The 52,051-nt window shown below is 38.6% G+C and overlaps 1 protein-coding gene across 1 annotated transcript; it reads right to left on the bottom strand.

Moving 5' to 3' along the window:
- Positions 1-3,894: 3,894 nt before the first annotated feature.
- Positions 3,895-43,747, bottom strand: LOC139744899 (inositol-tetrakisphosphate 1-kinase-like). The gene is made up of 10 exons (XM_071655314.1): positions 43,631-43,747; positions 39,648-39,672; positions 26,627-26,752; positions 20,922-21,039; positions 13,348-13,452; positions 12,097-12,140; positions 8,885-9,044; positions 7,794-7,867; positions 7,053-7,221; positions 3,895-5,520 (listed from the first exon to the last, which is right to left on the bottom strand). Exons 1-10 carry the CDS (start codon positions 43,705-43,707, stop codon positions 5,189-5,191), a joined length of 1,230 nt encoding a protein of 409 aa, XP_071511415.1. The 5' UTR covers positions 43,708-43,747; the 3' UTR covers positions 3,895-5,188.
- Positions 43,748-52,051: the final 8,304 nt, after the last annotated feature.

Genomic DNA, 52,051 nt, shown 5'->3' with positions numbered 1-52,051 from the left:
CCTTGGGTCTTTTTTGGTACAAACTTCAATGAGTATTGGCACTACCCTCACAATGTCTTTTTATCATATACACCATGACCACTTCTTGAAGAACCCATTTAATCACCGCACTAAATCATGAAAATTCAAAATGCCCAAACTTTCGAATAATTTACTGGTCTGCTAAATTTCCAGTGAGCCCTGTTTCCTACAGTGTAGTTGACTGCTCTCCTTAACCCTTTCTATGCTAGGAAGTTTTGAGCCAATCAGCATTCAAAACACACCAATGGTGAAGAAAGTCTTCCTCTTTCTGATGAACTTCCTCTAAAGCTGTGCAGGAACAACCACTGAGACATTTCCATAGGATGGTTATACATATTTACTCTGCAAAAGGAACAACGCGTTACTGGCACAGAACAATACTTGCCCACATTTCAGTAATACACATTAACAACAGAGAAATGGGGCAACAGATTAACACTCGAGATTCAAGCAAAGCAATACTCCCTGAAAGCCAATGGTAGAGTACCAGAATATGTACAAAATAACAGCATCAACATATTTCATGCCCAGACGAAGCCTCTTGAAAATAGATGGAAATGAAACACATAACAGATATGATCGTTGCCATAAACCATACAGGCCTACAAGGCAACACTGAAAAAAACAAGTCACTCTAAATACAATGTACGTTTAACAATTCAAACACTAACAGATATAATGTAAGATGATGGAATTTATCACTGGCCAACAAATGACATGTAACCACTTTGTCAAGTTTTACAACATCAATCATTCTGCTTGACACGTTGATTCAGAGACTAAACCATTCCTTCCTCTCCACTTAATTCCATCATGACCACACATCTCTGCAAACCCATTTTCCTTGGGTAGCGTTTCAAATAATGTAGCTTTGGCTAACTCGACGAGGACAAACCTCACTCTTTGCCACTGACAGTGCATATATAGATATAATGACACTGACTGAGTTAATGTCTATTCTTAAGCACAGGGCTTAATAAAGCATTTTCAATTTCATCATCACTTTCCAAAGTGCTGGCTTTCATAGCAGCAAGAGACTTCACCATCCACTGACCATGCCATATCAAATTATATCACATCAAATCAGATCATATGTATCAAACCAAAGCATAGATCTCTAATGACAATCAATACAGAGTTGTGCAATTCATCCCGGTGCCTACGATTTTAAGCAAGATCACAATGCTACATTGTAAAAGGATAAGATCGTATCATTTCAAGTTAAGTCATTTTCTCCCAAACCTATATTAATATTTGAGTACTTAATATGAATCACTGGCATTATCTCTCACAGCTGGTAACAGAAAGACCTGAAATTTATGGTATACATACACAATTTCTTCTTCTCGTAATACTGGTATCTCCCTTTAAAAATGATGCCATCTTATCAAGGATGTCAAGGTAAATGATGTCTTGCAGTCATATCAATTTCTATCTGAAATGTCAGGAATCACAAAATTAACACACAAAAATAAAGTCATAGATTAATGTTGGTAGCTTTTCAGCATAAGGGAACAAAATCTGATGTGTCTTTCTGTCTTTCTATCATTTCATTCAAATATTTTCTCGTAATGTCTAACAGCGATTTACGGAATATCAACAGCTTCAATAAACTAGACACTGAATTGACACTTTTCATTAAGTCCCGGTACTTGTAATACCATTATTTATCAATACACTGCATCTACATTCAAAAACTCCCATTACTCCTGTCAAGGCCTCGGCTACAATTGTACTTAAAGTAGGCATTCCCATGGGGAGATTGACTGAATTAATTTTGACATCAAGATGTGTGCATGGCTCAAGGAACAAACATCATAAGAGGAAATAACAATTTCCAACCATTTTCAAGATTTATACAGGACTTAATGTGAAGTGAAGCAAAACTGCATGGCTGATGCACAATGTGTTATATTCTTCTAATCTAATGGTACGATAACTATCTGCAGACCCTCAACGATTCTGGGCAAAATAAGAGCAATCTTTGTTTTGTTTTGTTTTTTCTTTGTGGAAATCTAATTTACATCCAACATTTCATGCACGTCTACAGATCCCATTTTAATTATTGCTCCGAGTAGAGGCCTGTACAGGTGAAAGATGTCAACTTTTATGGATATACACAAGGTGACATGTGAAACTAGGGAAATACGGGAACAGACATGTATGGTTTCACTTCAAGGCAGAGAGGTTTATTTCCACTCCTCCCACGACCTATCAAACAAGCAACCTGAATTGTGTATGCAAATCTACAGATGTCTAATGCCCAAAGTCCTTGTGATGAGTTGTTCGCTCCAATCATTCTGAAAACATCAGCAAAAATCCCTCTGTGATATTAAAGTGTAAGTTGTGCATAACTTGTGCTAAGAAAATGCATAATGGGCGTCCAAATTTACTTTACTTCCACAAACAATTCTCTAGCCCCACTCCTTCATAATCCTATTCAAACTAAAAGGAGACCCATGTCTACGGAGATTTTATACTGCTTTGCATCAAGACTCTTAAACTCATTCTGAGCTCACTTTGCAAACAGCAAATGTTAAACTACATTTCTACAACATTCCACAATTATTTTGCACCTTGGGTGCATTCTTTGAATACTTCAGTTCACATATTAATGATTAAGGCACTCCTTAGAAAGCAGTCACATTTTACAGAGAAGAAATCAAGTGGGGTAGTTGCTTCCGGGAGTTACCGTGATCAGTAATTGTAGAGTGGCATCTTAACATTCTTGCGTATCACTGACTCAAACTATAATCTAATCACATAGGAAATGCTCACTGATGACATGTGAGAAAAGAGGAGATTTACGTGAAATTTTCCTCACCCAATGAACATACAATTCCAACACTTAATCAGGCATTTAACTCAGGCACTCGTATGTTTAAAAGATTATGTACCTCATGTAAGTGCTCTATATATGTCTTTATATAAAATATTTTTCCCGATCTCACTTATGTGGAGGGCTAATCTTTAGTTGCAACTGTCAACAATTCTATTATATCAGCTCTAAGCAATCTGCCACGACACACTTTGTCAAGTTTTCACATTCTATAACACAATTGCAAACTATCTCCAAATGCACTGAGAAAGACAAAGACCCAGAAGAACATATTACCACCCCCCCCATAATAATTAGTTGTACTTTATCATATAAGCTTTCTATCCTATCTGTGATTGTAACCATCCCTCAGACACCACAAAACTCATAAAAAAGAAGGAGAGAAATACATTGTAGAGTTGATTGAATCATGCTGCTATAACCACTCCAAGCCCTACAGTGAGCACTGTGCACTAAAATACAAAATCAAACTGTATGAAGCTACAAACTCGGGCAAAATAGCTATATTCCTCAAACTTCAGCTGATATAGGGATTTTCTGTTTAACCTGTCAAGGACGAGCTGATTTTGAACTAACACAAAGATGCCCAAGTATACTGGAGACTACTGTAAACATCGGTATTTTCGTACAATTAATTTTTCATGCTGAGCGGTTCAAAAACATATGTGCAGGTTCTTGATTTGGTGCTATGCAATAGCTCTATACTTGTATGCTGTCATCCAATTCATAGAAAGAAAAAAAAAAAGAATTTGATTAAACATTTTCCTGAATGAAAATTAAAGGGATCGTATAGTTTTGGTTGAGACCTAATTTCAGGTTTCTAACATTTTTGGTGAGATAATGAGAAACCTCTTATAAAATGTGAAAGAGCAGGTAATTCTGTGAGGAATTCAATGTTTATTTGATGAAAATTGGTTTTGAAATGGCCGAGATATCCAAAAAAGAGCAATTCTAATAAAGTGTGGGACCCACACTTTATTACGATTGCTTTGTTTTACTTTGTTTTTGGATGTTTCGGTCATTTCAAACCCGATTTTCATCAAATAAACTTTGAATTCCTCTTAAAATGGTATGCTCTGTACTATATCATAAGTGTTTTCTTGGTATCTCGCAAAAAGTTAAAAGCCCAATTCTCATCTCCACCAATACTGTACCATCCCTTTAATGTGCTGTCTGATACGTTCAGATGTATGGCCTGCACAGAAACTGCTGCATACACACATGCGTTGAAATGAATACTACTAGGGCACAAGCACACACTCGCACTTGTACCAGGGAGGCACCACTGACAAAGCCCACGATGCAACCCGTTCAAAATGTGCAGCACAGAAAATTGTAAGGATATTTTTGGGGTTATGGAATTTGTGCTAGCCAAAAAAATAGTGCGAAATATGCAAAAATCAAGGCATCATGAAAATTTTAAGATTTACAGTAGTCTTCAACAGCTTAAGGTAGCAGCATAGGGCAGAACATGTGTTGTATCATGACGGTTCAGCCTTGTTCCATATTAACCATCTACCAGACATTGTCTATGATGATACACACATTTTTATAGCCCTAAATTCAACAGATACATATTACTGCACTGCAAGCACTCCTGATGTATTTATGATACAAACTATATGTACTTGGCAACTGCAAAGATGTGGTTTTAAGTTTTATTTCAAAGTGTTTTGTTATGTTTCATTTATGAGTTTAAGAGAGAACTCAACGCAGTTTGGGTGCTGCAAATGCAAACATGCAATCTCGGATTGTTAGTTTTGTTGTATGTGATGGGATTTTGCAGAAGTGGTGAACCGTGGGAGCTACAAAGGCTACCAATTCTTCCTAGCTCACTATCTGTCCAAACTTGGAATGTGGTGTATATTCCTGGTTTTGTCATCCAAGAGGACTGAGTTTCAGCTGTAAACACATTTCTGTTTCAGTTATGCACAATCACATCACATTTCCCTTGCAAAATAGAATTTTTCCCACCTCAAGTGGGGAAAAAAAAACAAACCTCACATATATCCAATAGATATCATTATCAAACACAACAATTTCTAGTCGGACAAAGTACACACAAAAGCTTCAGGCAACTAAACAATACAAGCACAGTTCTCCCCCTGAGTCAATACATTTCATCTGGGAGTGAAAAATGAGCCCCCTTCAGCAAAAAGAATGAAATGGTTTCCGACGATCTCAGAGATGGTTGTGTGTGAGTCAGCCCTCGTGATGCAGAGTGCAGAGATGAAGCAATGGCACAGTGGTAAGAAAGAGATGATGGTGATACAAGTTTAGCTGCCCTTCTAGAAAAGAAAACTCCTCCAGGCACACAATTATCTTCTCCTAGGTCGCTGTTCCTTGGTTGTCCCCGTTCACAGCGACCGGAGATCTCTTGCTCGCTAGCTCCATAGAGTCCACTCCGTTTTCTATCACCTGGTGGTGCGGCCTCTTGGCCGGTTTCACGCTTTCACTTCTCACACACTTTTCCTGGTCGCCGCTGTCCAGGGCGACGACGGTGACTGTCGACGTGCTTCCATTGCACAATAACCTGCTGTCCCTGTCGGGTAAAGAGTCTTTGGGTATCAGCGGATGGTTTTCACTGTCCTCTGGAAGAGCTGACAGCTTCGCCACGTACTTGTAGAGAACCTTCATGAAGTCGGGTACTCCATCGTATCCTGTTAGGCACATTAGATCAGGAGGGAGAGAGAGAGAGCGAGGTGTCTGTAAGTCCGTAACAGCTCATCATTGCGTAATATTATGTAATCTGCAAACCAAAATGTGCTCAACATTGCTGAAGAAAACATTCAAGTGATGGTAATGGTGAAATATTTCCCTACGGATTCACCCTTTGGTTTTGAAAAGACTTAATCAGCTACAAGCATTACAAGAAAAGAAGGAGAAACTGCATGCAAAACTCCACAGTGCACTTCTTCACCCTACATCTCTTTTCACTCTAAAACATAATAAGCTATGAGTTATTTTACTCTAAAATACAAAATATGTGCTACTTTTATACCAAATGCTATCATAAAATGAAGCTTGGTCACCGGAGTCAGATTGTATACAATGGCCATAACCTGTAAAATGACCTTTCTTAATGTCTTAGTTCTAGTGGCAAAATCACTGCATGATTGAGTGACAGAGTGGTATGAGACAATACGAAAATACATCACCCCAAGTACATTCATCATGGAGGCATAGAGAGAAATAAACAACAAACTTGCTTCCATTAACAATGCAATTCTTTGGATTCATTTGAAAAGGTCTCTTGCCTTAAACTAATAATCATAGCATTGCGCAGACAGTTGAACAATGAATTCTTGCGGTCGGCTACACATCACTTCCGGTTGACTGGAGTGAAAACAAACAGCTTGCAAGCGCTAAGCCTGCTGCATAATGCGCATACTGCATGCTGTGCATGTGCGACGCGTATGATTTATGTGCAACTCTACGCAGACATGGGGACTGTTTTTCATTATTCAATTTGTCATTTGTGCCATCATTCATGAGATACATGCATCATGTCTTGCAAGCAAATATTATAAAAATCTGGATCCTGTCAATCGATCGGTCCCGGTAATTGCCAAGTTGAAGGCAGCCGGACTGGACCTGTGCCAGTATGAAATCGCGGCAGGACTCTGGATCAACGACTCGACAAAATGGCCAGATGTGCCGTAGAACCTCTTTGAGTAGGCCCTACCCCGATATCTACGCTCACTTATGTACCTCATAGAAACTTCAGGTAGGTCTATAGGCCTAACGTTAGTACTGTACGTAGGCTTAGGGTAGGGCCTAATTTAGGGTAGGCCTAACGTGCCCTAACTGTTACGTGTTAGGGCCTAATCCTGCCGCCCGCACAGCTACAGTAGAAGTAGCTACGGCAGAAAACACGTACAGCGTTACCACTCCAGGCTCACGCGACTGTTTGTTTTCACTCCACCGCTATCCATGACCCCGTGACACGCAAAATACCCGGATGTCCGACCATGAGAATAGATTCGCCTCAGTGAGCAACAAAGGGAAATATCTGACAAAAAAAAAAATTGCTAGCCACATATGTGACACTTGCAAGCCACATATGTGACACTTGCAAGTGTCTTTGCATTAAAATGCTTACAGTTGCATTTTAGTCTTGATCTATCCACATAAACTCATTAGCATGTTCTCTGGACGATTTCAATTCAATCATTCAAATTAGTCAGTTTACCAGGGAATGCATTGACATCGATGACATAGTGGATTCCTGTGTGATTCTCAACAATGACGTCTGCCCCAAACAGCGCCATCTCTAGGCCGTCGTGCAGACAGTCCGCTAGTGACTTGAGGAGGTCGGAGCATGGCTCCACTGTGATGCGTTCTGCATCCGTCTCATCCAGCTACCAACGAACAGGGATTAAAAAAATCACAGAAATGAAACAGCAATATTTCTTTTTTTCTCTGGCAACAAGAACACATTCTCAATATCAGTTGGATAGATTAGTCTTTTTCTATAAAGTGATGAATAGGAGTAACAGATATGAATCGAGACATTTATATTTTGCAATATGATATTATCATTATCCGTTTCTTAAAATTACTATGTAGTCCTTCAAAAATGGGTGTAGATAAAAATCACTTGTACCATGCATACATATGTATTGACCTTTCACAGCTCCGCATGAATATATCTCAAACAATTAAAAACAAACAAAGAAGAAGTTACCCTCAAAAATTAAAATTTACTGCACACTCATTCCTGTTAAAGTCTGGAGCCATTAGTTGTTATCTTATTTCTGTTGTTAACAAAAATTTATTCCTTGTGATTTCTCGTAACTTTTTTATGGGGAAATAAAAAACAGATAAAAGATAACCAATATTTCTCTACTATGAAACAATGCAATATCACCCCCACATTTCCAGCTACATTCCCAAGATAAGGTGGTGGTTGGAAGAGGAGTTTGCGACAAACCTCGTTGAGGAATGATGTTGAGTTGGGCTTGGAGACGTCATGGCTGTCAAAGAATATTGTCTCTTGACCTGACCCTATATGAAGAGAGAGAGAGAGGAGGGGGGTAAAGATTTAGCTCCATTGTCTCAAGGGAGGGGTTCATGGATGGCATCCAAGCCATGCCTATTATTCACCAATGCTCCCAGAGAAAACACTTTGCTATGATGAACAATGTAGGGAGCAGACAGTGTGTTTCACTCGCAGTGCATCAGCATAAGAGTGCAAGCTCATTCTATTCTGTGTGTGCCATTAAAAAAACAAAGCAAAACAACAAAACAGATACCTTTTCTCTTACTCAGAAGCAATGTCTTCATATTCGCTTTGCAGACTGCAAAATACATTTATGACATCATAGACAGTGAGTCATTTCCAAGCAATTTTGATGATACTCTTGCAGAGCAAAAAGCTCTGGTGCCCAACTATGTTGATGCATGGGTCAACATGCACAGGTGGTCACATTCTATACAGAGTATCATTGGGGATTCTGGAAATGAAAAAATTAAGCTGAGCAGATTCTTGTTAGAAATATAAACCTCACTTGAAACTCGGCTATCATAATGTGACTGTAATGTGACAAAAAGACACATACAGCTGTATCATTCACACATACAACCCAATTGCTGCAATGAAACCCTTGGAGCAAGCCAAGATAATAACTACAGTCATCATGTTCAGTTAAACTTGCTATACTGGTCAATAGTGTACTATTGACGTCAATTCCTTTGTATAATTTACAGGCATTACGACCTTGTATAAAGACCACCTTCACACGAAATCAAACTGTGATGTTTTTGTGGTCTTTATGGATATGTTCTTAACCTGTTGAGGACGAGTCCCAGGTATAACGTCTATGGGAAATGTGTGTTGTAGCAAAATCAAACCGTACTCAGCTGTTTGTTGCCATATTTTTTCCTTTAAGTGAAAACGATTGATAGGTTTCATTCTAGTGCTGTCATGTCCTGGTTAACACTGTGGAAGAAATCTGATCTTGTAGCTACTCTTCATAAGAAAAGGGGAGAAAAAAACAACAACAAAGAAACAAGGCTTCTTACCTCCAGTTGTGAAGTTTTTGACGGAAGGTCTCTTGACGACAAAGTACTGGTCTCCCACGACAAAGAGTTTGTGCAGCAGAGCATTGTGGTTGATGAAGGTCTGCGCTACACATGGAGGCTTGATGTCTTTTAGTCCAGCCTCATTGAATATTAGTGCCATCTGTGTATGCCAAGATAATAAAAGGTGTAATTGAATATAACTGTCATCTTGTGTTTGCCAAGATAATGTAATACATTTTAAAGAGCAGAAAAGATAGAAGAGAGGAATAGAAAAGAAAACATGTGCCCTTGAAAATTTGCAAACAATGTGTACATTTGCTACATTTAATGTGAAAACAATAGTCACATACCAATAACAAATATGCAAAGGAAGGCTTCACAATATTCTGTTGTCAGTAATGTTATTCAAGTACTCACAAGTCTTATTCAAACCTTCATACATTATATTTTGTATACATTGCCTTTTCATGGGACATTTCTAAGCATCAAAACATTGATTTTGTTATCAAAAATTGTACTTGTCCATTCAAAACTTCTGTCAGCAATTATATGTACCTTTTGTGTTGGTCAAAGTGCTGATTGGCACAAAAAACCCCATTGCACTGTATACGGTTCCAGGGCAATTACCACCAGGACAATTACCCCAGACCCTTCCCCTGACCCTAACACTAATCCTAAACCTAATGCAAACCCTAACCCAGACTCTAACCCTAGACCTAACCCTAACCCCAATCTTTACTCAAACCTTATCACTAACCAGTATTTAGCTGGGTGTAATTGCCCTGATGCATTGTATGAAGTATACAAAGTCCCCGACACAGAAAGGGCAATTTGCTAATATACTGTTTGATGAGCAGCTAGGAGTAAGGGATTATATTCTGTCACTCTGAAAATTAACTAGTAATACTATGACATTGTCAAAAGCCCCAGTGATTACTCAGGCCCATTAGTGTATGTGCTACGCATGCAAAATGTTCAGTTCTTTACATGTTGGTAAGTACAATTAAAGGGCATTTCCAGTACTGTGACATTTGAGGGATATCCACACAGCTGAAAATTTCACTCAGTCCCAATATGTGACCCTCCATCACAAAACTAACATAAAGTTGCTCTTCTAGATTTGTTCTTGTTGTTTTATCATGTAGGTCCAATTCTGAATGATTCTGAGATTCTTGGCTATAATTTTGATAAATGACTCATCAAGATTGCATATTCTTAATCAACTGAAATATGGGCTTAAAAATCAGACATCCAGTAACATTCCTCTCCGGGGAAAAGGGGAGAGCAGGGGCTTAATTTAAGTGTTTACTGGAGTGCACTGACACTATTCTGTACTGTGCTTTCCAACACACGTACATACACACAAGATTTGAACTCCATAGCAACAACTACAGAAGGATTATAAGACTGTCCTGAAACTTGGCAAACTAACTGAGCATTTTATGTTTATTTCAAATTATTTTATTTTTGTATGACTTGCATGTTTACATTATCACATGCCTCATGGACAAAAATCAGAGAAAAATAATCAAATATCAGAACAAAATGGCATAAATACAAAAAAAAAAAACTGTTCCAAAATATATATTTTATGCTTCAAACATTTGAAAACACATTACAGATGTTTTACTCCTTCAAAAAAAAAAAAAATGCTCTTCAATTAGATGTGCTACTTCTTCGCGAGGTAATGCTTAAATCTGCAGCCTTTTGATCTCATGTCACATGCAAGGGCACATCACCTTGTAAAGAAAGTAATTTTCTCCAGCTCCCTGAGTCCCCCCCCCCCCCCACCCTCTCCTTTGCCTTTTCTTACAAGTGTATGTTATACTGATATGTGGTAATAAGAAAAGAGGGATACAATATTACATGCCAGTGCCCTCTTAAATGAGGCCACGACCTCATGTTGTTGCTTTTAAGCGTGCAGGTACGTGACTTTACACTGACTTCTGAAGAGGTCATCACGTGATGCATCAACCTGTTGACGACTAGTCCTGAGCATACTCTGGCAGATTTCCACAGGAAATGTGTGTTTTAGCAAAATTCGCTCGTCTTCAATGGGTTAAGAAACACTTTTATCATCATCGGAAGGCTGAGGCCTCACAAATAAAAGCTGATGTACCATGGTTGCAATTCATAAATACATGATGTATAGTCATCCCTCTATGCACCCTGATATATCAAAATAAATTCTAATTAAATTCATCGGCCATGAAAATTACTGCTTCACCAGAGAGTGACCTCTAACAGTACTACTGCTTCTCATCCGGCATCAAATTACATAGAGGCATATGACAAGTTGTGCTTGATTATATGACTCAAACAACATAACAACAAACATAGTCCCAACAAGTAACTGGCATGCTCAAACCATACTGTAAGTCTGTCATCATACACAGCTGGATTTTGACAAAGCCTTTCTAAAGACCACAGCTCTCATATTCAGGCAGTACTTTATCCCCCCCCCCCCCCCCCTTCACATCAGCAGTTCAAGAAACAAGAGAATGTCAACACTATCGTATTTGTGTAGTACAGGCATTTCGTTGGCTCCCACCCGACAATGTTTACGTGTGACAGTGCACACTAAACAAACCTCATGCAGTCACCATGGCTGTTATCCTAAATACCACACCCTCCTTCCTCCCTCTCCCCTTCCCCTCAACAATAACACAGCTCTCTGTCAACTGACCCTTACTGACCATGGCTGCATTCAAGCAGTAGAAAGTCATATCCATGTTAGCATGTACATCCAGGAAGAATATATGTGCTGCGAAATTATTTGATTGAAATTACTGTATATGATCTTGTCACTGATCATTAAATTGGCAATACAGAATTTTACTACACATCTTTAATACTTCACATGGAAGTGCTTATATCAATCAAATTGGAGAGAAATTTCTGAATTGCTAATTTGAGAAAAAAAGAAACTTTGATCAGCTACGAATGTGTTGCCAATTTGAGAATCATTTCATGGAGATAATAATTACACAGCTTTAAAAGATTTTACAACAAAAACAAACAACTATACATCAAATACAATGAGCTCACATGAAAGAGAATTTTCACTGTACTTTATAGAATGCTAGCAATGGAATATAATAATAAAATATAAGAATAAAATACAAATGAAAATCATAATTGATAGATACATCACCACACAGACTTAAGTGTGTCTGGGACTCACTGGGTAAAAAATAGCATTAGCTTCTTACCTTGTGAGACATCACTGAGCCGTGAGCTTGGGAAGGTTTACAGACTGTGGACGAAAGCATGTGACGAGATATGGTTGTCAAAGCATGAAGTTAGCAGCAGATCACATTAAAGGCAGTGTTATAAAGTCCATGTACAAATCATAGGTGAGGGACTTCAGTTAACAGAATTGCATTCATTCTAACTGAAATGATGGCGGATAAACGAAGCAAAGATAACAAATCATCATTTCATATATTGCACATCACAGAATTATACTCACATGAGATAAGAACATTACAGTAGCATAGGGTAATGAATGATAACATTAGTAACCACTGAAAAGGAAGACACAAGTTCCATTCCATAGTACTATCAAAAACATCTCTTAATATGTTAAATGGTGAGTAATGTCAATCCAGTCACAATAATTATCCTGATGTTTCTGTAGTATGATGGCCTGAAATTTTTACAGTCATATACACTGTACAATGTAAGCTTTCCTTGAAACACAACTGAAAGTAATCAAGTGTGATATCACCAATTTTTCTGTCATTTGTAAACAAAGATTGTTGAAGTGAAAGTAATAGACAAATTGACCACCATAAGTGTTACAACACTGAGAATTGTCATACATCGCCAATGAGGCGACAATTAAACCTCGTATCTAAAAAAAGTCAAGTGCTCAGGAGAGCTAAAAGCATGGCAGCCAAAGCACTATAACGAATTGCCTTTCCTTTGACGTGCCACCCTCATGACGGTGGCTTCATTTGGGGGGGGGGGGGGGGGGGTAGGACAGCTAGGATTTGCACAGGACATCACTTAAATGATTATCTGACAACTGACCCAATGCAAAGATTTTCACCAAAATCTGAGATACAAAATTTTGTCATCCCAGCAACAATATGCATATATGATATCATGATATTCAGTCATATTGCTTACATTTCTCCATACTCAAAACAACGCCAACGTATAATACTAGCACCAGTCTGATGGTCCAAGACCGTCAAAAATCACTGTTGGGCCAGTATAACTTCCACGAATTGACAAATTTACTGGTCCGACACGACCAGAAAAAAAAATAAAAAAGATAGCATTGTAGGGGCCTGTGTCAAGATAAAGAATCAGGACTAGTAGCTTTTAGGTTCGGACCAGTAAAAAATAGAAAAACTGGGCATCTTCTGGTGTGGCAGGGACAGGTCAGACCAGTAGAAAAAATGAGTTCGTGTGCAGCCCTGCTAAAAGACAATGAAGATATGCTCAAAACTTACCTAACGGGAAGCCCACATTGGCTTCCTGGAGTTTTTTCTTGATCTCCGCCTCTTTGGTAGTGTGAATTTCAACAAAGTTTGGTACTCTGACAACGTGGTGTGTTTCTGAAATTGCAAACAAGCACAAATAATGATACAAAAATTGTTGTAGAAACAAGAAGTCACAAGAGCAATTTTCAACATACAATGAATTAACATTATCACTACTACTATACTACTATTACTACTACTACTACTAATGATAATAATAATAATAAGATACTACTCCTACTACTGCTGCTGCTGCTGCTGCTGCTGCTGCTACTACTACTACTACTTCTAATACTATTATCACAAATACAACTATTTCAGCTATTACTACTGTTACGACCAAAATCACTCCGAGAATGATCGCACAAAAGAAACAATCAACTGATGTTCAGGCGGTTTATTAACAGTGATATTGTAGGTACAGACTGGTAATCGGTTTCACATCAGTACAATAATGATCAATAGAAACAAATATAAGTCAGTAATGGAATCACTTACGTACGCATTACACGCAATATCCCTGGAAATGTCCAAATACGATGCTCGATGCACAAACGAATGATCCGCGATGCACCAATGAATGATTCCTCTGACTTAACTCCAGAGGCACAGGTTACGATAGTCCACGGTATAGATCCGGGGTAAAATCCACGATATACGTCTACGGCGAAACGTGCAGAGTCCAAACGTTGTGACGACCACGTCCAGTTGATGCGTTGAATGATGATTCACTTTATATTGTCCAGCTATGAATCCAGCCCGTAACAGCTTTGCCGTAGCAATGTCCATTGACATTAAAATATGGAGTCCAATGAAGGCACATTAATTCTCTGCAGGCAAAAATGTCTCCCAAGCCAAGTATCTCCACAAACATAACAGGTCAGCAGGTAACACAGGACTGACTATAACAAGTCGCTTCAGAGCCAGAAGTGACGTAACTCTCAGAGCAGAGGTGTTGGGTACTCTGCCTACTGCAGAATTTCTCTAGCTTATATACTATCTATTCACCCCTTCTAGCACATTCTATAACTCTCTCCAACCTACTAGCCAGTCTAAGTTCCAGGAAACCTGGATGACTCACTGCCTAACTATGTACAAAACATCACTGCCAAGAATAACTACCAATCACATTGGGCTACAGGGACAGTGCCTCACTCAGCCAAATATGTTAGCACTTCCCAGAACTTTCTGGAATGGGTGAAATCATTCTAGATTGAGTGAGCTATAATGTATTTCCTGTTACATGCATGTACTGTATAGCTACATTGTATACCACCTAGAAAATTCTCCACTTATCTGGTCAGCCTGTATGTACTATATCTATACCACATAGAATGTTCTCCATTAATCTGGTCAACCTGTGTACATACACATTAAAACAGCCATGCATACAGTACATCATACATATGTACATAACTACTAGTGTGTACATTTGTGACACCATCCCCCATGGGAAAAAGAAAGCCTTGCCGTAGCAAGGGTTTCTTTTACCTTCACAATTTCTCATTATTATTTATAATGAATGTGAGGTAAAATCCAGGTTAAGCTACAATAATCACATACTATCACATGCCTTTTGGATAGCTGTATTAATTCCATGTTCTCTTTTCATGGATACCATTTATAATGATATTGCTTGGATTCACGGAGCTTATACAATCACGTCAAACTCAAATTGCATACATCAGTAATGGATAAACTGAACATTATGTGTGATTTGAGGTGAAAACTTTTCACCCTTAACTTCTACTGTGCTATCCACTACCTATGTCACACCAACTGACTTTCTGTCATAGCACTCTTTCAGCATGTTGACATGACACATTTTCTGTTCTTCGCCTCTGTCTGGTGTACTGATCACATAGTTCACATCATTGAGTTTCTTTTTGACATAGTACGGGCCACTGAACTTGGCTTTCAGTGGTTCACCTTGTATGGGCAGCAGTACAAGAACTTTGTCACCTGGGTTGAAAGTTCGGGCTTTGGCATTTTTGTCTGCCTTTCTCTTCATAGAGTCTTGTGACACTTTCAAGTGTTCCCTAGCTACCTCACAAGCCTTTGAAAGCCTTTCACGAAACTTTGACACATAGTCAAGTAGGTGGACCTCATCATCCTCAGTCATGAATTTCTCTTTGATGAGCTTCAGTGGGCCCCTAACTTCATGACCGTACACCAACTCAAATGGGCTGAAACCCGTCGACTCATTTGGGGAGTCCCTCGTTGCAAATAGCAGGAAAGGGATGCCCTTATCCCAATCCTCGGGATACTCCTCACAGAATGCCCTAATCATTGTCTTTAGGGTCTGGTGGTAGCGCTCCAACGCACCTTGGGATTGGGGATGATAAGCTGACGACTTCAGCTGCTTCACACCCAAACAATACATCACCTCTTGAAATATGCCTGACATGAAATTTGACCCTTGGTCAGACTGCACTTCCTTGGGCAACCCATACCTAGTGAAAAACTGCACTAGAGCATCTACCACAGTCTTAGCAGTGATATTTCTCAATGGGATAGCCTCTGGAAACCGTGTAGACATATCCATGATTGTCAAGAGGTACTTGTGACCCGACCTAGTCCTAGGCAAAGGTCCAACACAGTCGACTAGAACCCGACTGAATGGTTCTTCAAACGCAGGTATCGGAATCAATGGCGCCGGCTTCACTGAATGCTGTGGTTTACCAGCCACCTGACATGTGTGACAAGTCTTGCAAAACTCAGCCACATCCACATTCAACCCTGGCCAATAGAAATGCCTCATGATCCGATCCTTTGTCTTTCTGACGCCTAAATGGCCGCCAACAGGTAACTCGTGAGCAATCCTCAAGATCTCACCGCGGTAACTAGGAGGGACAACAACTTGACGGACCACCGTCCAATCCTCATCAGCTGGCCTATGGGGAGGTCTCCACTTCCTCATCAAAATGCCATCTTTGACATAATAGCACTCAGGGACCTTTTCAGCCTCAGCCTCAGAACACGCCGTCTGAGACAAGCCTTTCAACTCAGAGTCTGCCTGCTGTGCTTCAACCAAGGAAGACTTGCTAAACAGCCCATCACTGTTAGCCTCGGAGCCTAATACAGCAACCCCATCATTCAAATCCTTGAAAAAGGTTTCTGCCAACCAAACACCGGAATTCTCCTCCACATCAACAAAATCCGCATCATCTTGAACAGCTCTACGAGCCTGAGACCTAGTCACAACACAATCTGGGAAAATCCCAGGAAATTCCTCCTGCAACTGCTCAGTTTCAGCAACCACCACTGGTTTCTCCGAAACAACTGGAGACGCAACCACCTTGTCCCCAGCCAAGTCATTCCCCAACAAAAAATCAATGCCTGCCATGGGCAACTCAGGAACAACTCCAACAGTGACAGGACCAGAAACTAGGTCACACTTCAAATCCACTCTATACAGTGGCACTGACATATAACTGCCATCAACAGTCTGAATCAAGACTTTTGCATTCACTGCACTATCTGGTGGAAAAGTCATACCACCATCCACCATCAACGACTGAGAGGCCCCCGTATCCCGCAGGATGACCACTGGCTTACCTGCCTCACCAGAGGTACATGGGGTCACCTCACCATCAAACAAAAAGCTACGATAGCTCTCATCCACCTGCTTCATCCTATCTTTGAATTTGGGAGATTGACTTTCAATGGCCTGTGTTTCACTGAACGGGACACTATTTTCTGGTAGGACACTTTTTGACATAACAAATCCCATGTCCTTCTTTGTTTTGTTTTGCAACTTCCAACACTGTGACTTTACATGCCCTGTCTTGTTACAGTGAAAACATTTGATGACATTTGCACTTGTACTGGACCCTTTGTCAGATTGAGGCTTTGGTGCCGATGAAGTTTCAGAACTCGTGCCTTTTTCAGAACCAGCATTCTTTGGATTGCTCGACTGATTTTTGTCTCTCTTGATTCCAGAGAAATTCCTGAAAGGTGGTCTGTTGTCATTTCTGTGGGTCAGCTCATACTCATCAGCCATCAAGGCTGCTTTATGCAAACTTGTCACTTTATGATCATCCAAATGCGACCTCACACTGAAAGCAACACTCTTTTTGAATTCTTCCAAGAGAACAACCTCACGTAGGTTATCAAAGTCCTGATCCACTTTCAGGGATCTGTACCACCTATCAAACATCATTTCTTTTTCACGAGCAAACTCAACATGTGTCTGGCCTGGTTTGCGGTACGAATTTCTGAACTTGTGTCTGTACGCCTCTGGCACCAACTCATAAGCATTCAACACTGCTTTCTTGACTGTAGCATAGTCACGTGATTGCTCTTCAGAGAGAGATGAGTACACATCGGCTGCTTTGCCGACAAACACACTTTGAAGGAGCAAGGGCCAAAATTCCTGTGGCCAGTTCAAACTGTTAGCTACCTTCTCAAATGACACAAAATATGCATCAACTCTATTTTCTTCAAACTTTGGCACCAATCGAATGTTCTTGGCCAAATCAAATTCAGAGGGAGCCCTTTCACGATTTCCAACAGTCTGTGCATGAGTCAATTCTATCTCACGCAACTTCATTTGCTGCTCCATTTCGAATTTCCTCATTTCCATTTGTTCTTTCTCCCTCTCTCTTTCTAATCTCATCTTCTCTTTTTCCAGTTCTACTTCCCTTGCTCTTTCTCTCTCCTTCATTTCCAATTTAGCAAGCTCAAGCCGTGTTTGATCTGAAATTTGAGCTCGATCTGGAGTATCAATTTCTTCTTTGAGCTCCATGTGACCAGCTACTAAGTCAAGAATCTCTGCCTTTCTTGCACCTTGTGGAACATCTACATTTAAATGCTGTGCAACAGCGGTCAAATCACATTTGCGTAACCTTTGCAAATCTTTGAGGGACAAATCTGTCCTCTGAACAAATGCCTGAACATCCATTGTACTGATTGACATTGTCACACTGTATTACACACAATATACAATTGAACAATCAACTCAACTGATATTTTGTCTGTACCAATATTCTGGATTCCGGAACGTTCCAAATTCTATATTTTGGCTTTAAATTCAATTCCCGGACACAAGCCCCCAATTTTGTTACGACCAAAATCACTCCGAGAATGATCGCACAAAAGAAACAATCAACTGATGTTCAGGCGGTTTATTAACAGTGATATTGTAGGTACAGACTGGTAATCGGTTTCACATCAGTACAATAATGATCAATAGAAACAAATATAAGTCAGTAATGGAATCACTTACGTACGCATTACACGCAATATCCCTGGAAATGTCCAAATACGATGCTCGATGCACAAACGAATGATCCGCGATGCACCAATGAATGATTCCTCTGACTTAACTCCAGAGGCACAGGTTACGATAGTCCACGGTATAGATCCGGGGTAAAATCCACGATATACGTCTACGGCGAAACGTGCAGAGTCCAAACGTTGTGACGACCACGTCCAGTTGATGCGTTGAATGATGATTCACTTTATATTGTCCAGCTATGAATCCAGCCCGTAACAGCTTTGCCGTAGCAATGTCCATTGACATTAAAATATGGAGTCCAATGAAGGCACATTAATTCTCTGCAGGCAAAAATGTCTCCCAAGCCAAGTATCTCCACAAACATAACAGGTCAGCAGGTAACACAGGACTGACTATAACAAGTCGCTTCAGAGCCAGAAGTGACGTAACTCTCAGAGCAGAGGTGTTGGGTACTCTGCCTACTGCAGAATTTCTCTAGCTTATATACTATCTATTCACCCCTTCTAGCACATTCTATAACTCTCTCCAACCTACTAGCCAGTCTAAGTTCCAGGAAACCTGGATGACTCACTGCCTAACTATGTACAAAACATCACTGCCAAGAATAACTACCAATCACATTGGGCTACAGGGACAGTGCCTCACTCAGCCAAATATGTTAGCACTTCCCAGAACTTTCTGGAATGGGTGAAATCATTCTAGATTGAGTGAGCTATAATGTATTTCCTGTTACATGCATGTACTGTATAGCTACATTGTATACCACCTAGAAAATTCTCCACTTATCTGGTCAGCCTGTATGTACTATATCTATACCACATAGAATGTTCTCCATTAATCTGGTCAACCTGTGTACATACACATTAAAACAGCCATGCATACAGTACATCATACATATGTACATAACTACTAGTGTGTACATTTGTGACACTACAACCTTTACTATAACTACAGTACTACATTTACTCCTCCTCCTCCTAATATTACTATTGCTACTACTGGCATCATTGTTATTCTGGTAATCATCAATATCATCTCTCATTCAGCAGCTGCAAGAAAAAAAAAATGAATAAATAAAATGAGAGTAACACACATGTTGTACTGATGACCACTGACATATCACATTTAATTCACATAGAAAAACACACAAGCAAATAGTATGTGTGCATCATGGATCAGCGCAGTCACGTGACCAATGTAGCCGTTCTGAGTTGCTCACAAGACACCATATTAGCCCACTTTAAATGTACTGTTTACCATTGGGAGCAGTGATTTAAAAATGATTGAGATATCACATTTAATACAGTATATGTGTAGGTCAGTTGTTTCACAAAACATCCTACACATACAATATTGTACCATATAAAAATTTTGCAATAAAGCCTGAAATATAAGAGATATCACTATATTTCTTAATAAACCATAACTATAAAAGGTTTAGTCAAGAAACATTTTTATTATAACTATTGTTCACATTTTGTATAATAATACTTAACATTGATTATACTGATTCAAATTTTATGTTGGTTGTTTCTATACCTGACTCATATTTTAGAACTATTTTGAAGTGCCAAAGCTGGGTTTTTGCTTGATCTACAAATGGTAAATAATGCCTTTAATACCAACATCTGATCCACACAGCCATCACTTTCTCATCAATTGTCTTATTGTGCCCTTGTATTAGGCTCTCCTTGCCTCATCTAATCCACAAGGTCATGACACACTTGAACTCCTCACAGTATATTCGAGACACAAATAATCTACCATTAGTATCCCAAAGTAGTGGTGTCATAGAATTGCTTACAAAAATTTTGTGATAGACAATCTATAATTTTTGGCAGTAATGTCATATCTACAATGTACTGCATTCATAATTGTTGTTATCATTATCATCATTGCTCCTTTTATCAATATAATCACAATAATCATCATCATCACAATCACTGGTCTTATAATAGATATCTTCATAAACATATGGACATAACAAAAAATGTCATGTAAGGCATGAGTACAATGCATCTCACATTCGTGGGAATGCATCTACAGAAAATTCTGCCTTATGCAGTGTGCATTATCTCCAATCAATTTACACCTACAAGGTTGCCATTTATGATATCCACAACATTGAAAGGGCACACAGCAAAAAGCTGCTGACGAAAAGGTACATTAATTTGTTGAAGTATAGCTATTCTTTGATATAAAAAATTTTCATCCTTCAGAAAGGCTTGTCAAACATGTATTTGCAATATCATAGAATATTTTTACTGCATGTAGCAAGATTTAAAAAGGAAAACTGAACACCTACTGTGGTTGCTTTGGAGCGAGTCTTGGAGGACTTGATAGCTGATATTCCTATCCATGAGGTTCTTGACGGAGTCTAGAGGGTCTAAGACTATCACATCTGGGAAGAGTTGGATGTGAGTCTGTAATATGGGGCAAGGAAATATAAACACAATCAGAGCTTGAAATTAGTCGCTAAGCCCAACAGAAGCTAGCCTTTTGTCAAGGCTCTCACACTGTATGGTGAAGAGAGCCCACCCAAGGGTTCCATGAGGGCCATTTGAGATCTGCTTCGCATCCTTTTGTGAAAGCCCTTTGAATTACTGACTTTTGCTCCCCGATTTCAGGAGCAAAAGTCGACAATCAGCGTGTCTGTCTGCCCAAATCTGATATGGCGAATGCATGCCACAGACCTCTACTGGTGATCAGTGATGCATGCAAACAGGCCGGACAACGCCAAGACGAAGGATGTAATATAGCGAGAGGGCCTTGACAAAAGGTTAAAGAGAAGGAAAGAAAAGAGCCAAAGGAATAATGATGGATCTTGAAATGCTGCCAAACTACTTTGACTGGTGTTAGCACTATCATTCACATCATTATCCTAAAGTGCCTGAGAGAGGTATAGACTCACAATGGTTGATCATCTGTGTCATATTGCTGCCATCATGGTCCAGACAGGATACTGAGCTGCTAAAGTCAATCTCTTTTATACACCGTACCGTAATTAAGGTAATTGGAAGAAAAGAAACCAAAAACCCAAAGAGAAATGTGGATTGAGTAAAAGCAGCCACATTAGTAGAACATATCAGGGAAAGTTTGAGGAAAATCAGACAATCGATGCAAAAGTTATGAATTTTTAAAGTTTTGGTGTTGGAACCGCTGGATGAGGAGACTACTAGTGGTTATGGCGTCATGTGTGGACAACAATAAAGAAAATATAAAGTGCATTCCACCTTCCATCAACTTGATACTGACATATGTTGAGGGCAGCAATTATTCCCCCTGCTTTCTGAAAGGTAGTCACGTGCTCTTTTACAATGCCAGAAAAGAGAATTTTTGTGGAATTTTCTTCATACTTTCTTTATGTATATTGTTGTCCACACATCATGTTATAACCTCTAGTAGTCTCCTCATCCAGCGGTTCCAACACCTAAAACTTTAAAAATTCATAAGTTTTGCATCGATTGTCCGATTTTCCTCAAAATTTCACTGATATGTTCTACTAATTATGTGACTGCTTCCACTCAATCCACATTGCTCTTTGGGTGTGGGTTCTCTTTCAATAAAGACATTCTAGAAAGAAACATAGCACAAACAATTTGTGCGCTTTCTGACAACCAAATAACAATGGACACTTACTGTATCACTTCTCATCTCATTCAAGGTTTTCTCTGAGAAAGTGGAAACATTTATCTGCAGATAAAACATGGAATTCTTATGATTATTCCTACTTGTGGCTGGGTACAGTATTGTTCTATCACAACTTCTACTATTCATTCTCAGTGTATGATATTGGAGAATAACAAATTCTTCCTTTTTAATACTGGAGCTATTTATTCTTATTTAGTCTTAAGCACAAAACTTCCAAAAGCCTAAAAATTCCTTTCAATTGATGACTGATTCTAAATTGATAACAATATCCTATGAGGTCAAGATGCTTGTTTCTATCTGAAATGACAACATTTCATGAATTCCTTTCCAATTTTGTAGAACTTAACCAATTCTAGCAAATCTGCCTCCAGTTTTGGGTATGCAGTAAAATTCAGAGTTGCTATTTTAAAGGACAAGTTCACCTTCATAAACATAAGGATTGAGAGAATGCAACAATATTAGTAGAACACATCAGTGAAAGTTTGAGGAAAATTGGACAATCGATGCAAAAGTTATGAATTTTTAAAATTTTTGTGTTGGAACCGCTGGATGAGGAGACTACTACAGCTTGTGAGTCATATGCGTACAACAGTAAAGAAAATGTAAAAGAAAATTCAACATATTTTCACTTTTTTCGCATAATAAAAGAGCTCTTGACTTGCCTCTTTCTACAGGCAGGGGGAATAATATTGCCCATAATATTTGTCGGTAACGAGTCAGGGGAATGTGTACTTTTTTCAAAAGGTGGAATTTTGTGAAATTCTCTTTATATTTTCCTTATATTGTTGTACGCAAGTTATTCATACACTGCAGTAGTCTTCTCATCCAGCGGTTGCTGCACAAAAATTTTAAAAATTCATAACTTTTGAATGGATTGTCTGATTTTCCTCAAACTTTCAATGATGTGTTCTACCAACATTGCTACATTCTCTCAATCCTTATGTTTATAAAGGTGAACTTGTCCTTTAACGAGGAAAAGACAATAATTTCTGTAGCAACATTACTCTGAGATTTGATGAATTTTACATGAGCAGCTAAGAAAAAGAAAGAAGCAAAATAATAAAACAGACACGAAGAGGAAGCAAGTTACAGATAGGAATAAACTTGATGATATTTTTGTAATTAGATATGCGGCTCCACACACATACTACAGATACTACCACTACTTTATACACACATAACTGAGTTGTTCCCAGAGATACTGTGGAACAAGAAATTTTTGCGGCAAGCCGGCGAACTTTTTCCTGCCATGAAATTTTTGCAAACTGCCACCACCACTCAATGCATGTAGACGAGAACATTTATGTGCATTTTAACTTCACATACTTTGGCTCGTGTGAAATTTGCAAATTGAAAAGCACACAAAAATTTCTGGTTTTACAGTTATACAGCGCAGTGGACTCCCATTACAACAAAGTCCTCAGGAACGGCAGTTTTCTTTCGTTATATCGTAATTTCGTTATAACCGAACAAATAAACAAAGGAACAAACAAACATACATAGGACAATGGTGCAGCCTGAATATGTATTTCGTTGTAACCAGAATTTCGTTACAAACGTTTTCATTATAACGGGAGTGCACTGTATGTCAATTTATGAATTAATGAAGAGAAATTGAAATAGCACCCTCTATCTTTAATGGACTTCCATGCCCCATACAAGGAAGACCTGGGTGGGGGACCTGGGTGGGGGACCTCTCTATGAGTGAAACCTTTCTAGGCTGCGACATACTAGCCCAGTATCTGATTCACATTCCATTAGGTCCAGGTCATGTATCACCCATGAGCTTACATGGTTGCAGTTTGTACTTAGCATACCTTGCAGAGTAATTAAAGGCCCGCTCCATTGAACGGGGTGGGCTCATAGTCTTTGTTCAAGGGACTGTGATACTAAAACTCCAGGACATTAATGACTGATTGTTACTCTATGTTGGCAGTGATCACTAAAAGGGTACATGTAAATAACTGATAAACATATCTCAATATCAACCAATCCAATTGACTGCTAATTATCTGCAAAATCAGCACATACCATAAATCAAATGGAAGTCAAAAATTATGACATTAATTTCTTATTTCATGATGTGAATAACTACCTTGAAGTGTTTAACATCATCAGTTTTGATATCATTTGATACTTAGTCCCTGATACCACAGATACCAGAAACTAGAGCATACACCATATGCCTTCTTCATGCATGAACACCCATTCCTAACCCCTTCCAAACATAAGAAAAATATTCCCAGTACTGTATACCGTATGTCCCCCCCAAAATTACAATGGGACCGTCCGCAATGATATCTTTAAAAATATTTAATCAATCTAAATACAAATTCAGGGTATGAGCTTATAACTCATTTCCCAACATCTTACAGAAACCCCCATTCGATTTGCTTCAGTGGTCAAAGAGAAATGAGGAATTTTGTAGAGGATGTCGGGAATCTCTTCCCTCCAAGTTCTGTCTATTGCATTCACACACAAGATCATCGAAGTGCTAAACTTGGAAGAATCAGACTCATGACATGCTTTACAACAATCCACATTTCTCTGTGACCGCTTAACCAAATTGAATGGGGTTTTCTGCAAAATAGAGCTAAAATGTTATATTTTAAGACCCTGAAGTAGCATTTAGAAAATTTAATCATGTTGGGTGTTATCAATGTGAAAATCTGATTGTAATTTTTTTTTTGGACATACTGTACAGTCAGTATATATAACTGCATTAAAATAGTTTACAGTTAATTAATGTTGACCCATCAAGGTTGCACATACACTACTTAACTGGCATACTATTAAAAGTCAAGGGTATTTCAATTGTAACATACAGTGTGCAAAGCTGACTTTGGTACAATGTACTGTACTACAACAACTCACATGCATGTAAATGATGAAAAAATATTTTCTAATTTCATCGTACATATATTGTCAGCAAAACAGTGGCAGCTATGTTAAACTCAGCTAATACAGGAATCCACACGAGGAAAGTCATGTCATACATCTCTGCTAAAATGTGCATCATGTTTGACAAATTTCAGTGGGGGAAACCTTATTTTATGGCCAAGAGATACGTCTTTTTGATGCTTCCATCACTTGTTTTAAAACTATAGTTACGTTCACACTATGTTTGTTGTCTTCAAAGTTCTTCACCTAAATGATGAGCTCATAGTTTTGAACTAAGACTAGCATCCACCTGACACCTAATCTTAAGATTGATGGGGCCTGTTTCATAAAGAGATACAATTGATCTTACGTTCAATATATCCAGCATAACTCAGTGAATTGAGCGTAAGGTCAATACTGATCATATGTCTGTTTCATAAAGATACTTATGCTTGATTTAAAGCAAAAATTTGATAGCAGATTGAGAGTAACGTATTTGAAATTCATCAATCGTGAGATCAATCTCACAAACAATCCTCATGAAACAGGCCCCTAATCATAAGATTGAATTTTTGAGCAAGAGTCCCACTCGATTATTTAACCACTGAACTGGAAGAAATAAAGCGCTAGCAATAAACCCAATAATGTGTGACGATAGTGTCCAACACCCACTGGAGATTGTCCTGGAAGCTGAGGAGAAATAGGGTTCACAGAGCCCCCCCCCCCCCCCCCCCCCCGACTAATGGATAGAGCATAAACCCTACTAAAGATGTCGTGTGGTTCTAATCATCACCTAATCTTCGAAGATTTTTACCTTTCCAGTGCGTCTTCATAGGGCTAAACTACTGTATGAGCTAAACATCGAAGATCAAACTTCCAGCTAATCTATAAGTTTAGGACGTTGTGTGTATGGAACTTATAACTTTGCTGACAGTCTTGAAATATCTCTGGATAAAAATGGATAAATAATACATCACGACTAAAAGTACATTAAACCTCTATTGATCAAAGTGGCAAACTACCGTAAAACACGATATATTCGCGGCATGAAAATTTCGCGAATTGGAGCCGACGGCCTTCTTGCAGCATGAAATTTTCGCGAATTGCCATTGGCATCCAATGCATATTGTGCAGGCAAGAATTTTCATGTGTATTTTGATTCAGCAAATTTTTGTGCTCGTGAAATTCGCGAAATTAGCGAAATTAAAATGTACGCGAACATTCCTCATTTTACAGTACACCTAAATCTATTTCCACCATAACTACACTCTCTTTAATAGAACTAACATTCCTGAGTAAATGCAAAGAAAATACCAAGGCGTAATAAACCATGACATGGAGCCTCTGATAATGGAAGTATGTTTGAGAATGGTTTGATATCAAAATTCATTTTACATTTTTTTATGGTACATTTGAAATGTTTGTGACAAAGATAACCTTCTACTCTTTGTACTACCTGCAGCCTTTAATAAGCTTTACCTCGAGGTTGTTCAGCATACATTGGGCCTTGTTGTCCCCTTGCGCTGCCTGGGTCACCACATCGGTCAGCTTGTGAATGATGACCGAAAAGGGGCCCTGCTCTGACAGGGGTTGAAGGAGGTCCAACTGCAGACAGAGACAGAGAGAGTGAGAAACAAAGAAAATTTGAAAATGATTGAGAAATGTATGAAAAGAACTAGAACAAAAGAAGCAATCAGTTGATCACCGATGCTGAGTGTACTAGCAGTAGTGCATTCAGGGATGTTTCCTACAAGGTGCTGCTATTTTACGGAAGTGTCACCTTTCTATCAATGAGCAATGAGTGAATGAAGATTGATTCAAGCAGGCTACCCATGAGTCCCCATACTACCGGTCTTTAAAGGAAACCAAAACCCAAAGAGAAATGTGGATTGAGTGAAAGCAGCACCATTAGTAGAACATATCAGTGAAAGTTCGAGGAAAATTGGAACCACTGGATAAGGTGACTACTTGAGTTTATGACATCATGTGTGGACAACAATATAAAGAAAATATAAAGAAAATTAAACAATTTTTCACTTTTCTAGAGTAATGAAAGAGCACTTGACTAACCGATTTCAGAAAACAGGGGGAATACTTACTACCCTTAACATATGTCAGTATCAAGTTGATGGAATGTGTAATTTTCATGAAAAATGAATTTTTGTGGAATTATCTTTATATTTTCTTTATATTTTTGTCCACACATGATATCACGAACTCTAGTAGTCTCCTCATCCAGTGATTACAACACCAAAACTTTAAAAATTCATAACTTTTGCATCAATTACTGTAAAAGTAGATATTTTCGCGTGACTAATTTTTCGCGCTTGGCCGGGTAAGAGGAGTTTCGCGGTGTTCTTAATTCCGCGGAATCAAGACATCACGCACAGGGACATATGGCAAGCAAAAATATTCGCGTGCTTTTATTTTCGCGCTAGTTTCTGGTTGCGCGAAATGCGCGAAAATTTCAACACCGCGAAAATTTCCACTTTTACAGTATCTGATTTTCCTCAAACTTTCACGGATGTGTTCTACAATAAATGTTGCTGCTTTCACTCAATCAACATTTCTCTTTGGGTTTTGGTTTTCTTTAAAAGGGGGGAAGGAAGGGTTGCAGCAAAGAGATCCACTTGCTTCTGGTGGGCTGATTTTGCTACAACACTTATTTCCCATAGACACTTGGCTCGAGTATACTCGGGACTTGTCCTCAACAGGTTAATAATCATGATCATTCAAGGAACTGATTTAAAGTCAGGTGACTTCCTCATCTTCAAGAGGACCTGGTATTCAACTCAATAAAATATATGGCTTGGCAAGGTAATCTATACTGCTTATGAAGGTGACATCTTCCTCCTGAAGATGTGAAATATTCAACTAAATACAAAATGGCTTCATGTGGTTATCTATTGTGGCATGCACTATCAATAACAACATCATAAATTTATAAAGGAAGTGTACAGTGAAACCCCATTATAAGAAGGTCTGTGAGACCACCGATATTACCTCATTATAACCATACGCACTTACATGTAAAGAAATTACGCGGTGCGTAATATATGTCCCCGCCGGAAGTAGCATTTAGTAGCAAAATGTACAATATAGGTAAAAAGATCAAGGTCAAAGGTCAAAGAAGTCAAAGGTCAAAATTCTATGTAGAAGTTTTGAAGCCCTCACCTAGTGCCATCACATAAAGCAAACGGAATCGAAATCGGGTTAGAAATGGCGAAGGAGTAGCATTTTGTAGCCAATGTACAATAAAGGTAAAAAATCAAGATCAAAGGTCAAAGAAGTCAAAGGTCAAAATTCTGTGTAGAAGTTTTGAAGCCCTCACCTAGTGCCATCACATAAAGCAAACGGAATCGAAATCGGGTTAGAAATGGCAAAGGAGTAGCATTTGGTAGCAAAATGTACAATACAGGTCAAAATCAAGGTCAGAGGTCAAAGAAGTCAAAGGTCAAAATTCTGTGTAGAAGTTTTGAAGCCCTCACCTAGTGCCATCACTTAAAGCAAACGGAATTGAAATCGGGTTACAAATGGCGAAGGAGTAGCATTTTGTAGCAAAATGTACAATATAGGTCAAAAATCAAGGTCAAAGGTCAAAGAAGTCAACGGTCAAAATTCTGTGTAGAAGTTTTGAAGCCCTCACCTAGTGCCATCACATAGAGCAAACGGAATCGAAATCGGGTTAGAAATGGCGAAGGAGTAGCATTTTGTAGGCAATGTACAATATAGGTCAAAAATCAAGGTCAAAGGTCAAAGAAGTCAAAGGTCAAAATTCTGTGTAGAAGTTTTGAAGCCCTCACCTAGTGCCATCATATAAAGCAAACGGAATCAAAATTGGGTTGGAAATGGCGAAGGAGTAGCATTTTGAAGCAAAATGTACAATATAGGTCAAAGGTCAAGGTCAAAGGTCACAACTGAAATTCTGTATAGAAGTTCATAGCCCGTTTCATAGTCCCCTGCTCGAACTCGTTCGGCGGGGACAAAAACAAACAAACATAAGCACAGAGTCATATACCAATCAGTCAAACCTATGAGCAGTCTTTGAGTTGTTACTTAAAAGCTTGTGTTACACACATATTGATCATTATTACACCTTGTGGTGAGAAAGAATGAAAAGGAGTCGTTTGTGAATGTGTAAAGTATGTACGAAAAAGAAGAAAAAAAGAGGGGTTTAAATGCGTTCTTTAGTTTTCTTCCAAATATCTCTTCACACATTATGTTGTACATGGGTTCTTTAGTTTTCTTCCAAAAATCTCTTCACACATTATTATGATGTACAATGTACATGCATTCTTGAAAAGTACAGACGGCAAGGTCGAATTTGTGATGCTTTCTATGCCTATCTCTTCCTTGTGTTTGGAACCATTTTGGAAAAAATGACAATTTTTGTTTGTGAAATACAGTCAATGTAAAAAAAAAAAAAAAATGAACAAGATCAGATTGTATAAAATGCATTTGTTATTTTTTTCTAAACACAGATGCAATGCAAAGAGTAACATACGTTATCTAACTTGTTGGCCCAATTTATGCTCTTGGTGCCCAGCTCAGGATTGCGACGATTTCATGAATTATTTCGGCTGAAGTTGTTTATGGCGTATGCGCCACCAGGGGTTGAAAATGAATTCTGTATTTTCTTCAGAAAATCTCCTACAATGATTTGTAGCATTTTGCACATGCAAATCTTGAAAGATACGCGACAGGGTCGAATTGGTGACCCTTTTAATGCATTATCTCTGCCTCATCATAGACCATTCTGAAAAATGAAAATATTCATTTATTGTATCTTGTGAAATATGGTTAAATGATAATGAACAAAATCAGATCTACTAAAAGTGTTACATGTGTGCGTTACTTTTTCTGAACAATGGTTCAAGAATAAAGAACATACATTTTTGAACTTGTTTTACGCTATTATCACCCGGCAGGATCACAATGATTTCATGAATTACACTGTATTTCGATTTTAATATTTTACATACACCATAATGCAGTACACGCCAATGTTCACTAAGGGCGGACGTCCACTTGGGCGCGGACAAGCCCCGGAAGGGTTGCGGAAGCAAAATCTGTTATTTCGGCATCCTGTCCGCGACAAACGCGGAATAACTTTGTGAATCGGCTTGTCCTGGGACATTCCTAGGACTGTCCGCGGACTGTCCGCGGACTGTCCGCGGACTGACTGCGGACATTCCTAGGAATCACTCCGGAAGAGCGCGAAATACCTGGGAATATGCTAATCGTAGCCGGGCAGCGCGGAAACATCTAGGATTACACCAGGAATGAACGCGGACAATCAGGATGCCTTCCGGACAACAAAAGTTAGGCATGCGGACAAACTGCGGACAATACCAGGAAAATGGAAAGGTATAAATTTGGCGCTGACTTTAACTTTTCCTCATTTGACTGCTAGCCGTCATTGATGCTCCTTGTTTTGCTTCCGCAGTAGCGGCTGATATTATATTAATATGATTGGTCAATATCATTTATAAATGTGATCACCAAAAGTCGAAGAATAGGATTGTCTGCATGTCGGCTGACGACTCATTTTTTTAATTTCTGATTTGTCTCATCTGGGAGAACAATTTTTTCTCTGCCTACAGTCACATGGATGATATTCGCAAACTGTTTGAACCATATATATATCCATATATATATATATATATATATATATACATAATATGCATAAAAATGTAAATGTATATACATATATATGTATAATCATGTTGATAAGGTAGTCCACGTGTGGGCAAGATAAAAAGATAAGTAACAAAACTGCAACAAAGTTCATGCTGTATTCACCAACGATTTATTTGTTCACAAGATATAAACCGTTGGTGAATACGGCATGAACTTTGTTGCAGTTTTGTTACTTATATTACTATTACTTATGTTACTATATATATATATATATATATATATATATACATTTATAAATGTATATGTATATATATATATATATATATTCTTTTTTCCCTTTTTTTAGACATGTGCTTCATCCATCGTGAAGTATGTTTTGTCTGATACTTCTGTAGAGCATGCCAAAATGATCCTAATCATTAAATTTGTTTTTCTTTCTCTGATTTTTACCCTTGTGCATCTCTAACCCTCTCTTATTTTGATCACTTTTGAACATTTTCAAGTCCGAGAATTTTTTTTTTTCATGCTTAGAGCTTACTAGCCTATTGCTAATGAAGTGTAAAAATGGGGAAATATTTGTAACCTACTTTATTTTACTTTTTTTTTTTGGGGGGGGGGGGTTCAGCTGGGCTGTCAAATTGGACCATCGAGTTTGTTTGCAACTAAAACAAAAAGAAGAAAAAGTATTAGGTAATAACAACTACGAAAATCATTTAGTTAAAGAATATTTCTGAAATGATTTGTGATGCTTAATGTGTACTTAAATATATACACTCAGCAAAAAACAAAGCAAAAGAAAGACAAAAATGTAACACTTTTTCGAGTTCATGATTTATTGCTTTTTCTCTCATTTCACTTGAGTTTTGAAATGACAGAAAATTCTTCATTTTCCTCCATCATCTTTACCTTTCATTGCTTTTTTGGGCTTCAACGATATTACATTGTAATGAGACCACAGGTATATCTTTGCAATTGAATTCATGCTTTGTAGTGTGATAAATTTGTCTTTTGTTCTAATATGTTGTATCAGTAGAAAGCATTTACGTATGAATAACAACTTGTTCATGTTTATATAATACATTAACATTTAGCCAAAAATTCTATGCTTTTTTTTCTGAGTGTACTTCCACCTACTTTTGTGATTTTTCAGCTGGGCTGTCACATGGGACAACCTAGTTTGTTTGCAAATAAAATACGAAAACAACATAAAGGAAAATGTACTATAGTAAGTAATAGGAACCAGGAAAGTCACTCAGATGAAAAATAATTTCTGAAAAGATCAAATCAAAACGAACTTACTAGGAAGTTAGGGGGCTGATTTCACTTCTTTCTGGTTGCTTTTGGCACAGTCTCTACTACCTTCTTCTTTGCCTTCTGTTACCGGAAATTCCTTAGATTTACCTGTTCTTCATCACTAGACGAAAGGTGTGCCTGTGATGGGGATATTTGCATGGGGGCCTCGCCTCCCTTCTTGCTCATTTTGCGTTTCATTGGCATGAAGTGTCGACATTTTCGTGTCTGGATCACAAAATTTCCGCATCGGTTCCGGACACTGGCATATATAGATCCGCATCGGCTCCGCGCTGTCCTAAAACATTCCTGGTGTCTTCCGCTTTCATTCGGGAAGCTTCCCCACACCGTGGGATTCTTTCCGGAGCGTGTGCGGAAGGAGCGGAAGGGTTCCAGACAAGCGGGACATCCTCAGGACAACGTCAGGACAAGTCGCCGAAGGTGTCAGGAAGTTCATTTCCGCGTCCAAATTTTGGTCTCGATCAAAATTTGGACGCGGAAATTTTTCTCTCTCCCGAAGGTGCGGAAACGCCCGGACATGTTTAGGACAGTGAGCGGACACGTTCAGGAACGTGCGGACAGGTTCCCGAAGGAGTGCGGAATACCAAATTTGCATTCCGGGGCTTGTCCGCGTCTTGTCCGCGCCCTAGTGGACGCCTGGTCTAACCAGCAAAACGACTGGAAGTCAGAACTAAAAATGGAAAGGATATCATGATGAGTTGCACAGCATGCATCCCAAAAACATATTCTTCCATTTCCGGCCATGAGTTTCATTAGATGAAAAGTTTTATGAATGAGTATTTTTTTTTCATGTTGCGATCTTGTTTGAGTTAATATCACGTATGTGTATTTCGAGAAAAAAAATCAACTGATTATCAATGATGTAAGAACACTGGAGGTCATTCGCGTGTCTTATCGCTCGGTTTATAAGAAAACATGGAAAGAACAGTTCTTGGTTTGTCACTGACAATGGGGGATAAAGAGGGATAATGGCGAGACTTAGGGTGCGTTCAAGCGCTCTAAAGTGAACCAAAGCGAACTGAACCAAAGCTTACCGTACCGTACCGTACCGGAGCGTTCAAGTGCTCTGTGGAGAAAGCGCACCTCACGAGTTATTTTTAGAAAAGGTCACGCTTGTTTGCAGCAAGAATGTCATTCACCTGGCGCTTGAACTACTTACAGCTGTCCCGAACAAAGAGAATGATGTCTTTCCATTGTGACGTATGCGCATGATACGCGCATGCTTTACAATGAACTTTTGGTACACTTTGGTATACTTTTGGAGCACATCGGGAAGTGGTCCACTTTTGGCTCGGTACAGTACAGTATGGTACACTTTAAGAGCGTTCGAGTGCTCCTCTGGCGCGGGTACGGTACGGTACAGTTTGCTTTAGGAGAGCGCTCGAACGCACCCAAAGCCTAGCATGTTTGTTTCCTTGTCACTTCCCTCTTCAGATTAGTTCATGTAGACAGACGGCATGGGGATCGCTATACATTTACAATGCACATGTTTGTACGTGCATTTGTGTTCGTTTTTCAACGTGTAGTTTGTTGCGTGTTTGAAAGCGGCAGGTCGAGAAATGGAACCTCTTCGTATCCGATTAGATTGCTTACATCATGTTTTTCTTTATCATGATACACCGGAAATGTCCTCGTTATAACCGGAATCTTGTTACAGTGTATAACTGAACTCATTATAACTGATTTGTTCTGCCATATGTAGGTTTATACGAAAAGAAAAATGGGACTGATGCGATCACCTTGCTATAAACACTTCCTCATTGCAACCAAACTCATTATAATGGGGTTTCAGTGTACTTCCTAACAGAATGCCACACAGATAAAATGCAGTTCAAGATTTCTTAGTCAAAATGTTGATAAAATACCAGGAATCTCTTATCCAATTTCATGCTAACAGTAAGCCACAGAGACAAAAGAAAGAGTATATATCTCAAGGGAAGTGTAAGGTTTTTCTGAGCACTCTTTAAAAGCATGAATTCACATACAATTTGTGTATCCATTCAATTTCACTTGGAGGATTGCACATGGTACATACATGTATGGAGTACCATGAGTCAACTTTCAATTCCAGACAAATGAAAGCATTTCTTGGATGTTCTTTTGTCATCACTGAGTCACTGCACAATAAATGAATGACAGCATCTGCTTTTCTGTATTTGCTCAAGTTTAAACTGGATTAAGCCCATTTCTATTCTATGCTCTGTAAAGCTACATGTGTACATGGATATTTGTACAAAACCCTCCCATATTTACTATCCTCCGACATAAATCTCACCAATCAAGTACTAGGACTGTATTTGACAGCCAAGCATCACTGAAGCTGGGAGGAAGGATACCACTTCATCATGATGCACAAATAAAGTACATTTCCAATTCTTTCTAAAGTACATACACAAGGGTCTACAACTGTATGACAGATACATGTACGACATTTTCTCTCACTCTAGTGAGAGTGAATTAAGCTTGATTTCAGCAAATGAGTTAACTTAAGATGCAATGTTTCCACAGTTGATTTGACATACACTGATTGAACACTCATCGTGATTCACATATATGGCAAGCATGCACTGTAGGAAAGCCGAGGAAGGTGTACAGGAGGAACTACAATGTACAAGTAAGCACCCCTGGCAAACAAAAACATTTGACTGTTCTTGCAAGTTCTTACAGATATCCATGTATCTGGTATCCTATAAATCATTTCCTCAAACAGATGAAAGCCCAAGTGCAGTTGGTCCAAACATTAAGGGAGAGAAATATAATGATGCAAAGTCTTCTTTTGAGTATGAAAGATACCTGGATGAAATCTTGTTTAAGTATGGTTTACGTATGACATTAAATTTAAGACATTTAGTGATAGTTTGGTTCCTGAAACATCACATTTATGCCAACCATAAACAATTGTACTGGTTCCACAAACCCATAGATATATTTCAATGATTTGGGTTTACATACAAAGTCCAGGTTATATGACTTCATTTGATTTTTGCTCTTCTGTTTGATCAGGAAATGCAGAATTGTGCCTGGTGAAAAATATGGGGAAAAAACAATCATTGCACTCACTTCCTTCAATAGTAAGTACTGTACGAGATACCCCCCCCCCCCCCCCCCCCCGAAATCCATAACAGTTCCAATATAATTTGTCATGTGCAGAAGTTCACAAGGGAATTGAAAATCACAACCAAATTTTAAAGCAAATTGTATGATGAACAATGCAACAAAAAAATATCAAGCTATCTCTGTGAATCAATCAAACTTCAATACCATGTCTCCTTAAGACCCTAACTAAATAAAAAAATCACAAATTGACAGGGTTTTTTTGTGTGTGTTGTTGTTTATGTCTGTAGATTATGAAAAACAGGCATTGGACAACAATCCATCACATTATTTGGTAATGTTATCAATGCAAGGAACATTCTTGGCACTTTTTTATGCCTTTATGCACTCTGAGCAAACCATGGAATACTTCTATGATCCTATACTATGCTCAGAACAGTTTTTGGGCAATTCAATGTAATAGCTGCATGCCATTAAATTTGGTCTAACTAATTTTGTATGTGAGCTGGAAATGTCCTTTTTACAGAAAACTACAGAAAACTTTAGTCACACAGCACCCTAAAAACAGTATGACAACATAGCAAATGGTTTTCCCTAGATCAAGATGAACAACTGTTTTGAGTAAATGGCCTGGTACACATACACTATACATAGTCTTTTCCTAAATGAATTACAGTTCCAAGAAACACCATCCACCTAAACACCACTGCGATAGTGTTTTTAGATTATCAAATAAGAAGCATTCCTGGAACTGTTTTTCCAGTGCTCCACATGAATGTTACTTCCATGTCCTGGAAACTGCGATGTTGAAACCAAAATTGGTTAGAGGATCAGTCATAATGTGCAGTTGATTTCTTTGATGTAATAGATAGTCATTATATTTGAAGGAATAAATAGTAATTTTTCTGATCTGTCAGGTATACATTTTGGTTTGAGAATCAGTCATAATGTGCAGTTGATTTCTTTGATGTAATAAATAGTATTATAGAAGGAATAAATAGTTATTTTTCCGATCTGTCAGGTATACATTTTTGTGTTCTTGTTTTCGTGACGTAGAGCACCAGTCATAGTCGTGCTATCTGCGACAAAGTAGTGAATAAGGCCAGCAGACAATTCCTGATTGGTGACCACCTATAATTTGCATTCTGTGACTTTTCACACAAGCTAGGTGATGGATAGTTCTGAAGGGTTCCATATTTGTAGTTCACAACATTGTCCTCTTTGTCAGCAGATCTGAGGCATTATTACAGACATGTGCAGGCATACAATCATGTATGTCATTGATTTGCCTATCAAATCTGAATGCATCCCCTTTGCTGCACTTGAACAATCGAGTAGATGACTCAACATATGAATTAAACGCCTTTCATCTTTCCTTAGAGGTAGTAATACTCATTTCACTTAATAATTGAAGGCCTTAAGATAATATTTTTTTTTGCAGATAAGTTGTCTTTGCTAATGAAACACTGGAACGCTTCATGCCACAACAGATCCACGTCACGATACAATATCCACAAACAAACAATGTCCAAAATTTAATATATGAGCTCGAATATGAAGTCCCGGGGGGAAGTATTCAGAAATGAAAAACTCTATGAAAACTTTTCTCACCAAAATACAACAGTATCCTTGATTGTGAATCAAATAGAGACCCTCCCATATGCTATATTATGGGAATCAGTTGACCAATCATATTGCTGAGACACAGCCCTTTAGACCTCCAGACAATGTAGGCCTAGTCTGTAAGCTCTCATTAGCACGGATATGGAGACTGGGCATATGGGAAAGGGATGGCATGAGAGACATTCTTTCACCATGAAAATGACGCATTGACTAAAGTAATTTTGCCAAATTCTGATCTATACAGCGTATGAGCCATTTGTATGAAAAAAAAAAAAAATTCAGTTCCACTTGGCATGTGATACATAATGGGTCTTATCAGAACCACTGAAAAATATGAAGATAAGAAAACTGCAAAAGAGTACCATTAATCACCTGCAGTATCAGTCATCACATGGCAATATACGGATGATGGTGAGTCATACTAACCTAAAGAATTGGTGGAATGAGCCTACCATGGGGTCATGACAGAAACATGTTTGTCACAGACAAGGCATGACATTAATCATGTTCCAATCCCTTGCAAAAAGGGGGGGGGGGCAGTCTCAAACCAACTAAAGCTATGGTAGTACAGTGCACTCCCGTTATAACGAAATGCTTGGGACCAGCAGTTTTCTTTCGTTATAACGAAATTTCGTTATAACCGAACAAATACAATATACAACGAAAACAAGGAAACCACATCATATTCTGTTTGCTGAATACTCATCATACACCGGAAAGCTATGTGAAATGTGATGGGATAACTGTATCACAATAATAAACGCAAGTTCCCCTCAGAAACTGTGCATGACACAAAGAGCGAACACACAGTGGTGTGAAGCGTTCACCCATGCAGAGACGCTATAAATGCTCGTTCTGCTAGGTATTTTCGAAAGCAATTCGCATTTCGTTATAACGGAGCACATTTCTTTTGTTTTTCTTTGTCTGTGGCGCTCGGAGAAGACTTTGTTATAACGGAAATTTCGCTATAACAGTGTTCGTTACAAGTGAATTTTTTACCATAGACTTTAATGGTGATAATTTTGGGACCAGAATATTTACTTCATTATAATGAAATTTCGTTATAACCATGTTCGTTATAACGGGAGTGCACTGTATTAGAAATCAGTCTCTGTGGCAGTCAATTCAAACTTTTTGAATTGTATACAGATCAATGCTCTTATCAAGTCATTTTTCCAGTGCCCTTGTGGTATACAACGTCGTGATGTACATACACTCTACATATGTAAGTGTACACTTGAAGAAAAAATATGCTCAGAGCATACACACATAAAACAGTGAATTTCTACAACATATCCCAAACTACTTTGTTTGAGCGGAGGGAGCAGGAGTATCACTTTCATAGCCTTATCTCTTATTACAAATCAATTACTACCACTGCCAGGTATACTGTGCAAGATAACCATGGCATGTTACAGTTGTATACTGAAGAGGGTGAACTGTATTCCTGTATGGATCGCTGAGGCAGAAATCTCTTGGTCAACACAGAGCATTGCATGAACAGAAACAAACATTTACAGAAATATGCCTTAATGAGCTACTGTACATTAATTACCAATCTACATTTTTGTACCAATGGCTGGTTTGGAGGATCAATATCCATGCAGGTCCCACCATAACAAAGTCTTTAGGACCAGAATTTTTTATTTTCATTTTTATTTTTCATTTCTTGGTCATAGTAAAATTTTGTTACAGCTGAACAAATAAAGTATATCAAGTTACATGAATAATAATTTTGGGGCCTGAACTTTACTTCAGTAATATGATTTCTTATAATCATGTTTAGTGACATGGGAGTGTATGGTAAACATTTAGTTTACTTTGAAAACTACAGTGTGCTTTGATATCTAAACAGCAACGGAAACCTATGGTTGGAGCAAGCAGGCTTCGATGGCCCCATAGCCCTGTGTTTGTTTGTTTCCATTTGCTTGTGTAAACCTGTAAGAATACCTTTTAGGTGGGTGGCTTGTATCATCACTAAAACCCTCCTGCTCTTAACTGTCACAGCACACAAATCATGCAGTCACTCAACATTAAAATGGGAATGCTGGCTTATTGTATACATACTTGTTACTGTTAGCAAAACGGAGGCAAAAAAACCCCTGAAATCTGGCATGCTACAGCTGCTAACTAAACACACAATTCATATTACAACTATCCCTCTAATATCAAAGCTTGTGCTGTTTCATACACATCTGAATCTAATGGTTAAGTTTGAATCTGTCTGAAAGTTTATGTATCTTCATGGTAAAGGTGACCTAAAAACATTCCATTTTCAACACAGAAGTCTCAGTAGGCTGCACAGTAAGTGACCAGTATTTGTGACAGATTGAAAGGTAATTGTTGTGGCACTGTCAAAACATTTGACCTAATGAAAATAAGATACCGATTAATATTGATTTGAACAAGAGAAAAGAACTTTGAGAAATCCTGATCCACATTATTTGGTTGGAAACAGTACCACGGTACTTTTTTTAAAAGGTGTAGCATCACTCATAGACTAGAATGTTGATAAGATATAGAGCTGCCACACAAATGAATGAAACTTTACACACCCAGTATTATATTTTGAGAGATAGTCCTCACCACACGAATTGCCATATCCAACAAAACAAAATGATCCATGCCAAACTAAGGACACAAGTCTGAAATATCACAACCAAAATAACTAAAAATGTAGTTGAATAATATATTAATATGTAACATTACATGATACAATTAAAATCGTAACTCAAAGTTGGAAATAAAACCACAAGGAGTAATCTCAAAAGCACTTAAATGTCATGCTTAACATTCACACACAACATTTTCAAATGCTATTATACACCAGTTTAATTCCAAAATAAAACAAGTCTTATCAAGGTGTACTCACCTGAATGAGTTCGACTCCTCTTTCTCTGTAAGATAAAAAAAGAAAATAATAATTGAACTCACACTGAATGAATGCTTATGTGATTTCCAGCAGTAAGAAAAAGAAAAATATCCTCATTTTCTGTGTTTATTCCAAAATACAGTATATTCTAGGCTCCCAAAGCTGGATAAGATAGCCTGCAAATCCTACAAATATACAGCAGATTTAACACAGGATAAAAACTACATGTATCCATACAGTACCTGATCACAGGATAACATACTTCCTACCTTGTATAGTACAAAACTTGAACTGTTGCTTGAAGGTTTACATGGTGAAGAGAGTGAGGGAGAAAGGTTTGCGGTGACACCATGTGTATGTAGTCCTTACCGGATCGTTGCTTGGCAGAATCCGGTTAAGGACTACATACAAAACTTTAATCTCTAGTTTTATGAGAGGGAGGAATATCGGCATTAAAATTACATCTAGACTTTAATAGTCATATCGTTCACATTTTGCACTTAATTGCATTTTTTTCTTTAACAAGCACAGACATATGAATGTACATAAATGTAAATGTAAGGTCCTCGAGCTCACTATATCTTGGGTAAGCCAGTGCTGTTTGGAGGCTGTTTAAAGCAGAGTTTAACAATGTTCCAGTTTGAAACATCTGAGTTACATGGTCCTACATGCTTTGAGTTTCTGCTATTCTGTAAAATTATAAGCTAGGTAAAATTATTAGAGTTGAAAATTTAAATTGAATGTTTCATTCAAGCGTGGAATAATCTATAAAGCCCCATGATTAATTCTAACTTGCAGTCAAAGAATTTCCAAATCTCCCTACAGGCCATTTCACAATGGACTCTCAGTAGGACCATGTTCTTTGAAAAGATCTCAAAATAAGCTAACAAGTCAAGTTTAGCTTCATGACAGGCTGCACAGCCCTTTGAAAATTAAAGAAGTGATGATCTGTGAGTGACTGGAGGTATATAACCCCCATACTCAACATTTCCCATAGATAGTTCTGTTAGACTAAGCCATACAATGTACACCTGTATACCTGGGGGTGTTTCATAAAGCTGTTCGTAAAGATACTAACGACTTAGGAGCAACTGGGCCCTGTTTCATAAAGCTGTTTGTAAAATTACGAACAACTTACATGTACGAGCTACTGGTGATCAGTTCTTGTGCTGAATGATGGAAATTCTGATAAGTATAGCACATCAGAACTGATCACCAGTCGCTCGTAAGTTGTTCGTAACTTTACGAACAGCTTTATAAAACAGGGCCCAGTCCAGGATTTAGAGGTTTGTCTGATCACATATGCCCTATGAAATTCAAATTACCAATTCTTCCTCACAGGTGTAGGAGGGGTGATATGATTGATGTTTTTCAATATTTGACTTGAATGTAAGACACTCTACATGATTTTTCTCAGTAAGCCCATTGGAAGTCTAGAGGCCTAGAGGCTACTACCAGTGTACATGAAACTAGACAAACAGTATTCTCTGCCCAGTTTGAAGAAATATTTCATCAGCAATAGAGTTGTCATCGTGTGGAATTAGTCTCCCTGAATACCTTCTCTCAGCAACTTCTGTAAACTCTTTCAAGAATAGACTAGACAAATACTACATGTGTACTGCATAAGCTGTTACTCAAGAGAGTCCTAGACACATTTAAGGGTTCGAAATTGGCGATGGTCCGCTGGCCATTGGCCACCCAAAATCACGTCGGACTAGCTAAAAATCATAAAATTCTGAAGTTACTAGTCCGTCTGGCTAGCCAAAATATTGCTTCAGTGTCAAAATTGATTCTAAGTAGTCCGCCTGGCTAGTTAAAAAAAAAGTTAAGTGCGACCCCTGATTTTAGTCCTTTCCCACACATTCAACTAGACAAGCCACAGAAAAAAAAATCCACACTGACATTTGAGATAAGCTTCGATCAACAGCATAACAGCAAGGCAGAATCAAGTTTTTAAAAGTGTGTGTAAGACCTCCCTCCCCTCACGATCTCACATGCATGTTCATTGCTTGAGCCCTTAGTTGAGGCTTACTACTTCCACCGCGCTGATGTAATTTTGTATCCATGTTCAAGTGTAGATATCTAGGATTCCACAAAACCAATAATATGTACATTAGCGCCTGCTTCCACTAAAATTTAACGTGAAATAGTTTCTATGTTGGGTCAATACACAGTACCCAATAGTCAATACACGTACACTGCGTCTGTTCCGACATTCTGAATCCTTCAGAGTGGAAAGTAATTTGATGTGATTTATTATTACACAGACTCCAACCCCAAGCACCTTCTGATCTGGAGATTCTCCCGCCCGAAACCCCTAGCAAACGGGAGACTCCAACTTGATGTGCGCGAAGGGCACATCACGAGCACAAAGTTCCTTGCGGTCTAGGGTTCTAGATGCTCTCTCGCGCTATCTCAGTTCGGGAAACCCACTCACAAGGGGGGCCCCTCCTTATAAGTAACCCGTCCCCCTTACAAGTAACCCCGTCCCCCTTATAAGTAACCCCCGGGGCACCCCTTATAAGGAGTCTCCACGCTTTTTTGCAATGCAACGCGAAAATGAAAGGACTGCGGCAATTCGCTTGATTATGTCCATAAAGCTTCACAAGTTTCCTAGTTACTCACGAAATTTGAGCAAAATCGGTTCGAGGCATATCTAAAATCATGGATTTAAATGCGATGTCAAACGACCCATGCGAATGCTGAAATGCGAGCGATTACTGGCGTGAGTGTCGCCAGGCGCGGCGGCGCGGCAATGCTTGAGTGCAGACGTGGCAACTGAGTACAACATTGTACGGAGACTTTCGTTCATTCAGGTGGCTTTAAATGAAGGAAAAATAACAAAAGTAACGAAATAGTCAACCACCTACCTTTGCAATTGGTATGCATACAATGTATATACAAAAGGATACGTTCCCATAGGGTTGTCCAGTTGAAGTCGTCCCTTTGTTTAGGGACGACTTCAACTGGACAACCCTATGGGAACATATCCTTTTGTATATATGCATACCAATTGCAAAGGTAGGTGGTTGACTATTTCGTTACTTTTGTTATTTTTCCTTCATTTAAAGCCACCTGAATGAACGAAAGTCTCCGTACTCAGTCGCCACGTCTGCACTCAAGCATTGCCGCACCGCCGCGCCTGGCGACACTCACACCAGTAATCGCTCGCATTTCAGCATTCACATGGGTCGTTTGACATCGCATTTAAATCCATGATTTTAGATATGATGCCTCGAACCGATTTTGCTCAAATTTCGTGAGTAACTAGGAAACTTGTGAAGCTTTATGGACGTAATCAAGCGAATTGCCGCTGTCCTTTCATTTTCGCGTTGCATTGCAAAAAAGCGTGGAGACTCCTTATAAGGGGTGCCCCGGGGGTTACTTATAAGGGGGATGGGGTTACTTATAAGGGGGACGGGTTACTTATAAGGAGGGGCCCCCCTTGTGAGTGGGTTTCCCGAACTGATCTAAGGCTTATTTTTCAACATACAATGAAATTAAGTAAGAAACCGAAATCATTTCAAGCGGGAGAACGCGAGATTCTGCAAAAATGGGCTTTCGGCGGGAGATCTCCTGTCGAAAGCGGGAGGGTTGGAGTCTCTGTTATATTATTAAACGTTGTAGAAGCCGAACGACCGACCATGTAGAACAAGCAGCTAACGTAACAATTATTGAAAGTGATATCAGATATATTTGCATTTTAAAAAAGCGCATCTGGCTTTGACTTAATGGTGTTTAAACTGTTGATCGTAATCAACGCTTCACGCCTACCTTCTGGACAAGACCTACGACATTTGACTGACGGACACCGCCTAGCTTCCCCGCTGCATGTGCGCCAACCGTGACATGCACAGCGCACACAGTTGATTCATGTACTATAGCAATGTACAGATACAATACAGTTCAATGCAAATCTACTGTTGAAACTCTACTACTACAAGTACAGTACACTCAGCTCATCGAGGGTATTCCATACTTACTTCAGCAAAGCGGCCAGGGTTTCAAAATTCAGCTTCTTCCTCTTCTTTTCCGGAACCCAATACCCTACTTTCTTCATTGTTCACAGGGTAGCTCAAGAGGGTACAAGAACGGTCAATTTTTTGATAAATTTAACGCGTGCAGCACCAGCCGCGGGCACGATCACTCAAAGCTCTCGCGCTGTACTGTACCTGTAAGTACAGTGTGTACACACTCGCTAGTAACAAGTTACTGTAGGCTGTGCGTGTGTAAGATGGGCTGGGCTGGGACACATGTGCAGCTCCACAACTCACAGCAGATGTAATGGACGGGCGCTGGTTGTGTGTCGTCGGCCAAGTCCAGTCGATAGTTTGAGCATAATATCTCATACAGAGACTAGAACTGCTCCATTACCGCGGCAGGGCTTACAGATGTATGCAAAATATCTGTACATATTTTATGTTGAAAATAGATAGATAAAGCCGTTTTCCCGGACTCTAGGACGCCACATCAATGCCAAATTGACACGCCTACCTGTGGCTACATTCACGACGAGCGAGTAGATAGCAGGTGCTTCTGGATACAGAATAAAAGCTAAACAGCGCCATCTAATGGCGAGTGTTTACGGTTTCATTTTTCACCAGGCCTGTTCAAAGTACACAGAGTGTACCAACAACAAAAACAGCAACAGATCATGTGGTGAATAATGCCGGTAATAAAATAATGTGATACAACAAGACGGGGAAAACAGTCAAATTATAGCTCACAGCAATTTAGGGAAATGTTGCATACATCATGGTTGGCGCCACATTTTCAAAGGGGGGGGGGGGCAGTTTATATTTCTGGTGTCACTTCAAGCATAAACAAAAACAAAAAACAAAACAAAAACAAAAGGGGGTGGGGGCCTTCAGCGCAACTTCTGCTGCCACTCCGGGTTTCATCAGCTAACAAGCGAAAAAACAAACAAACAAAAAACAAAACAAAACAAAACAAAACAAAAAAATCAAAACTACAACAAGTAACTTATGGAACATGAACAGAGTGAAAAATAGGGCCTAATGGACAGAGACGAATGGATGAATAAATGAAGGAATAATCTTAGTAACTGAATTCATACTAATGTATAAGATCATAATACATGTATCTACAAACAAATAACTGATATATTTTGGCTTAAATGGATGGTATAGTAATGGTGGTGATGAGGATTGGGCTTTTAATTTTTTGCGAGATACCAAGAAAGCACAAGAATCATTATGAAATAGTACAGGGCATACCATTCTAAGAGGAATTCAATGTCTATTTGATGAAAATCGGTTTTGGAATGTCTGGGACATCCATAAACAAAGTAAAACAAAGCGATCTTAATAAAAGGTGGGTCCCACCTTTTATTAGGATTGCTCTGTTTTGGGTATCTCAGCCATTTCAAAACCAATTTTTATCTATCAAACATTGCACTCCTTTTGGAATTACATGCTCTTTCATATTTCATAAGAGGTTTCTCATTATCTCACCCCAAAATGTTAGAAACCTTAAGTTAGGTCTCAACCAAAACTGTACGATCCCCTTAAAAACATCACGTTAATGTTCGAAATTTAAATCATTTCATATCACAAACCGAAAAATGTGTTGTACTCGGAAGATTTCTGAATAACTGTTTGAAAACAATAATGGCCCGTGGCCAGTGTTCAGCTCTACCGGCGATCTGGCAACCCTCGTCGGGACAGATTTTAATTCAATTCAATTCAATTAATTCATTTATTTTCATTCTTTTTTTCAGCAAAACATAACACAGAATAAATCAGGAATTAAAACATAGGCATACATTCAACTTTACAGGATGGATAATGGTTAACAAATAAAATTATACATGCAGGCATATATACGGGCAAAATACAAAGCTATGTTTAGAGGGGGGAAAGAGAATTGAGAGGTCCACTGAAAAATGTACGATTTTGTAAAATTTCAGCTAGCGTTCAATAGTACTCTCCCTATATTGTGCATGAGAGGAACACATGAAAACAATGTACACAACATGGTACACACTCACACATTTTGGGTGATAGCACGATCTGGCCACTAAAACATTTAATAATCTTAAAAAGTGGTTGTCCGACATCTATTTCTGGTGACCCCGGGCTATCGGTCCACAAAATGTCGAGCCTTGACGTAGGATCTATACGTACAAGTATTCAATTATATAGATATATTAGAATAACAACAAACAAACAAACAAACAAAGATATAATGACAGCGAAGTTACCAAATGAAAATCACTCCTGTCCAAATGTCGCCGATTCCCTTTAAGACGAAAGAAGTCAAGTGTTTCCTCACATTTTTATCATTTTGTCAATTAATTTGAATGCAGAGGGAAACTTCCCACGAGAGTCCCCTGAATTCCTTCGACTTTTAGATGACTCAATACAAAAGAATACAGTCTTGGCATAAAACAAAATAGAAAGCAAGCAAGCAAACAATCAAACAAGCAAAAAAAAAAATCGATCAAACAACATCTGATACATGTTACACTATAGCTTCAGAATGACGTTATGGAACAGGATAGATGGTGAAGAAAAATATGTGTAATCGAGTGTATGATGTTGGGAATCAAATCAATTAAGTTGAAGATAGTTATTTATACTAGCTGCTTTGAAAGTGAAAATCCTCTCCGTATACTGATGTCTACATTATTTGTTGAAAGTACCATTGTTAAATCGAACAAGCAGGGCAGTTAATTTAGCATAATCATCAAACCAGAAGTTCTTCAAAAAGGTTTGCAGTTCATATAAAGTGTCGCATGCTTTCCCAGAACAAAATAGAATATGGCATATCATCATTATGACTCATATTCCTTATACGGAACGATTAAAATTTACATTACCTTGTCAAAATCATGTGACAAAAATGACCATAAACACATTTGATATCAAATCACATCTACATCAGAACTGTCGAAACGTTCTCATTTCTCGCTCAAACATCTAGTTAAGAATGCGATCCTATTTATGCTGGGATGATTAATGATCTCTCAGACATTTATTCAAAGTTTGTCTCAATTCTCTTTTTAGAATAATTGTGTCTTAAGACATAGCTTCATTATCTATACGATTACGGATGACGGACGAAACGAACCAGTACATGTATATTTACAATCAAAGGGAGCAGTTTCATTTGTCTATAACTTCACGGGTTTAAAAAAAAAAATCATATATGCTCCCATCTTTACAAGATAAGTATTTATTAATATGTTTTATTTGTTCTCTTTTTGAGTTTTTTTTTGTTTTCTTTTTGAGACTTTTTGAATTTCCTATCCCGAGATTGTTTTGGCAAACATATTATTAAAGTCATCTCTTAATTAGACTTCAAAGTTCATCTTCTTACAAGGATCGCGGAACCGGGAGGGCGACCGGGGGGGGGGGGGGGGGGGGGGGGGGGGGAGGACTGCATCCCCCTCCCACATTCTTAGCTTTTACAAAACACGAAAGCAATAAATCTTATGCACAGACAGACCGACAGACACACGCACACAGGCACACACACACACACACACACACACACACACACACACACACACACACACACACAAGAAAACTCACGCCTTTCCAAAACTCTTCCCATCGGCGGGGGCGGGGGGCTATTTCTCTTGACCCAGCCACGAGAACTCCCTTGATATTCCCCGGTCCGGAGGGCACCCCCGCCCCCATAACACACACACACACACACACACACACACCACACCACACACCACACACCACACACCACACACCACACACCACACACCACACACCACACACCACACAATATAGGCCTATAAAGTCCTCGCTAACAATAAATGATAATAATAATAACAATAATGACGATGATGATGATGATGATAATAATAATAATAATAATAATAATAATAATAATAATAATAATAATAATAATAATAATAATAATAACAATAATAATAACGATAATGATAGAATAATCATAAATAACTTCTACCGCCCCCTGTATTGATTAGATTGCTTGTTGGGTGTATGCCGCTTATACCAAATGTGAAGAGCGCCATCATTAGCCCAGTTTACGACGGTAAATGTGTTACGTAATTAATTGACTGTAACCCACATACGGCCATTAAAAGAGTAATTTTGTTTACAAGCAACCATTTGCGGTTCATTTCAAAGTGATAATCCCGTCTTAAAGAACAATCGAATTCCAGAAGAACAATAAAGAACTTTAACTGGCGTCTCTAATTAAAATAACAGACAGATGCTTTTTCATCACAATCGTCAGATGGAGAAAAAGGTGAGTTGTTAAAAAATCACGAAAAGATATAATGATGACACTGTCAGGAATGAGAAATAAGACAGAGAAGCAAACGAGGAAGTGACAAAGGATTGAAATGCTAATGCAGAAGACAAAAATTAAAGGGATTGAGAAGTGACAAAAGTTATTCAAGTTGAAGATGTATATGTTATGAGTCACTGGATGAAGAGCATGCTGGGAAATATTCGGTGGAGGCAAAGTGAAGAGTCAGAAAATCTTTTGCTTTAATCATGATTTTTAAATTAATTAACATCAGTCAAGATTTCTTCTTCTCATTTCTTAACATGGAAAGTTAGCCCAAATGCATGTATATTTTCATTTCTCTCTTTTTTTTATATGAAATTAGCTACATCATCCTCAAGTCATGTCACTCTTTCAGTCTCTCCCATTCTTTAGTGGAGCAAAGTTTTGGTGTGCTCTAAATTCAACTTTCGTGATCACTGCACATCTAACAAAAGAATATTGAATGAACATATACGAAGGAATATATGGAATATGAGTCATCCCCGTATGTTTCTTATTACCGACAGACATACGATCACTATACCACTATTCGTGATGTATTTGTACATGAAGGACGCATCGTCCCGATGATACTTTCTCATTTTCATAGTCGTGGATACTTTTTTCCCCGCAACTTCTCAGTAGTTCGGTGGTGGCAGATCGATAAATGATCGTGATTTTGGCGGAGTCTTCTTCCCCCATCCTTCCGTGCCGATGTTACTCATCGAAAGCTTGATACCATGCATTACTAGTATCAAACGCGTTGAATACCGTCCTTTTTTGCTCGCTTGGCTGACCACATCCTCCGCCAACTGAAGTACACCACGCAGGTGTACTTTTGGTATCGGGTACGGAAACGATACCGGGTGCATGCCAACGCCAGCTAGCAGAGTCGAAATCTGGATTCAGTCTCGGTGGTAGTGATGGCAGCCTAACTTTGCGCGGTGTAAAGTCTGTCAGCAGGCCTTTGAAAGCCAAATATTACACGTACTTCACACGATCACCGTGTACCAAAGAAGGAAAGCTGCCAGAGATATAAGCTTGTTATTGCTTGTCAGGCGCTTGCAGAGAATATTGCGGAGTTCTTTTGCTGGTGGTGCGATCAACAAGTTGAGCATAACACGGAAGTGTTCGCGTGGGAGGACTGGCCCAGTGGCGAGTGGTAGTGATTCGGGTTCAGTACAACGTGCATTCAGCAGCCGCGGTTACGAGTTGTGTGCAGTGTTCAGCCTTTGATGTGGGAGACAGCTGTGTGGAGAGAAGAGGATATTTGCACACAAATGAAGAATACCAACTTCGCATGAAGCCATGGCCGGAGCAGATACGTCAAAAGTTCGGCTTCTACTGGAGGACGTTGTGGTGCCCGAAAACCTCATCAATGGCAACAAATTTTTGAAGTGGGATGAGGTAAGATTCTGTCATCACATTTCGCAGGTTTCCTATTTGTCATTCTCTGCTAGAATCAATACTCGACTATACGAGTCAACTGGTCACACACCCGGCCCAATCCGCACCATCAATTAAAAAGCTGTCATGGTATTGACTTTGCATGCAGTTGATGACCGACGGGCATGGGATTTTATCAGCGCTTTCAGCGAAAATGGTGTATGATTTTTCTTTTTCAATTAATTTCGATTTAAAGGCACATTTATTCATGAGTTGCAATAACTTGCTTACCAATGGCACCCACTCTTAGCATATATTTAACTTATCAAACCCATTTGATAGGTTGAATATGGTTGAGAGTGAGAGAGGGAGAGAGAGAAAAGTCATTCTTATATCTAGAATGCTACTGTTTGTATAATGCAGAGCATATAAAACAATGTGGATATTATACAAATGGGCAATTCCGCGGTTAGTAACGTTACATTTGAACAAATTTAGATATTTGTTTTTACTACTAAATTACCATTTATTCATTTCAAGCCAAAATTATGTCAAAAACATGTTCATCATTCCCAGGTTTATGATACAGAAAAGAATAAATACAATCCAAGAAATAATAGCATTGCTATGGCAACTTAAAGGGCTGGTTAGTAACGTTACGAAAACAGGACATGACAAAAAAATCAATGTCTTGTAACAAAAAGTGTGCAAAAATTCAAGTTACTTCAAACAAAGTGTTGCATTAATTTCAATTATTGCATCATGACAAATGTTCACACAATGTTTTTTTAGCAGTTCGACCAATAGTTTCCTAGCTAGACCCCCAAAAGCATGGTTAGTAACGTTACGGTTAGTAACGTTACATTTGTCCGGAGTAATTCTGCAGGTCATTTCACCCTTTTGTAATTGACAAAATGTCACATGACTTCTGGAGTATTTAAATGTATTTATCTTTTACCCTTTAGCAAAACTTTGAGGAAAAAATTTCAAAGGAACCCACTGTAATTTGCATTTAAGTGAATTTCAGCATCCCCAGTCCCACATGTACATTTTAAATGATGGTTTTAGATCTCGCGAAATCAATCAATACGAAAGATAAAATCTACTGAATTTGAAAGACCTTAATGATCGGTGAACATCCATGGCATTAGTTGATACCTAGATTAAAGAGTAAGATAAAGAGGCACATTTCTTTTATCCATGTCATGTCCACCTAACTGCGGAATTGCCCAAATGTATCATAAATTGCCTACCGGTACTCTTCTGTCCGCCTGCTAAGACCTTCATGTCTACACAACGTATAGCTGAGATGATTGTGTAGTTAATATCTGTATCCATCTGCACTTTGCTATCGTTTAAGTGTAGACCAAAATATTTGATCTCTCATATCAATCAGTTTAATTCAAAGACCGTCAATATATTTTGCAATGTCCTATTAAAAGTATACAGTAGACTGTAATGACAATTAAACATTTTCATGATCACAAATTCAATTGGTAGCCTTCATGAAACTGAACACCCCCTCATAATCCTATGCCAGTGAGACTACCTGCAGAAGTAGTCCTACTACATCGTACATTATATGTAAACATTGCAGTGTAACTACACAAGAGTGTTACTTGATCCCTCCACCACAGCCACTCAGCAGCTCAAGGGTCAATTTTACCACCACAGAAAACCCAGTACAATTTGTATAATTTTGTAAGATGTAACAAAGGAACTTTCTTATGTCCCATCTGCAATTATGATTTATAGTTCAGCAAGTTGTACTGCTACATTGCTAGCAATAAAAACACATTGTTGCCAAGATAAAACATGCCCATAGCAGCATTAACTGCTTGTCTTTGATGGTTCCATGATATTTGCTCCCATGAAATATCTGCATGTTAAGCCAAACATAAATTCTCCTCACAAACATAACCGTATGAACTCTAATTGTAATCCTTACATCAAACTAAACCTAAAACCCTATTACAACCCTCACCCTAAAGTCTGCGGAGAAAATTTATGACGGTTGTAGGCATTGTACAGTATTATACAGCAATTATGGTGCCATTGTATATGTCTAAGCTATTGACGAAGTTAACCAGGATAAAGCTGCATGCATCTCACAATTGTAGTACTGTATGTGTGCTTAACTCTCGTTTTATACACTTGTACATTACAGTAGACAAAGTCTCTCCTATAAATCTTGCTTTGAGAAATGGTGTACTTAATTTTCCCATCTTGATGGCATTTTCTCTCCAGTGATTTGTTTTTAGAATCAACAAACAGAAGTAAAAAGCGGCATAGACTGATAGAATGAATTTGTTTTCTGTAAAAACAAATCTGCTCAGATGAACGAGAGAACGAGGAATATGCCAGGGAGACTAAAGTGTTAGGGAAATATCTGCTATTCTCATTTTGTGTCTGTTGGGCATTAACACAGGAAGACCTGCATGTGACTGACCATGTAATGAATGAGCTTTTTTTTTGATGGAGAAGTAAATTATAAGTATATGAAGAGCTGTCCCTTAATGGTGTTCACTTTATTGAAGTAGGTAGATGGTAGGAGGAGGAGGTTTGGAAGGCTGGCTTCAGAAAGGAGGATGCCCCAGGTTGGGGGGATATGGCGAGGAGGTGTGAGAGCAGTTGCTGTTAGAGTAATATAAGAGGTAAATTGGTTACAAGACCTGGATCAAAACTGGATAATGAATGAATGATCAATGCTTTTTTATAATTTATTGTGTGTGTGTGTGTTTGTT

The sequence above is a fragment of the Diadema antillarum genome, unplaced genomic scaffold, assembly GCF_040938485.1.
Source record: "Diadema antillarum isolate AM-2024a unplaced genomic scaffold, OU_Dant_1.0 scf00000036, whole genome shotgun sequence".
Classification (NCBI taxonomy): domain Eukaryota; kingdom Metazoa; phylum Echinodermata; class Echinoidea; order Diadematoida; family Diadematidae; genus Diadema; species Diadema antillarum.
This window is presented reverse-complemented; position numbering and strand designations above follow the sequence as displayed.

Coding starts and splice junctions, on each gene's coding strand:
- LOC139744899 (XM_071655314.1), bottom strand. CDS start 43,707: ATGAAGAAAGTAGGGTATTGGGTTCCGGAAAAGAAGAGGAAGAAGCTG. Junction 9,045..12,096: donor GCTCAGTGATGTCTCACAAG/GTAAGAAGCTAA, acceptor TGGCATACACAG/ATGGCACTAATATTCAATGA. Junction 7,222..7,793: donor CAACATCATTCCTCAACGAG/GTTTGTCGCAAA, acceptor GTTCGTTGGTAG/CTGGATGAGACGGATGCAGA.